Consider the following 51,606-nt stretch of genomic DNA (forward strand, 5'->3'; position numbering starts at 1 on the left):
CGAACCGGTCCAACCGGTCGATGCAACCGATCTGACCGCCTAGACCGGTCTGACTGGTCATGAGACCGGTCTGACCGTCCAGACTGCTGGAGACACCAATTCGGCTATGAAAGGTGATTCATCACTAAAGCCGAAGATAGGGACTGGAGGGTTCCTGTAATCTCCTATCTAAAGATCTTGGTCGCGGTGCAGAAAAGGATATTTGGCGGATAACACTTAAAAATGTTTTAGTCAACGATAAGCTCTATCGTTGAATAGCCGAATATTTATTTCTTAAATGTTTGAGCTCAGATCAGGCCAAAGTTGCCATGAGGAATGTTCATGAAGATATTTGTGGTATACATCAATCGGTTCCAAAGATGAAGAAGTTGTTTAAAAGAGTCGATTTGTACGAGCTTGTCATGATGTCTGATTCTTTCAAGCAGTATAAGGGGTGTGAAGAATGTCAGCGGTTTAACCACTGTGTTGATACATCCTATTATCAAATCATGGTCGTTCCAAGGTTGAGAATTTGGATTTCGTTGATTAAATTAATCCTCCATCTTCAAAGAGGCATTGCTTCGTGTTAATTGCTACAGATTATTCTACTAAATAGACCGAAGTGGTTCTTTTGAAGAACATGATTCACAACCGAGATAATTTATACTCAGGCTTATCCTACTTGCACCAGATGACATGGTCATACACACTATCGTCATTGAAAGCAAGAGGTGATTGGTGCGTAGGTGCTTCTCATTGTTCAAGTGCATTTTTGGCTTTGAGAATTGTTTCTTGGCACGCAAGCTTTACCTAGAAACAATGGGGCATATGTTGACACCCAAAATTGGCACGATTCAGGTTTTCTGAACAATCTGGACAGACCTGTGACACCTCAGGTGTCAGTACACTTAAATACAGATCATTGTACCTCATTTAAACTTAAAAGAAAAATGTGGGAAATTAATTCAAAGAGGAGAGGTCAAATAAAAGTCAAAGTATACAAAAGAAATTAAAGGAGAAAGAAAAAGGAGTGAAAAGCTACTCAAAATTCAATTCAAAGTTTTGCACAAAATTTAGTTGGCTCATGAGAGGTACTTCAATTGACATGTGCTCAATTGAACTTCAGCCAAAAACCAACCAAAAACTGAATAAAACCAAAGCCCTTTTGTGCAAGTTTGAAAATGTACAAATAGTTCAAAATGTAAGTTTCAAATGAAAATTTGCATAACACAAAAGTTGTAGATCTTGAAAAGTTATGCAAGATTAGTATTCAACACTTTTTCATTTGAGCCCTCTAAGTAGGAGATATATTTAGTTTACCGAGAGGTCCCTAAACTTTTAGAAATCGCAGATAGGCCCTCACCTCCATCTCTCTCCTCTCGCTGCTCTGTTTCGCCGCCACCCGCCGTACGCCGCCGGTGGACCTCGTCCACGGCGCGTCCGCGGCCAAGTGGACCAGGGAAACCCTCCAGCGCCACCTAGCCTGCCCCTTGGCACCTCCCCACGCTAACACGCGTCCCTGGCGCCCTCCTGAGCTGCCACGCCGCCCCGCCATGCGCAGCGCCGCCTGCTTGGTCCGCCAGACGCCACTCCCCTCGCCCAGGTGCTCTCTGGCCTATAAGTAGCCCCAGAGCCCCGTCGTCGCGCGACTTCCCCTTCTTCACCCTCCTTCCACCGTCCCCCATGGCCGACGAGATCTAGCTCGCGTGGACCGGCCACCACAGCTCCGCATTGCTCCATCCAACCACCCCAGCAACTTCGCCACACCCCAGTTAAGCTCCACGCGTGCGAAATCGAACCCAAACCCTTCCCCGTCGCCGTTCCCCTTCTGCGCCGCCGCCGCCGAGCTCAGGCTCACCGCGGGCCGGCCAACCCAGAGGGAGACCGTGCACGAGAGCTACCCCAGGAGCTTCCTCACGCTCTCGCGGTGCTCGTGCGCGCGACGTTCCTCTACCTCGAGCCCTCCTTCGCCTACAACGCCGGCGACCCGAACCTCACCTCCACCATTGACGCCGACGAGCTTGCTTCCGGTCACCGTGCACCCGAACGCCGACCTGGGTAGGTGTTCCTCGACCTTCTCTCTCTCACGCGCCTCCCCGTTGCAGCCCCGGTAAGCCCTGCCTAGCAGAACACCACCGGCAAGATGCAACGGCGGAGAAGGCCGGCGAAGGACCCAGTTGTAATTTGTTTTTTCGCTCAAGGGTGTGTTTGCAAGATTTCCAGTGTTAGTTAGTGAAATCCTAAAATGCTAAACAAATCACAGAAAAATCGTAAAAATGCAAACTCAATGGATCTGAAATCCTTGTAACAAGATCTACAAGTTTTGTAACAGTCAAATATGCAGAAACTCTACCAAAATTAATCTAGGAAAAAGAATAAGAAAATCAACACATGCATGTTCAGGAAGTTCCACTCAACAAACGACCTTGATTTTTGAATATGTTATCACTGATGGAATATTAAGCTCACAGTAAAAAGATGGCAACCAACCAAAATAGTTATCATGTTGGAACAATCAAGATTCTCTAATCTATTGTTGACTTTCAAGATTTAATACTGGAAAACATATAGCTAAACTTGCTCTAGAATATCTACTGAATGCATGTGCAACTAAAAACTTGTTAATCCATAAATTTCAGATTTATTAGAGTTCATTTGCTATATACCATGTGTAGTGCTTGTTTAATCAACTTAATTCATCATATATAGTTTTTATACTCAGAAAAATCTATATTTAATTCTGAAGTCTCACTTTAGTTCTGTGATCCTGCCTGAAAAATTTGAGCTACAGTTACTGAGTTTTTCTTTAGTTAAAAATCATGCTTAGCATCTCATGGTTTTGCAATTTTGGAGAAATCCGGAATAAATCTGGAAAAATTACATTACTGGGTAGATGCTTTGTAGATGCTCCAGAAAAATTTGTAGCACCATAACCCATGTCAAACGTTCTGAGAAAAAAGGTGAAGTAACTAGAGTAATCCACTTACATGTTTTGTTATGGTTAAATGCTTTATGGTTAGATGCTGAAATTTATGCCCTTTATGCTAGAGTATCTAATCTGTGTTACTTTAATGTTTCATCACTAGCTCATGAGTAGATTTGTTGATATGAAATAGAGAAAGCATGCTATGTTTTAATGATAAAATGAAAACCAAACCCCACACTCATTCATGAAGAAGCATAGTTATGTTTACTACTCCATAAATGACTGCCCATGAAATGAAATATTGAGATCATCACTGAATTAACTTTTGTTGAACTACAACTTTATCGTGAAGGAAAGAAATCGTTATTCATGAATAACTCATAATCTTGCATTGCATATAAAAATGGTTAATCTCGCGGACGGAGAATACGAACTAGTGCCCGCGGACTCTCGTGTTGATCAGGAAGTTAATTTGAACTGTGCTAACTTATCTCAAGCCTGGGCCAAGCCCCAGAGGTTTTTCTGCCTGACAGTGCCCAAGAAGGCAAGCCCCGGTGCATAATGCCTTTATTTTCCGAGTTATTATTCATTTATCTATTTATAATGTGTTGTAATAATTTTATTTCTGCATTTAAGTTTTCTAGGCGTTGATCAAAAACCCTAGATGCATGATCCCTAGGTGCCTATGTTTGATATCCGGATCTTTTTATCGACTAGTTGCAATGCTAATTAGGTACGGTAGAAGTCGAGGGGTTTCTTGCCTCTCGCGAGCAAATAGGAATTTTACTGACTTTAATTCATGCTGAAATATAAGGACAACGGGCGGGGTTGTGTAGTTGTGATACCCCGTTGGTGTAGTCAAAAATGGCTAAGGTCGCGGTGTGTGGCTCATTTCGTTAAGCGTTTGAAAGTACTAGCCACATACCGAGAAATATGGTAATCGATAAGCTTAAGTACCTGATTGGACCAGCGAGTGGAACGATCTCGCACCCTCTTGGTAGAAGTAGGTTTATTTTTGTCCGGACGTACGGGTGCAGAGTGGTCGGACTCTGTAGTCGGGGAGGGTGTTCCGAATCCACGGACTGGAAAGAAAGGGGAAAAGTTGCGTGGGCGAAAGCGGCGTCGATACCCATGCGTGTGTGTTAGGTTCCCCTGGCTAGGTTGAAATTCGATTCAGAATTGTCCACCTCTCACGGCATGAGATTGCTTAATGTTTTCGGTCACACAGAGTAACAAATGGAACATGATGATGATAATACTGCTGGTTGATTAAATGGTTGCTCTACCATGTTTGTGTAGGGTTAGATGCAAACTTAGAACGGTTAATCTAACTAGAAGATGGCTAGATAAAATCTACAAATAAGGACCAACTCTTAGTGGCATGTTGTTGGGCAAACAAACCCCACCAACCAAAAAGCCTTGCATGTCTAGTTATCGGACTATGTTATATCCGGTGACGGGTCAGTCTTGCTGAGTATTAGTATACTCAGCCTTTCTTGTGGCACTGTTTTTCAGGTACTAACTTTGAAGATCTGTTTGCAAGTCTTACTTAGCCGTGTACCTTGCCTCCGGGCTGGTCTGTTGAGTGGGATGGCCCTTCAGCTGGTGCTGACCACCCTCCCGCTGAGTGACGTGTTTCGTATGGGCTTTGTCGATGCGTCACATTATCTCGCTAGTTATCTTTTACTGCTTCCGCTGAACAATGAGACTGGAATAATTTGAGTAGATGGAACTATGTAGTACTATACTATTCTGAACCTGGTTTGTAATAAATTTCCTTTCCGCTGCAATCACTCTGAGATGTTTGAAATGTTCTGTGTTGTAATCTCTGGGCTCACCCTCGTGTGAGTGTTGTCTGCTGATCCTGGATTAGCGTGGCTTTAATCGAGGCTTCACTCGAGGAACTACCGGTGAGTGCCAATTTGGGTCAGAGTTGCTTAGCAACAAAGATCAGTGCACCCGGGCCCAGTAGTTTTGGATGGTTCCGCCACACTCTTTGTCATCACTTGAACCTAAAAGCCTGAGAATGGTCATCTTAATAATCATATTAGTCCAAGTGTTGTGTGTGTCATCAATCGCCAAAATATTATATTGAAATATGGCATGAGAGGTCATTTTCACTACAGAGGCTGACCGGTCAGACCGGTCGGGACGACCGGTCAGACCGGTCTGTCCAGTTGTAATCCGGGTAGGCTTCGTTTTATTTTAGAAATTCTTGTATAAACCGACTTGGAGAGGGGTACGACTTCCCCGGCCTATAAATATAAGGCTAAGGCCGATTGATGTATTCCCAATCCAACCAATCAAAATATCACATTATTTTTTATCTCTCAAACCCTAGTCTTTTTCAACCCTAGATTGCTTTCTTCTTTCGTTTCGACGACGTTTGAAGACGTTCTGAGTGGCCTGCCGACCTCAGAGCAACCCTAGCCGCGCAATCTCCGACGGGGTCCCTCCCGAGTTCGCGTTTCTAGTTTTTTGCGGTTCTCTGCTCCACACCGGTCAGACCGGTTTGCGGAACCGGTCAGACCGGTCTGCCAGAGCATCGCTGGTTCAGATCGTTTTGATGATCTCTTACGCGTTCTAGCGCATTTGAGTGTGTTGGCGCGATTATATGTCAACACCCTGCACCTTAACTCCTTGTCTCCATGCATCGAAAAGGACATACGGAGTACTAGCAATCTATTCGAGGATGTTCGAGGATGTTGACAGGCTCTGTCAGGCAATGCTGAGCTGGATGTTGGAGCTGGAATAGTATGAGAGAAAAATACTGTTGGGCTGGCTGGAGCTGGAGCTGGTGGCTGGAATAGTATGAGAGGAAAATATTGTTGGGCTAGAGCTGGAGCTGGCTACAGTAACCGCTACAGTAACCTTATACTAATGGCAGATTAATTAGGCTTATTAGATTCATCTCGTAGTTTACAGACTAGTTCTATAATTAGTTTTATTATTAATCTATATTTAATACTATAAATGTGCAAAGATGCCGTTTCAAAAACTTTACAATAGGCAACTAAACAAGGCTAGATCAGTTCGCTGGAGCACTAGTACTGTTGTGCTTCAGTTTCTGAGGTCAACATGTCCAATCAGACCAAGAATCCAAATGTTGGACCCAATACATTTGTTTTGTTTATTCTGCAGGTAGAGGTAGTAGAGCTGCATGTACGTAGTAGTGGAGTGCTAATACGTACATAATAATCACAGAGAACGTTTTTAAAAGAGGAGTGTTTTTACAAAGCTTGAAGTGGTGGTCAGGTAGTATAGAAGACTTCAGAGATTTGACTAATTATATTTCATTCGGCAACAAAACATACTCCTGTTAGCACATTGATCGTCAAAGGTTTTCTTTTTTAAAAAAAATTATTTGCGCAAATCTCGTTCAGAACCAAATCTCCAAGTGACATGCCAATGGCATGATGGAGGATTGAAGCACATGGGCAGTTGAGAGCATTAGAGTATCCTCGCAAAAAAAAAAAGAGAGCATTAGAGTAGAAGACATGCACTTGAATGCTGATCATCATGAGTTCTTGCCTTGGGACAGTAAGAGATGTGCTGCACACATCTCCTCAGGGCTTTTACTCTTTGACATGAACTCCAACCCCATTTCCTGCAAATTTAGCAGATACTTATCGCCCCTGCCCCTTGACTCCAGAGTCATACTCCCACTTCATACATCAAACACAGAGAACTGCAATAGGGTTCTTGTTGCCTGCCAATTGACTGGACCAGAGTATGTGACAACCCTGAGGCAGCGCTGAGCTCACATTCCCTGCTTCCAGTGTCTTCTGGTAATGGCCAACACTGACATCCTAACTGCCCATTGCACACCCAGTGCACTGTACTGGTAGCACTAGCAGAGTGTTTAGTTCCAACGCAAAATTGCGATGAAATTTTATTAATTTGAAGTACTAAATAAAATCTATTTATAAATTTTTTTACACAGATGGTTTATAAATCGCGAGACGAATCTAATGATGCTAATTAATTCATAATTAATCCATAATTAGTGGTTGATTACTGTAGTATCACTGTTGCAAATCATGGATTAAGTAGGTTCATTAGATTCGTCTCGCGATTTACAGCCCATCTATGCAAAAAATTTTGTGAATAAACTTCATCTAATACTCCATGTATGTGTCAAATCATTCGATGTAATATTTTTTTTGTGTTTACCGGTTTACCAATAAAAATCTAAACAGGACCTCAGCAAGAACATTTGAGTTGACATCAAGAGACGACTGCACTGTGCAGTCTATACTGTACTTGCTACTACTTTGCTTTTTGCTAGTAGTAGATGCAATCGAGTGCAGCTGTTAAATGCCCATTGACCTTTCTTTAACGCTGAAGTAAAGCACATGTAACAGTATGATTATCACTTGATCAGCCCGGCCTGCACCATTGCTCAACATCAAACCACAATGTTGAGTACTGTGATTTAACCTACTGGTCTCGATCTGTGTGTATTGAGGTAAGAGAGGGAGAGCCCGGAAGGAGCGCAAAGGCAGGAAGACCAGGAGGGGGCCATGACCGAGTGACGAGACGGAGGAAGAATGATGGCGTATCTATATCTTTGGACCTTCTTCACTGGACTGCGTCATCAATTCAGCTCCATCATCACACTCTCTGGTGACAGCTAGCTACCACGCACACCAGCCTCGAGTCTGCAGCTTCGGAGGATGGCACACATGACGCACGGCATTGACTCGTACTCCTACTACTGGGCTACTGGCTACATGAACACATGCCCGTTGCTCCTCGATCGAGCTGACGAGCTCGAGGGCCGCCTATAAATAGGCGCCCACGACCACGAACACTTCAGCGCAGCGCATCGAGCTCTTCTTCCTCGAGCCGCCGCCGCCGCCGCCTCCTCCTCCTCCTTTCCCCTACGCTTCAGCTGCCTTCCAAGAAGGCTGACAGCTTCAAGCTTCAGAGAAAGGTGCTTGAAATGCTGCAGATAATTGCAAATGCTAGTTCTGTTGTTTTGTTGCATCTTGAAGCCTCTGTTTTCTTTTTTCGTTTCAAGTTGAAGTTTTGTTTGTCTTTGCTTTGGGTCATGCGCATTTTGACATAGAAATGCATGCAAGTATGAATTTTATTGAACCCTGTGTTGTCATGGCTCTGAAGTCTGAACTTTGGTGTTTTTTGCACACTGATCATAGAGCCGCAGTTGGCATAGTATATGTTTATTTTCTGAAGCCTACTCTTGTGATTCTGGATGCATATGTGCAGGTCGGCAACAAGGCGGGATAGACATGGATCGGGTGAACTCGAGCCTGTGCCTGGAGAACCTGCGCATGATGCACGAGAACGAGCGGCTGCGGCGGAAGGCGCAGCAGCTGGACCAGGAGAACAAGGCCCTCCTCGCCGAGCTCAAGCGCAAGCAGCAGCAGCAGCAGCATGCCTCGGCGTCGGCGGCGTCCCAGGGCGCCGCCCCTTCCGGTTCCGCCGCCGCCGCCACGACCGGCAACTTCAAGGCGGCCGGCAAGCAGCCCACCATGTGAACAAGTACAGCGGCCACTGCTCGTGCGTGCGTGCATGGAGCATGGTTGCCTTTTGTGAGTAGTAGCAGCAGCACTATGTAGGCTAGTGGATAACTTGAGCATACGCATGCAGTACCTGTAGTAGTAGGAGGGTAGTTAGGAACTGATCGATTATTACGGTGAAGCCACCAGCCAGCAGTGGCAGTATTTTGGGCTATATATGCAGCAGGTTTGCAGGAGTACTAGTACTGTACTTTACTGGTCAGTCAGCATGCAAGTTCGTTCCTAATGCAGGCTGCATGCTACATGCATGTGTAAAGCAGTAAGCTCAATGTAATGGATCTATGTAGGGCACGTAATAGATCATCCAGATCGAGAAATGAGAGAGATAATCATCAGCAGCAGCAGCCGCGTTCTGCGGATGATGAAATCAACTTCCTAGTTTAGGAACCTCTTTTTCAACCGATGAGATCCTTTTCGACGTGTTAACGAAATGAGAACACGTTTGAGGTTGGAGACGATAATAATATTTGAAACACAATTAACACAACTCCATGGATGGCCATGTTCAACTGACAGTCTGACTCGTTGACCGGGCCGGCCGGGAGCAGCTGCAGGCGACGTCATCCACAGTTCCACACTCGAGTGAGATGAGCCATCCTCGGTCCCACCAGTCTGATCACCTCCGAACTCCGATCCTTCCTCACTGGTGTACTATTACTTATCAGCAGCATCTCCGTACGTGTAAACTGCAAGTACTATCTGCCACGGCTTAATTATTAATCAGTTTATTAGGTCGCCAAAACGTTGAACTCTCTTGGATTACTCATACTTAAGCTATCTCAAATTAAACCTGGGGTTTGAATAATGTCTTTGTATTGTAGAAACTAAACTAGAGAGAGTGTAGCTAGGATTTGTAGGCAACCTACTCTACACAATGTAGTAACCACCTAACGCACGCGCGACGCGGCACTTCCCAACCATCTTTATCAAGACAGACAGTAGAACAAACTCACCCACCCATACACCCCATGTTAGTTCGTGCAAGCAAGGCAAGGCAAGCATCATTCATATAGATATACCACCGGTACCCTGCACGCCACGCCCAGCTACCTTCTGTCTCTTCTTCATCCAAGTCGATCACGAGTCCGATCCCCACGCAGCGCAACCACAGGCAGCATGGCCAGCGATGACAGCGGCAGGGGCGCCACGCCGGGCAGCGACCGGAAGAAGGCGAATGTAGTGATGGCGGCCGACATCGACGAGGACGAGTTGTTCGAGCCTAAGTTACACGGATACGGGTATCAGATACGATACGTATCGGATACGCGGATATGCACGTTCTCAAAAAACACTGACACGGGGATACGGTTATGATAATTAATAATTATATATAAAATATCACGTAATTAGATATACATTTTATCTAATTCCGAGACTCAGAGAGAAACTGGTGCTAAAAAACAGTTAATCAGTATCGTGCACAGGAACCACACACATCTATCCTTATCTCTTCTGTTGCAACCTTATCCCTTCCCCGTTGCCTCCGCCAACCAACTCCCCGCCCAGCTCCTGCCGCCGCCTTTGGCCTGCGCGTCGCGCTCCCCCCACGCGCCGCACCCACCTCTGCCCCACACGCCGCGCCCGCCCCCACTCCCGCCCAGCTCTTCGTTCGCACCTCGCCTCCAGCTCGCGCGCCGCCGTCTCGCTTCCGCTCGCTCCCTTCCTCCCCAACGTCTGCTCGAGCGGGAGATGCCGAAATCGAAGGGGCCAGCAGCAGAATCGAGCGGGCGACGGTGAAGGGCGTGAGGGAAAGTCCTCTACCTCCGATCGCGGCCCCTCCTCTGCCTCCCATTCCCTTCGCAGCAGCGGCCGCCGCTCCTCCTCTGCCTCCTGTCCGCAACAGCCGTCGCTCCACTGCCTCCCCTCTGCACCCGGGTGGAGTATTGGGTCGTCTTATGATTTGGACCATGTATCAGATACATGTATCCATACTGATACATATCCAAAATTTTAGGATACGGCCTGGAACATATCCAAAATGTATATAGGGCGTATCAGTATCCGATACGTACCGGATACGGATACGCCACCCTTCCGGCGTATCCGTGCAACACTGGTTCGAACCTCGGTGGCCTGGGTCTTGGCCATGGACGAACCTCGCCTTGACCTTCAACCCCGCCTCACTGCTGTGGCAGCTTCTGACCTTGCCGCTCTCCACGCCTCCCTCGCTATAATCGAGCTTGATCCTTCCTCTGATGATGTGCGCTTTGTCCGGGGTGCCCCATCAGTCCGATACTCCACTGCGATCGGATACTCGCTGACTTTCTCCCACTTGCCCGATGATGCTTTTTCCCCGCTCATTTGGAATAACCTCGCTCCTTCACGTTGACGATCCTTCCTCTGGCTTTGCCAACGCGAAAAACTTAACACCCATGCCCGGCTCGACTCGCGACGGGCAAACAACACTGGACTCTATCAATTCTGTAACGCGCTGAAGATGTTACTCATCTTTTCCTATCTTGCCCCCGTGCGCAGAGTTTCTGGCTTCTGCTTAACATCCCCTCCAATCAATTTGCTTCCATTGAGCTTTTGTGGTCTGCTGCCCTCCCTGGTCCTCTTATACCCAACCAAAAAGCGCGCTCAACTATAATCACCTGCTTGCTTTGGAATATTTGGAAGTGCAGGAATGCCAAGGTCTTCAACCTTACTGACGATTCAAATGCGGACATCTCCCGGCGCTGTCACTCGGACTTGAAATTGTGGGCCAATCGCGCTCGCTCTGCTCCTACCCGCACGCAGTGGCGGATGTACACCCCGGGCCACCCGGGCCATGACCCGGGGTTCGGCCCAAAAAATTGCTGAAGAAGAATAAATATACTACTTCGCGATGACACTTGTTGTATGTTTTCTATCTTTTCATTATGTTTTCGTGTATCTTTTGAACTTCCATTATGTTCTCGTGTATCTTTTGAACTATGAGTTTATCGACGTCTGGTTTTTGTCACAATTATATTTAAAACTCGGCCCGGGGTTCAACTCAATCCTGGTTCCGCCACTGCCCGCACGTGCCTCGAGCTCTGGAGTCTTTTTCTATTATCCATGTAATTGCACCTTAATCTTTGTTTCATTTTCATATCTGAAATTTCTCTTCGCTGTCCTCTTTGTTTTTCCACTTTGTAACTCCTCTTTGTAACTTCTCTCTGTTTTTTTTCTTTTTCCTTCTCGCTCCCTTCTGCTGTTCTTTCCTGAGGGCTTCTCCAAGCTTTCTCCCCCTGTTTGTAATCGTTCCCGGAATTCAATATAGTTCAGGCTAACCCAATGGGTTCGCCGTAGTTCCGGTCAAAAAAAATCTGCAATGAACAGATTTCGGAAAGGACAAAAAACCAGCCTACTAGGCTCTATATATCTGTGCAATACTCGTGCACTAAGAAGATCAAAGGGAAGAACAATATAAAAGAAACCTGTAGGATATGGCCTATTGGGGGAAGAAAATTTCCAAACTCACAGCAATCAGATATGTCATCATTGAAATTCAAAATAATGTTTTTTCATAAATATATCATGAAATTTTGAGATTAGAAAATAAAAGCGTGTGATGATGTGTAGGGTAACTTTTATCTGCAACTAATACTCGGTGATGTTGAAGTTGTCACCTAAGATAAGACTTCGTCCTAATTATATTTAGTGCTTCCTTTCCCATCTTGCATCTTTGGCCACTCAATGGTTACTTATGGAAAAGGTTCAATCATACAGACAATTTAGCTTCTGGTAGGTGTCCTTTCACTACCATATATCAAAATATAACAAAACTGGGTATAGAATCATGTTTACTGTTGAACGTACAAATTCTTGCATTCATCAGGAGAGCATCCAGTTTACAGTCAGATTGAAATAACTGTATTGTTTTGACATGCATCAAATGTAATTCTTTTCGCTTGGCTTAAGGACAAGATGAAGGAAAAGTAGGGGGCGTTCGAGGCCCACCACTCACCACATAGGATCTCCATACTTTTTATACTTATAGTGGGCAGTCACCTAGATACAATGGTGTCTCCTTATCTGTCCATGTATCTAACAGTATAGCAGTTTAGTGCAGTACGGTTGTCTTCATATTTTTCAAGGTGACAGAACAAGATCCAACAATTTTTGTTTCCAGGAGATTTGCATGTCAGAAAAAGTGCACATAGTGTGGATCTGGCAAGCGGCACACTGCAAACAGAAGATTTTTTTTTTCCTGTGGGAGATGTCCGACAACCCTGGTTTCAGACTTTCAGTGACTGATTGTCTTATACATAAATTTTACTATAAGCATGGGTCGTTCATTATTTTCAATCTTTCCACTTACAAAACAATCCAGTACCAATACAATCTACAAAATACATCTGGTTTATTTGTACTATAGGACCTAGGGGAATTTAATTTAGAACAAGATCATTGATTTCATAGAAATAGGATTGGAAGGCTCTTATTTATTGTAATGCGGACACTGAGATCTAGAATTTTCAGCGCCTCCTAGCAGCAGTTTCTCTCTGAGCATTGAAGTAGACAGCAGCTACAGGGAGGCCAAGGTCATTTTCCTCGGCGAACTGCCGGGTGTTGAAATGATCCCTGAAGGACGGCACAGTTACAGTCTGCCTCCGCTTCTGCTTAAAGAGCACAAAAATGAACCTGTGAATACCAATGTTAGGTCTTGGGCTCTCGTAGCTTATGACCTCTCTCCCTGCAATTTGAAATATGCATGGTTATTAGTTCAGAGAACTACTGGAACATGCATAGATTAAGCACGAATCAGTGGAAGTGTATACCAAAGGAGGCATCTGTTGTCCCCGGTATATCAGTCACGATCCTGCAAATGTAAAGGATAACATTTAGCCATACTACTCTCATTTTAAGTGATCAGAAAATGTGCTGTCTTTTATATATGGAAGATGTGGTGCTATCTTCCTCGGCAACATATGCTACTTAACATCCATGAGGTAATAATTGCTGAATATTACCAGTGAAGGTGCTCCCTTAGATACGGATCACTTGGTCCAGGGACATCTGGGTCTGTCATAACCTGAAATTGAAGAACTCTGTCCATTATGGAGGAACAGTACGTATATAATATTTGGATTCATATCTATGAAAAATTGATTGCTAACCAATGTAAAAAAAGACCGCAAGTCACCCCCTTGAACCTCTACTCTTGGTTTAGACACAACTGCTGATGGATAGATTTCATGGCCATTGAAAACAAGTTTGTTTGAGTTGTAGGTCACTATCATCTTCACACATGGGTTAAAGGAGTCGAGAACTTCTCCAATTACCCGGACGACCACGAGAGGCTCGACAGACCTAGACATGTTTGTTGGGACGAGGTATTTATATTTTGCACAACAAATGCTTTGACCGAATGCAGCAAGCTGGTACCCTCAGCGATATGCCAAGAGCTGCTTATTGGGAATTGGTAGAGGACAAGCCTCTATTTATAGTGGTTTGGGGCCTTCTGCCAAGTGTACGATCAAAAGAGGATGCGAGGCATGTGCGTTTTTTAGTTGGGTATGCTGTGGATGCAGCTGAAAAGGCAACAGGAAGGATGTATTGCTTTTCTAAGAAAGCCAAAGGGTGGTATATTTTCTCTAATACAGATAGAGTCTACATAAGCAATGTTTCATGCATCTTCTTTCAAGTTTCTGGGATAAGCATTTTTTTCACTCTCAGAATCATCTGATATGAATACGGATGACTACAGATGTGCAAAATTTTATTTTTATTATGAGATAAGTATTACGGTAGACATTCTTTTATGATTGAAACAGTCTTTCAGGTCACTGTGGAGTCCTCAAAATATATGATAGATTATGTTATACTACCTTTATAGAACATAAACACGGCTCCAGGAGAGTGGGTGAGTAAAATTACAGTGCTAAGTCATCTGGTATTGGTAGGAAACACTGCATGCCTACCTATGTAGGATCTGCATGGCAATCATTTTGCAGAACTCTATGCTTAGCCATGTTATCAAATTGCTGTATACCATTATCTTTAATTCTTTGTACCCTTCCGAAAGTGAGAACAAAGGAGCTTTTATTTCTGGAGAGAAACTTATCCTTTTTTTTCTTAAAAAATGACATCTCTTTGTGACTGTTTGTGACAAGTTTGGCAGTATGGCTTTGTGGAGATAAATGGAAAATAAAGGGGAATATTTTTTTCCCTTGCCTTGGAGACAGAAATTTCCGCACTCTTGACGTGGAAGCCTTTGTGCTCTACAGAATATGATGCTTAATCACCTTAGCAAATTTGTGTATCAGCTCTGCACCTTTAATTTTAAAAGAAAAAACATAGGAGCTATTCTGGAAAATTTGCAGTAGCATCTGATTTATGGGGAGCACATTAAAATACCTTATTATTAAAAAAATGCATCTATAGAAAATTATTCATGACAAGTTAGGAAGATGGCCTTTCTGGAGCTAAATGGGAAAAAGGGGAATATGATTCTTTGGAATTTTGGTTTTTGGCGAAACTATCAATCCATTTGGCAAGCTTGATTTGATGTTTATTTACATTGCCAATATTCTTATCCTCCGGTTTTCTAATATATTTTTTTCATTACCTGGGAGACAATGCTGCACTGTCCGTGTGGAAGCTTCCCAACCCTGAAATTTCATCTTTGCTGGCTTATTTGTTTAGGAATACGTCATTTAGTTGCCTCCTTTTCTGTTAAGGAAATGTTGAGTGAGTTCAATCCCTATTAGAATCTTTCCTCGGACTGTGATAACCAGCTGATTTACCATTATTATCTGTTTATTCTCTTCATTGGCATGATATAACAAGTCACTGTGATAACCAGCTGATTTACCATTATTATCTGTTTATTCTCTTCATTGGCATGATATAACAAGTCACTGAAGATAATAAAGGAACAGAATGCAGTGCCGCCAACACTTCATCATGTAGGGCCGCAGGGGTGCTGTCTAGTGCAGATATGTCAATTCAGGTATAACAAGTTCATAGGTTCTTCTTGATTGGGGCATTAAATTTCTTTTATAGATTTCAACAAGTGGTGGAGCCAAGTACAGGTTTGTGCCTTCTTCTCTTATGGTCAAATGCCATCATGCCTGCTTGGCATCTATGCGCAATTGGTAGAAGTGAAGTCAAGTACAGTTTGGTGATAATTTTCTGCCTCTGGCCAATGCTATGATACTTGCTTGACACCTAGCTAAGGTAGTGGAATATCATAGCTGTTCCAACCAATGGTAAGTGCATATCGTAGTCCCAGTAACAGAAATAACTTCACTAGTTACACTCTTACCTGTACTAAACAACCAGAAAAGTCAAAGGTTACTTTACCTATGTTCAAGTTCCATTTATACATCTCTGGGGCGCAATAATTACCATCTTTCACCTCCATGCAGATGGCGATGTTTCTTGGTTGTTGTCGTATGCTGTTATTCCACATATATGAAGTGCCTTGGCGAAAAGGGAGCCGTCCACTGAGCCTTTGTCCCTGAACACTCAGTGGTAAGTAACCAACCTGAATGGACACTGACGGGAGGATCATTGTGGGCCAATCCGTGGATCAGATATTTGGATCATGACATGAAGCCTTTGGTGGGTAGAGTCCACGCTCCAACGGATCTCCAAGGATCAGGGTGTCTCCTCTTGATTGCGTACGAGTCAGTATCTATCCAAGCATACAAAATAATTCTTCAAGTTATGATTGTGCGGTCTGACATTGAGAGAGTTCCATGCTGAATTGGTTCATGGTTTGGGAAATCAATGCCATGAAAGTTGGAGATATTATAATTTTATCCCACGTGGTGACAAGCAGCGAGGATTTGGTAGAAAAGGTGCAAGTTTTCATATTTCTTGAGACAATGTCGTTGTTGAATGCCGAGATTGAGATGTTGCAGGTTGCATGGAACCTGCAATGAGTGGGGAGGTGTTCAAGCAGGCAGAAGGCAGAAGTCCACCTGTTCACAGCTGCTGATCCATTGATCCTTGCCTCAACTTGTCTTCTCAAAGCTGGTAAACAGTGTTGCTACTGTTGGGGTTTTGAATTTACTGTAGTTGGCAAAAAATGCAGAAATATTCCAAAAGACATGGTCTATCGACCTGTGCTCGTGTACACATTGCAGTGTTACTTTGGCAAAGCAGGATGATTCTCAAGAGTCTCCCTTTTACACTTTCCTCACTTTTTCTACTGTGAGAGAAACCAAATACTACGCAGTAGGAGACTGGTTAAGCCTGACGCGTACATGCCAATAATACTGTCTTTTTGGGCTTGTACCAGAGCCTATGGTGGCAACGAGCTGGATCCCTGCACTGTCTCCAGGACGGCAAGACCAATCAATCCGTGATGCTGTACTGAAAAATCCGCAGAGCTGGGCTGTGATCTGTTGGGATCCATTCGCGTGATGCCAACAAATTCGGTTGCCGCGCGCCTACCAAGCAGTAGCAGTACCAACTTGCAAGCCCGGGGAGGTCATGTGATCAGGTCAGTGCGGCCTCGCTATCAATATGCACCCAAAAATGGTCACCAGTTTCTGGAGGCTCATCAGCATCTAGGATACTAGTAGGATTTGTGTGTCACTAAACTCCTTTCTACCTTGGAGGCTGAATACTTTCCAGTACAACATTCAGTACAGCTGAACAAACGCCGTCGTGGAGCGGAGATCGTGAATGCAGTGTCAATTGCGGTTCTGATGGTCACCAGATACCAAGAGCACGCCTCTGAATAATCCACTGAGCTAAGCAGCTTGTCATGTCTGCCTGAATCCCTCGCAGCTGCAAACCCTGCGTAGGGCACGCAACACAGGAGCAAAATCTGGCTACCACATGTGGTGGAGAAAACAAAAGGGGGGCAGCAGCATTTCCTCCAAGATTATAACATCGTAAAGTTTATACAGAAAGTTGTGACTTGCCGAAGAACCTTGTACCAACCATCTTTGCACTCAAGAGTAACAGGGGGATCACAAGAAAAAAAAAATCTTATAGCCATGTCAGTTGTCCCAGGCCAGATCTGTGCCTCTTCACCACACTGCAAAATACTTATGAACATAGATCTGGATCGACGTAGACCATGAGAATAAAATAGTCAAATGTCTACAGCAACAGGCTAAAGCAGAAGATGCAAAACAAAAAAGAAAAATAAAAGCAATGATGTCTGATTCCCTGATGGGGTCCATCTGTTGCAGAAAGGCCACCAATGGAATAAAGCACAACCGACATAGCAAGTGTGCCTTGCCACTCGAAGCTATCTTCACATTAGTTTCCTCTCACCTGAAGGCACCAGATCTGGAGAAAATGGCTCCTAAATTAGTCTTTGTTCTGCCAATTGTGCTCCTCGGCTGGGCATTCCAGGCGATTCTCCAACCTCCTCCCACAAAACTGTGTGGCTCCCCAGGTGGCCCTCCTCTGACATCTCCGAGGATCAAGCTCAGGGATGGAAGGTACCTTGCATACAGAGAAGATGGAGTACAGAAAGACAAGGCCAGGTACAAGATCATCACAATACATGCATTTGATAGCACCAAGGACATACCCTTGCCTGTTTCCAAGGTATAGCAGACAGCATAACACAACTTCAAGTGAAATCTGTTTCATTTCTTCATATTATTCCCACTGGCTTTTTTTGTCAATTCAGGTGCTTGTGGAAGAACTGGGAATTTACCTCCTTGCTTTTGATAGAGCTGGGTATGGGGAAAGTGACCCAAACCCCAAGCGGGATGTAAAGAGCGAGGCACTGGATATAGAGGAGCTCGCTGACCAGCTGGAGCTTGGGCAGAGGTTCTATGTCTTGGGGACCTCAATGGGAGGATACTCAGTCTGGGGATGCCTCCAGTATATACCTCACAGGCAACATAGACTCCAACCACATTGGTTTTAATTGGTTTTAATGAAATATGAAACTCCTCAGATATTTAAAGCTCCATATGCTGTATGTGTGCAGGCTCGCAGGTGCTGCGCTAGTTGTTCCAGTCATCAACTACTGGTGGCCTTCTTTTCCAGCTGAACTATCCAAGCAAGCCTTCAAGAAACAGGTAGTGCCAGAGCAGAGGACCCTGTGGATTGCACACAACGTACCTTCCTTGCTCTACCTGTGGATGACCCAGAAGTGGCTCCCTTCTTCTGCGGCTGCCATGCACCACCCTGAAATATTTAGCAAGCATGATTTGGAGGTTCTTCAGAAGATGATGACAATGCCAAGAACCATGGAGGTAAACCACTGCCTCGGATATAAGAAAAACTGCACCACATAAACTTTACAGAGCAGGACTTGTTTCCTATGTGTTCATGGCATAGAGACTATTTGCATGAAAATTGCAGCAATAAAGAATATCATAAGAAACATTAGTACTCAAAGCTGGCCTAAAGCAATGTAATAAAAATAGCCTGTCCTTTTTTTAAGATTTCTCAACATACACTGATTTACTACTTCATTTTTTCAGAATAAATCAAGGCAACAAGGCACTTATGAATCAATCCACCGTGATTTACTTGTTGCTTTTGGAAGATGGGAGTTTGACCCTATGAATATTACCGATCCATTTCCTCAAAATGAGGGTTCTGTACACATCTGGCAAGGATACGAAGACAGGTTGGTGATTGTTGAGCTGCAGAGGTACATTTCAAAGAAACTTCCATGGATTAAGTATCACGAAGTCCCAGAAGGTGGACATATGTTCATGCTGGTAGATGGATGGACTGACCGAATTCTCAAGGCACTCTTGGTAGGAGAAGAGCCCTCAGCTGTGTGACAGTAGATCCATTTTCGAAATGCTGACAACATCAAGACTGCTGGGTGCTATTAAGTTTAAATTTTTCCTCCCAAAATTGTATTCCTACAACATCAAGACTGGTGTAATTCATAATATGTTACACTGTCACTTTAAGCTATAGTTCTCCAGCATATCAAGTAATGACAACAGCATGTGAGACCATGATACTCCTAACCTTTGGTCCAAAATTGATGTCATCCTAGAAAGCGTGTAGTCAAATATCAAATCCTTTATGATTAGTATATATAAATGTATTCAGTTTTGCTACATGAAAACAACAATGGAGCATATTCTAAAGAAAAGCAATTCTCAATGTTGTGCACTGGAACTGTATTGATGACCTAAGTGACTAGTGAATCAGACAAGAGGTAGTACTATACCTTGGCTGTTCACTAGTCCTAGAAACAGCAAAAAGGAAAATGAAACACCTTATGTATATGACAAAGAGTCGATCAAAAGGCAAACTAACTCAAGTAATCTGCAGTCATGATCTAGATATAAGACCATGACAAGCTTCAGCATGAGCATTCTCATCTTTTCCTTGGAAGATACAGTTTGAAAAGTTGAGAAGATAAATAGATTTTATTAATTATATGATTATATTATATGTGCATTTCTCGTTTCAACAGTTAGCTTATCAATTAAAAATGAAAAAAAAGCTCACAACTGATTATGAAAAAACAAATTATTGTAGCAGCATTAGACAGTAGCATACCTGACTATGCTTGGCATTAGTATAATTGAAGTCGTCACATGAGTACAAGCATATCATGAGATTGCATGTTGTCAAACTCATTTGCATACAGGGAAGATTCTTCAGGTAAATCACTAACCAAGTACTGGTAAGTGCATGAATTCAGAACTTAATGCATGTTTGCGCCACAGATCCAATCTATTCGAACTTTGAAGCTCAGAAACTATAACACTCTGATATGGGCTGACAAAGAGCCTTATTGCCAAAATTTTGTTGATGTCGATAGCAGTTGGGATAGATCTTAAGAAAGAGATAAGCTCTCACTAAAAGGCCCAAAAATGAGAGCACGGTTACATATCTGACAGATCAATATACTGTGCCAGTGGCAAATTTGATGGTCATACAAGAATTATCCATTACAAAAAAATCTTGGTGTGTTCTTACCAAGAAATCCTATATCTAATTGAAGGAATCTCAGTTGCAAAGGCCCGCAGTCATTTACTATTCTAGATTGGTGATATAAGGATCACCAGGCAGTTCCCAGTACACCTTTTCAAAATAAAAAACAGGACAGAATCATATGATGAGAGGTCTTTAGAAAACAGGTCAAATTCCTACCACCCAGTTTTTATTAGAGAACACATCCCCATGAGTATAAGGCCAAGGAAATAATTCTGGCAAGGTTAAAGCAGCAAGTGTAAGACCTGTTTGTACTCAACTATTCGTTTGGGAAGAATCCCAGCTGCTGAATTCAGAGGACATGGTCCTGAAGTCTTGCTTTTCTTCTTCTGAATGGAATCGACTCCAAACTCCATCTATCTTCTGAGCAGCAAGAGGAAGATCTGCTTGTGCTTAACAATTCATTTAGAAAGCACCCAGCAGCTTAATTCAGAGAACATTTGTTAGAGGAGTCAAGGGCCTATTGGGCCTTAGCCCATTAGAGTTAATTAGTTGCTTGCTTAGGGGTCAAGTAAACCTCTCTATATAAGGAGAGGAGATGTATCAATCTAATCAAGCAAGAGATTAGAAAGAAATCCCTTCTCTCTTGCCGGCCGTGGGCAAAGTCCCGCGGCCGGCGTTTCCAGCGCCCTTGCAGCCCTAGCCACCGCCACGATCCAATCTGTGAACAGTACCCGCTGTACTGTAGCACCGCGGGTACTGTAGCGCGGCGGCGGCCACCGCCACCGCCCTCTCCCTCTCTCACGATCTCAATCCCAACAACAGCCATAACAATCTGATATCAGCTATGCCAGGCGACGAAGTGAAGGCCCCTCCACCGCCGACCATTGAAGGACTGGCGGCCATGATGACCAAGGTCCTCAGCCACCTGGACGCCTTGGACGACATCAAGGCGCGCCTGATGGCGGTGGAGTCGCTGCGCGCACCGACATCCAGCGCGCCCTTCTCCTAAGGGATGCCGGGGTATGGATCTACTTCGCTCGGGAGCCCTTCCTTCACGGCCGCCTTACCGTCATTCACCGCCCCCAGCCCCGTGCCAGGTTCCGCTGCAGATGTGCGACTCCCAAAGGCAAGAGCGTCTCCTGCAGCGATTGTTCCATCATTCACCAAGGATCTGTGCGCCGACATAAGGGTTACAATAGTCCAGATACAAGCCGCTCTCCAGGAGATGATACAACTTGAGCGAAAGAGAGAGGCGATCATGCACCTACAAGCGGCAACGCGCAAGTTCTTGGCGCGACGGCTCGTCAGCGTGATGCGCAAGGAGCAACAGGACCAAGCGGCTTCATTCATCCAGGCGGCAGTGCGGCTGCAGGCTGCAGCACGCCGTCTCCAGGCGCGGAGACGGCTACAGGAGATGCGCCGGAAGATGCACGAGGCAGCCTTGATGGCGGTCGACCTTGGCAAAGGGGAGCGCATCCTCGCCCCGTCAGACGGCCACCAGCAATCACGCCGATGTTCTGCTGTCTTCATGCGTGAGCAAGATGTTGTTTCCGCGATCGGTGAACTCCAACTCTGCGGCAGCGGCGATAGGGGAGGCGGTTTCCTCTTTGCCGCAGGCGGGGATGCACTGCCTAGCGCCACCGCTTTTCGCTACCGGCCGCCACGAGGACGTCTCCGCTGGTCGCAATCCCGATTAATTCTAGGTGGCCGTACTCGTGCACCCCTCTCGTTCTGATGGTCTTCATGGGATCCAGGCGGCGACATACGTGCAGATCCAGCACGCGGAGGGTGTCCGCCGTATCTCCAAGACTCAAAAATAAAGAGTCACAGTTTATTTAAAATAAGCCGAGATGTAAAATGCTGGTTCTTAGGTGTTCGATTTGCGTCTGGTAGAGTCATTGTTAGGTTGCAGCTCGAGGACGAGCTGCATGTCCAGGTGGGTGTAGTGTTAGAGGAGTCAAGGGCCTATTAGGCCTTAGCCCATTAGGGTCAATTAGTCGCTTGTTTAGGAGTCAAGTAAACCTCTCTATATAAGGAGAGGAGATGTATCAATCTAATCAAGCAAGAGATTAGAAGGAAATCCCTTCTCTCTTGCCGGCCGTGGGCAAAGCCCCACGGCCGGCGTTTCCAGCGCCCTTGCAGCCCTAGCCACCGCCACGATCCAATATGTGAACAGTACCCGCGGTACTGTAGCACCGCGGGTACTGTAGCGCACCAGCAGCCACCGCCCTCTCCCTCTCACGATCTCAATCCCAACAACAGCCATAACAACATTGTTTCAAACTCTCCTTTTGTTTCCCTTTTGAAAAGGATTGCGCAAAAACTCCAGCTATCATATCTAGACTGAACACAAAAAACCAAAATATGCTAGATGAAGTGAGCAAAGCTAGACAACAAACCACTGAGGAAGAGAAATATGCATACAGGAGAAAGTTCTTACAGGGACACATCAGAAAAGCAAGGACAATAGGACAATCTTTCACTAAGATCAATCTATTCACCCAAAACAACATTCGTCAAGTACTCAATTGCAAGGTGCATGTGACCTTCATCAAAACCCTTAAACAAGGCCTTATGTGTGCAATAATCTGGATGTATACCGTTCTGATGCATTTCAAAATACAATCCGATCGCATCTTCCCAGCTGCCTTCTTTACAGTTACCATCTATCAACAAGGTATAAGTGTATTTGTTTGGTGCCAATCCCCTTTCCAGCATCTCACAAAAATGATGATAAGCCAACTGAGTTCGGCCCATCCTACATAGTGCATGTATAAGGACATTATATGTTATCTCGTTAGGTTCGACTCCTTTCTCCAGCATCTTTTGCAACCAACCATATGCTGAATAAAGGTTTCCGTTTCTACAATATGCGTGAATAAGAACAGTGTAGGTCACAGCTGTGGGTGGTAAATGACCTGAGATCAACAACAACAACAACAACAACATAGCTTTTTTTCCCAAGCAAGTTGGGTAAGCTAGAGATGAAACCCGAAAGAAATAAGTTCAAGGTTCAGGCACATTGATAGCTAGTCTCCAAGTGCTCCTATCCAAAGCTATCTCTTTAGAAATATTCCAATCCTTAAGGTCGCTCTTAACCGACTCATCCCACGTCAGTTTAGGTCTACCTCTACCCCTCTTTACATTATCGACCCGCTCAAGAGCCCCATTACGCACCGGCGCTTCATGAGGCCTTCGTTGGACATGTCCAAACCATCTCAGTCGATGCTGGGTAAGTTTCTCCTCAATTGGTGCCACCCCGACCCTATCCCGAATAACTTCATTCCGGACTCTATCCCTCCTTGTGTGCCCGCAAAACCACCGCAACATCCGCATCTCTGCTACACTCAGTTGCTGGACATGTCGCCTTTTTGTAGGCCAACATTCAGCACCGTATAACATCGCCGGACGAATTGCAGTCCTATAGAATTTGCCTTTTAGCTTTTGTGGCACCCTCTTGTCACAAAGGATGCCAGAAGCTTGCCGCCATTTCAACCAGCCAGCTGAAATTCTATGCCTAACATCTTCATTAATGTCGCCATCCTTTTGTAGCACCGATCCTAAATACCGAAAAGTATCCTTCTGGACCACCACTTGCCCATCTAGACTAACGTCTCCCCCCTCATGCCTAGTCGCGCTGAAATCGCACATCATGTACTCGGTCTTGGTCCTACTAAGTCTGAACCCTTTCGACTCTAACGTGCGTCTCCACAGCTCTAACTTCCTATTAACCCCTACCCTACTCTCGTTAACTAACACCACATCATCAGCAAAGAGCATACACCAAGGGATCTCACCTTGTATATCACTTGTAACCTCATCCATTACTAAAGCAAATAAATAAGGGCTCAATGCTGACCCCTGGTGTAGGCCTATGTTAATAGGAAAGTCAGTGGTGTTGCCATCATATGTCCGGACAAGCGTCGTCGCATCTTTGTACATATTCTTAATGAGGGTAATGTACTTAGTTGGGACTTTGTGCTTCTCCAAGGCCCACCACATGATATTTCTCGGTACTTTGTCATATGCCTTCTCAAGGTCAATGAAGACCATGTGCAAGTCCTTCTTCTGTTTCCTATATCTTTCCATCAATTGTCATATTAAGAAAATCGTCTCCATGGTTGATCTTCCAGGTATGAACCCAAATTGGTTTTGGGTCACACTTGTCACTCTTCTTAGGCGATGCTCGATAACCCTCTCCCAAAGCTTCATCGTATGGCTCATCAGCTTAATCCCACGGTAGTTAGTACAACTTTGAACATCGCCCTTATTTTTGAAGATAGGTACTAATATACTTCTCCTCCACTCTTCCGGCATCTTGTTTGACCGAAAAATGAGATTAAAAAGCTTAGTTAACCATACTATTGCTCTATCTCCTAGACATCTCCACACCTCAATGGGGATACCATCAGGGCTCATTGCTTTACCTCCATTCATCCTCTTCAAAGCCTCCCCGATCTCTACCTCCTGAATTCTCCTCACAAAACATCTGTTGGTATCGTCAAAAGAGTCATCTAACTCAAGGATAGGGCCTTCACTCTCCCCATTAAACAATTTGTCGAAGTACTCTCTCCATCTATCCATGATCTCCTCATCCTTCACTAACAGTCGATCTGTCACATTCTTAATGCATTTGATTTGGTTGATGTCCCTTGTCTTCCGCTCGCGGATCCTAATCATCCTATAAATGTCCTTCTCCCCTTCTTTCGTGCCAGTCGCTGATACAAGTCATCATACGCCTTACCCTTTGCTACACTCACAGCTTGCTTTGCAACCCTCTTCGCTAATTTATAGCCCTCGATGTTGGCTGCACTCTTGTCAAGGCGGAGGCGCTTGAAACACTCCTTCTCCTTAATAGCTCTTTGCACCTCGTCGTTCAAAGCGAGCTTGTATTAAAATATTTTCTTGCTTCTCTTATGCGTCCTCTTTCACAGTGTGCATGAATCAAGCAGGTGTATGTGATACAGTCAGGCTGCAAACCATAACTGACCATCTTCATCAGCAGATCTTCAGCATCTTTCAGGTTTCCAGTCTTGCACAATCCATCAATAAGAATATTGTATGTGACTACCAGAAGATATTCCTTCCAACATCATCACCTCCCTCAACTGGAAAGCCTTGGAAGGAGCCCCTAGGGCAAGCTCCGCGCGAATCCTTGTATTATAGGCAAAGCAATCTAGCTGCAAACCTTTGCTCAGCATCTCATCAAAGAATTCTCTTGCCATAGCAAGGTTCCTCACCTTATGTGAACCATTCATGAGAATTGTATATGTACAAACATCGGGCAAACAGCCCTGCTCTACCATTTCCTCTTTTAATCTCCTAGCTTCCTCTAAATTACCTATTCTAATATAACCATCTATCAGAATGTTATATGTCAAAACTGTTGGTGCTAACCTTGCACGCCTCAAATCACCAAGCAACCAAAGAGCTTCCTTCAAATTGCCTGCCTTACAATACCCGCTTTGCAAAGAATTGTATGTGATCACATCTGGGAGCAAGCCCATCGCTCTCATTTCCACAAACTTCAATTGCGCAGCCTCGACCTGCCCACTTTGAAGCAGCCCATGAATCATTGAATTGTATGTCACAACTGACGGCATAATACCTTCATTCTCCATCACCAACTGCAAAGCTTCAACCTTCTTAAGAAAACCCCTCTCCAACAACCCAATGATCAATGGGTTGTAAGTGAAGGATGATGCTTTCTTGGACAGCCGCATCCAGTCAACCAGCTCCACTGCCTCCCCCAGGTCACCTTTCCTGGTTAGCCAAGAAATCACCACATTGTATGTGACATCGTTTGGCAAGCAACCAGTTCCCCATGTCTCCATCACCTTCAGCACCATGGCAACCTTGTCCTCCCTTCCCTCCTTCAAGAAAGAATCCAGCAAAGTGTTATACGTGACAATGCTCGGCTCAATCCCGAGCTGGAGCATCTCCACGTGCACAGCACAAATGTCGTCCCACCTGGCAGCATCACGGAGCACACGGAGCACACGGTTGCAGTCTTTGACGTCAGGGGCCACTCCGTGACGCGCCATCTCACGTAAGGCAGGCAGGCACAGCGTCGAACAGGTGGCGGGCGTGACAACGCGAGCTTGGCATTCTGTCGAAAACTTGGTGGACAGGCGTAAGAGGAGGCTCAATAGGGATTTTGGGGCGGGAGAGAGGTGAGTGGATAGGAGGATGGACACGAGGGAGAGGAGGAGGCCGAGGTGCAGGGCGCGGAGCGAGACAGGGTAGGCGGCCCGGATGTGGTTGGCTTGGGAGAGCGGGACGAGGACGGCTGCGAACGCAGAGGCGGTGCGCGGGAAGCCGCACGGTGTGTCCTCCGCCCACCGGAACAGCTGGCGCGCGAGGCCCGGGAGGCCGCGGAGCGCGGAGTGAACGTCGCCCGTCGCGAGCACCAGGCGGAGAGGCTCCGGCGGTGGGGGGGTCAGAGGAGAGGAGTGCGGCGAATGGGTTCTCCTCGGGAAGCGCCGACGGAGGTGAAACCAGCGGCTGGGGCAGCGGTGGAATCAAAGCCGGCGAGGAGGAAAAGCGGAGGCTGGAGATAGCTGCGACGGCGGCTACAGGAGCTTGTGATTTGCAGTATGGGATACTGAATAGCATGGATTAAGGTTCTGGTCCTACCCAGCGACGCCTCGCCATGAATGATGGCGCGGCGGCGGCTGGAAGGGACCTCCGGCAATAACTGCGGCGCATCCACCAGATTCCGGCGGCCGTATGGGGTCGAGGGCGCGCGCCGCATGCGGCGGCCCCCGACCTAGCGTGGAGGGCGCCGGATGGGGGAGCTGGACTAAGATGGCCTGGAAGCTGTACGGAAGCCGGCGTTGACGACGGTGGAGCCTAGGCGGCGGCGGTAAGAGAGAAGGCGGTTTCGACTGGGGGGGGGGGGGGGCACGTGCACCAGAGCGCTCTGGGCCCTGGCGGGGTACAGAGCACGTGCGATCTGCCCCTTCTATTTTGCATCAAGATTTGTGCGGGCATCCTATCTAGCTTATACGCTCCGGGTGATCCTGAACCCTGTCCAAATCCAACCCCAATCAGGACCAAGTACTAGAACATTGCGCCGCATTGCCGCGCAGAAATATGCCCTCCAGTTCAGGTTTATTTTAAGAAATTGAACTGCAAAAAGTCCGGGAGGATTTTCGTAAAATTGGTAGACTGCGGGGGTTATTTGGTAAATTTGGCGTCGATGGAGTACCGGTCGATTACTGAAAAGTTCAAGGGGTTTTTCATAAAGTTGATGGACTTCATAATTATTTTAACAAAGTCCAGGGTTTTTTTACAAAATTCACGGAGTACGGCACGATTACTAAAAGTTCAGGGTTTTTTAAAATAAGGCTCCACGAAATCCGAGGGGTTTTCCGTTAAATTGATGGACTCCGTGTTCATTTTAATAAAGCTCGAGGTTTTTTTTTGCAAAATTTACGTCCCTATCTATTTCTGACCGTCGGATCGCGATCCGACGGCCGATGTTTTCCGGCCTACGTGGCCCATCTCCCTGGCCAGGACCGCGGCGCGGTTTCAGTATTACGGCACGATTACTAAAAGTTCAGGGTTTTTTTTGTAAAGTAAGGCTCCACGAAATCCGAGGGGTTTTCCGTTAAATTGATGGACTCCATGTTCATTTTAATAAAGCTCGGGGTTTTTTTTGCAAAATTTACATCCCTATCTATTTCTGACCGTCGGATCGCGATCCGACGGCCGATGTTTTCCGGCCTACGTGGCCCATCTCCCTGGCCAGGACCGCGACGCGGTTTCAGTATTAAAAGATGTGGCTTTTGTGTTGAGCTTGGATGTGTAAACTACTTAGGGCATGGTTTCTGAACCACCAAAATATTGCAGGAGAAAATTTGAGTTTTCAAACAGCAAGCACAACAAACCCTTTTTTTCCTTTTGCATTTTCATCAGTTATTGGTCCCTTTCAAATTGACAACAAATCAAATTTCTAACGTGCCGCCCAACCCTGGTTTTGATATGCACAACTGAAGAGCCCACAATTCATACTTATCTCGATTTCTTCAAGGGTGCAAATGTTTCAGCATAACGCAACTCCTCCAATCACGGCAGCAAAATCAGAAACAAAATAAGCACATCTGACTGATAGGGAGCAGGACCAAGCTAGTCTTGGTAATTCGGCAGTGCCTTTTTATTTCATCACAGAAGACATCATAGCCGAGTTACATGCAAATGGACTGTCCAACTTACAGACAACACCCAACATGTAAGGACCTTCCAATGTGACCCCCTTACAACTGGGATCAAATGGAGTAAAAGGCTGTTGAAACATAAGCCTGAAGCTCCAAGCAGTCCGACTACAAGATATCAGGCTCATTCGACAACCAAGTGTCAATGCAATCTTCTAAGTATACATGGATGCATTTCAGGAACAGATAAGCAATACTTTGTTCACTACAAAGGAAAATTCCATGTGCAAGGCCTCACAGAAAAGGAACTCAAGGGAGAGTTCGTAGTTTCTGATTTGAAGCCCTTGAAATGCTGGACAGCACAGCTATCAATAGCTGTCTTCGTCTGTCTCAGGCCTTCGGAGGTAATAGCGCAGACAATTGATCAGAACCTATACAAAGGCAAGCAGGAAAAAATAAATAAAACATGTTAAGAGATGTGGTCTTGCTTAAATGGCCAATGAAGAATCTAATTAAGATGCAACAACACCTGAGATAAGGAACTGTTTAGTTTTGCGCCCCTATAACTCACATGGAACTTGTCCTTGGCAACCAAACCCTGTATAAGTATCAGATATGAGCTCGGATGACCTCAACTAGAACTAGAAGGACACAGATGGAATATAGCATACTTCAGTGTCAATCTCAGCTGATTCCACATCAATGTTTGTGTCAGCGATAATCTTGATTATTTCCAGAAGTAGCCCAGGCCGATCAGCGGTCTCTATGTAAAGCGTGCTGTCAACAAAAAACAATAAGGACAATAGTAAATGATGTAGCATCATATAATAAGTTAATAACCAAAAAGAAATACATAGTGGATTCAAATTTTTATTTCTATGGCCTATGGGAAGTGATTCTTAGAGAGGGGGCAAATATGCATTTATACTTTTATTGTAGGTTTCGATGTATCAAAATTCAAATAGGAGAAATGAAAACTAATAGATAAGCAGAGCAGGTTCTTATGCGAAAGCCAAAATATAGGGAAAATAGGATTCTGACTCCAGAGTGTTACAGATTACAGGTCGTAGACAAAAGGCTAAGGAAAAATCTAACAGACTAGCCTAGAGTTGCATTTTCTATGCCTATCACGATCTAGGCTTGTCCATCATACTTAAAACTTTCTATTCTCTAACCAGATCCAGTTTACTAATTTTTTGGCTTATGTGAGAAGTGATGCATTAGCTCTATCCGAGCGTCAGCGTGGCTTGAACCTAAGAAGCTCTGGCTTATGCCTTGATACATCAACAGCTAATGCATCTTGTACTAGAAAGATTTGGGAAATATCACTTGGTGTCAATATTTGAAGTTTTCAAATGTATAGGATATATGCTAGGATAAAACCATACACGTGGGCATGCCAACATATCATCAAACATGCAATGTAACAATTATTTAGAAGTGACCGTATGTTCTTGGATCATGCATTCATGATCAACAAACAGTACATCACTAGGAGCAGGCAGAATCAAACCTTCTTTTTGGTCCGTCATCTTCAACAACCACATGAGTTGCAATATCAATATCAACCTGCCAGTTCAAACACTAAAAGTAAGTTCAGGACAAAGGCGTCAAAACAAAAACCATAGCATAACAGCATAAATTTGAGGCTTACATTTTTTCATGTCATAAATTAAGAAAATTAGCACATTGTAGCTGAAAATATATCTATACCCAAATAGCAAGGTACAGTTTAGCATTCGAAATTGCAGAATGAGAACATGCACTATACTTGCCTTCTTCTCAGGAGGTTTTATCCCAAAAAATTCACCCATTGCTAACTTCTCACTTGATTCCTGTACACCAATTGGATATGACTATTGTGTTAGTTACACTCAATGAAATAATAAAAAAATATGTGAACTAGTGATAAAGCAGAGTCACAAACACAAGAATCTGAAACATACAGGATGGTATTTCAGAAGGTTGTTAATGACAGTTAGCCGTATCCTCTCTAACATGTCAGGGTCCTCAACTTTGCGCCCGCTGGATACATGCAAAAGGGGAAGATATTACAGTAGGAAATAATGCAAATATAATTCTCTTATGATTAATGAGATGTGATATAGAATTCATATGGAATTTTGATCCAAAGGTCCTTAGAGTGCTATCTTTTTTTTCCCACCTAAGACTGAACATGGGATTTCAAGAAAGATTGGGTATCAAAAAAGAGTATACAAAAAGTAAGATTATCTATACTACTCCTGATTGATGATATGCACCATAGGCATAGCATATGTGCCAGGATTATGTGAGTTCAAAAGGCACTAGGCTAGCTGAAAAATAGTGATAACTTATTTCAACAATTGAATGACTGTACAGGGATTAGGCTAGCTGAAAAATATTGATAACTTATTTCAACAATTGAATGAGAGTGTAGAGGGACAGAGTATAGTCAAGAAAACTGGTCACATGACAAGCACAAGCATAAATGTGCTGACATTAGGCACTTAAACAAATTGATGCATTCAAAAAGTGAGTATAGTTACATAGGTGCATGAACAGTGAGTACTCTTTAGTTTTCCATACATAGACACAGACACAAAAATACAGTAAACAGAAAGTGGCAAGCACCCACAATCGCATAATGTGGAACTTTGTTTGTGTGACATCAGAGTCAGTTGTCACAGTTCCTTTCTTGACATCAAGGCCAAGGTCCTTGAGTGCCTTCATCTGCAAAGAGTGAATAGCACGGCAAAATAATTGACAGATACAACAAGAATTTAGGAATCGCAAAAATATGTTTTTAAGCAGCACCAATGTAAAGGGAAAAAAAGCATAAGAGAAGTATAAGAAATTTATACCGTGTCAAGCAAAGCCCCCAACCGGTCTCCAAAACTCAACTGCACAATGGTTGAATCACGGTCTGAATCTTGATCTATCATGACAACTGGAACTGGGACTGCCTCATCAGCTTCCTGGGATAAAATGTTTCCCAATAATTCACAAAAAAGCATCAATCAGTGGCATATTGAATAAGTCCAAAAAGCAATATCATGGTATCAGTTAATATGTGAAATAAACTGAAGAGGAATAAGAAAACTGCACTTCCTAAAGCCAAGATTAAATCAATTGAGAATATCACAGTGGTTGAGCTGATTAGCACTTTAGCAGTTTATATGCAAATGTAAGCAGTTCTTGATGCAGGCAGATCGATAGACAAGCAAAGGATATATAATGAAAACTGCAAGGTCATGCTACTAGTTACACCATGTAAAGATACGTTCCACAAAATTGCGCATGAACGAAGAAAGAGTTATGTGAACATACTGATGAAGAAGCTCCCAGCACATTAGCTGAATTGATAGACTGGCAACATACTCTGGTGACATGATAGCAGAAAAAAAAATATCAGCACATACAAATAAAGGATTTGGCGAGGTAGCTGCTGCACATGAAAAATCTATTCAGAGAATTAAGGAACTGCATAGCAAAAGAACGGACGCATGTACAGAATCTAATCAGATCAAAATACACAAGAGGTTCCGCTCAATTTTATCCAGTCCCAATGACTAATTGCACAGCCCAACTGGCATAGGCGTGGGTACATACAATCATCTAAAGCAAATAGCAACCTAGTGAAACTGTCGCAGCATGATTCCAAAAAGAATCATCCCCGTTAAACCATATTTACTAAGTAATCTAGCATGAGGCCTTCTCTATCTATTTGTAACAAACAAAAATTAAAGCAACTTGCGGCCGCCAACCCAGGTATACGACCAACACCGCAAGCGGGCGCGGGGCGCCGGGGCCCCGTTGATTGGATCCAAGCAAGCACCACAGGAAGGATCACGACCCTCCCAGGAGCCCAGTAGCAATAAAAGCACGAAGGGAACCGATTGCCCGGAGATCGCATCGCTCGCGCTCACCTCCGTGCGGTCGCGAGCGGGGCAGGGGGAGCGGCGTGGAAGCGGAGGAACCCTCCTCGCGGCACGCGGGAAGCCGCGGAGGCGGAGGATGCGGAGGGGGCGACTGCGGCGAGGCCATGGCGGGAAGCGGCGAGAGCCATGGCGGAGTCGCGCGCGCCACTTCCCACTGCGTGCGTGCGGGGAGGCTCACTGGAGTGGAGGAGTTTTTTTTTTTTTTTGATAATGGAGTGGAGGAGTTGGCAGCGGCTGGGGCCTGGGGAAGGGAGGGAAGAGCCTCTCTACCGGTGGGCTGGCTGGCTGGCTGGCTGGCTTGTCGCCTACGGCCTGCCGGTGGAGTATTGTAAGGCCTTTAGGCGTGAAAAAATTTTGATAGAAAATTTTTTGGTATTTTGACTATCAATTAAGAGTATTAAATAAAATCTAATTATAAAATTACTTTCACAATTATAGTACTGTAGCAGTTACTCTAACTAATGAGGCATTGGACCGTACGATTAGTGAATAATTGAGCGCGGTTACTGTAGCATCACTGTAGCTAATCACGACGGAACTTGAGTCATTAAATTTGTCTCGAAAAATTACACCCATTCCTGAAAAAAATTTGCAAATAGATTTCATTTAGAACGTTCGTCTTTTTGTGAAATTGTGACGTGACTAGTAACCAAACATCGCTTTGAAGCGGCTGACGGTGACGTGCGCTTTCTTTACGTGCCACTAGGATCCACCCCGTGCAATTATTGGATCCGGCTGTTTTGTTTTCCTGTTCCGCAACGCAATTTGCAAACGTCTCCTTTTGCTCTCCGGCTGCTGCGTCGCACGTCAGCGGCGACCTTTTGTGTTGGATGGACTCTTGGTGTCCTCTTGGGGTAATCGTCTATCGTGAAACGGAATTAGTATTTTTATTTTTAAATGTATGCAAACGCACTTGTTTTCTTCCTTCCGGCCGCGGGTTCAATCCCTTTAATCGCAACCCGCGTGCCCTCACGGGCTACTGATGTGGTGTGCGTGTGTAGCGGTGTGTGTGAGGTGGTGTGTGTAAACCTCGGTAGGACGTATTTCGAGACTTCCCAGTCAGTCTCGTTTGCGCTGAGTTCGGTCACTGTGCGCGTCTAAAATTCTTACATGACTCCCCAGTGCTTCTGGGTGTTTTTTAAAAAAAAAAGTCGCGAAATGGGAATTATTGTGTTTTTTTAGAGATCGTGAGATCATTGCCTGAACTTCGGTATAATGCCGTGGTGATGTCAAGTGTGCAGATAATAAATTTTTAGTATTATGTCTACATGAAGATGACACAAATTTGGTTGGTTTTCAAACCAAATGACACTGTGAACGAGCCCAAACTTTTGTTGAGGTCGAGTGTGACAACAGATGGGCCGAGGCCAGAGGCAGTAGATCGCCATGCTCAACACAAGCTTTTTTTTACATTTTTATATTAAAAAAACAAAATTTCAAAAATATATGCCGAATAATCAAATTTTTAAGAATGGGTGCCTGTCGCCCCTCTAATGGGCGACAGGGTGCATGTCGCCCATCCAGTTAGCGACAGGATCTAAATGTAAAAAAAATTACATTTAAGTCCTGGCACCAAGGACGTATTAAACAGTGAACTTATAAAATCGATATAAAATCGTAGAAAAATTATAAAAATATAAACTCAACTGTTCTGGATTCTATGAAATAATATCTACAACTTTTGTTACATAAAGTTTTTCATTTGATCAATGTATCTAAATCAAAAAAATAGTTCTTATACCTAGAAAAATCTGAAATAATTCATTTGGTCTAGTTGTGCTTATCTAAAATTTACCAACTTTTTTATAGCTCTTAGGAAATAAAATAATGGTACTGTAAAAGTTATGACTTCTAATACTTAGTATAGCAGCATGGATAAATAACCTATTTAAACTAGACATATTGCAAAATTTAATTTAAAAACTTATTCTAGAAATGTTTTCTGGGCCTACTAATTTTGTACAAGCCTATGCTCTCCATATGCAACACTCTGGCTAAAGATGACATGCATCCAAATGATGGATCTTGAGATTTAAATAAACGTGCATTAAGCTGGCATTTAAAATAGAGCAAGATACATTGATCAAATGAAAAACTTTATGTAACTTAAAATAGAGCAAGATACATTGATCAAATGAAAAACTTTATGTAACAAAAGTTGTAGATCTTGTTTCATAGAATCCAAAACAGTTGAGTTTTTATTTTTTTTTATTTGTATACGATTTTATATCGATTTTACAATTTCACTGTTTAATGCGCCCTGACGCCAGGACCTAAATGTAATTTTTTTACATTTAGGTCTTGTCGCCAACTGGATTGGCGACAGGACAGTCACCCATTTTTTAAAATTCCCCTATTTGGCATATATTTTTGAAATTTTGTTTTTTTAATATAAAAATAAAAAAAGGCTAAAAAATGATACTTTTTTAGCCAAAATGTTACTTTCGACGGCCCACTCGGTCAGTGCGGTAAGAAAGGCTAAAAAATTACTTGGAAGTCGCCGACGATGCCGGGAGGAAAAGGAAATGGAGGGCGGCTGAGCCCATCCTTCCCAGCGGGCGCGGGCGCAGGCGCCGGCGCCGGCGCGCGGCCATCTCATCTCCCTCCCCCTTCCCGCTCGCCGCTTCCTCTTCCCCCGCGCTCCGACCCCAGACACGGTCCTCACCGCTACCACCTCGCGCGCTCGCCTGCCTGCCGAGGTAATCCTGTACAGCTGCTCCCTCTGCTTTGGTTCCCTCCCGCGCGAACATATGCTTCCTGCCCCGTGGAACTTCCTTCAGACAAAAGGATACGTTTCCCATTTCAAAACGAAAAATTATATAATTCATGAATAATTCTTGATCTTTTGTCTTGGTATAATCTTTAGTTTTGATGGATCGTGGCCCAGTGCTTCGATCTAGGCAGGATCTAGTTACCTGGTTTGCGCGCTATAGGCTGCAATGGTGGAATTTCTGAGCCACATGCTCTGAAACTGAGATAGATGGCGTTTCAGATAACCAAACGCGCATGCTTTGTTAATTCCATTTTTTTCCCCTCGCCAACATTATTGCTTGGCTGCATTGGTCAGTTAGTGACTTTCTTAATTTCAATGTTTAGGCCAATCCAGTTTGTAGCGGTATTTGTTATTTTCTTCAGTATGCTCTGCGGCTCTGAGTTATGCTACTTTAGTGATACGAGAGGCCAAACTTTTAGGTATTGTTACTTCAGATTTCATTTGAGATGTTTGTACTCTGATTCCAAAAATGTCCGACGACCTAATGCCATGCTTAACATATGCTGCTTTCTGGAATTAATAGACATTATTCTTATACCACAAGCAGTGGCGAATCTAGTCTCAATATTTAGAGGGGGCTCATATCTACTATTTTCTTCTTCCTCCTCTTCTCTTCTTCTTCCTCCCCTCTTCTTCTTCATTGTTTCATGCCAAAATTGAAGGGGGGGCTTAGGGGGGTATCTATGGATCTTGGGGAGGTGGGGGGGGGGGGCTTAATCCCCCCTAGCCCCCCCTGTAGATCCGCCCCTGACCACAAGGCATAAGTGGTTCTCCTCATGGAAAAAGACCTGCTGATGGAAACTTTGATGCAGATTGGGCCTTGGTAATACGGAAGAAGTGGCCTAGTTGTAAAAGATAGCAATGGGGATATCCAAGGTGACAGGCATCGCTGCAACAGCTTTTCTTGTCACACTGTTAGTTTGTGCCAGATGGCCAGATGGGCATGAGAATTGTTGTGCTTCCTTTCCTGGCAACCAGTTTTGTTGCTTTCATTGTCACGATTGCATCCCATAATGCCATCAACCTACCTTGGATCTTGGGGAAGAACTCATTGGGAAAATTTCTGAGGAATGTTGAGTACTCTATCCTGCCTGTGATGAGTGAATTGTCAACTGTGCGGTGTGATCGTGCGCTTGGTCTTTGGATTGCAGGTACACGGGCGTCGAGTGTCGACGGAGAGTTTCCGTGGAGGAGCTCGGGCCGGGCGGCAGCTGTGGCGTCCACTCCTGGATCGAGGACGCAAGCGGTGACGGAAGGCGGGTTTCTTGGTTTGCGCCACAAAACAAAGGAGGCGGACGGCGGTTGAAGACGCCAAGTCGTGGAGGCACGGGCGTCGGTCTCGGGACTGACGGAGGCGACGGGCGTCGACGGCGTCTAGGGCCTCGCTGCGGGCGAGGAGGTGACGGGCGTCGGACGGCGTCTAGGGCCGTCAGAAGGCCGAGGCGGGAACGATGTCTAGGGCCACGACGTGGAGGCGGGAATCTTCCCGCGCGTAGAGTTTTGGCGGTTTTCTCAAAACCGGCCACCTACCCGGGTTTTGCGGACCCTCCAAAAACCGCGGACCGGATCTTTGTCCACACGGCGGCATCGCGGAGAAGACTTCGACTCGAAGAAAGAACCTCGGCCGTCAGATGAGTCCAATGTATCTTTTCCGGTTTTGCCCCTACGGGCTTTCTAGTGTCTAGTTAAGTTTAGGGGGATTTTAGTCTTTAGTCTAGAGAGTTAGAGGGGTTAAAAGAGAGAGGAGGGCAGCCAACTCCAGCAGTCCACGAGTTCCCGTTGCCCCCTTCTGTTTTCTTTTGTTCTTTTGGTTCCCCTTCCTTCCTCTCCTAGGGTTAGAGTTTTTGGATGGAGAATTGAACCTTGGATCCATGGGAAAGGAGGCCCTTCCCTCCTCTTGACCTCGGAGCGGTCAATTTTGATTCAATTCGCTGGCTCATTTTGGATTTGTTTGGTCCCTTTCTCTGTTCTTGTGCATGCAGCACTAGGCAAGCAGCGCCAGGCTCACGATGCTTGTGCGCGCGGCATCCCAGCAGCAGGTGGAGGCACTGGTGGGGAGCAGAGCGCTGGTGGGGAGCAGAGCGCGCAAGCCCAGGCAAGCAGCAGCAAAAGCAGCGGGCCAGGCCAGAAGGCAGCGCACGGAGGCACAGCAGCTCTGCAAGAGTTAGGCGTGCGTGGGAAATTGAAGCATAAAGTTTTTTTTGTTCTTTGCTTTGTGCGCTGGTTGTTTGATTCGTGTGCAGGGAAACGAATCGAGTGCGTGTGTAGGAAATCCCGGCTCTGATCGTGTACGTTCTTCATCAGCACAACTCTGCCCGTAAGGTGTTCGATGAATTGCTTCACCAGTCTTTTCTTTTTCTGTTGATTTTACTAGAATTTTTTTTGGTCCCTTTTGAGTAGCAAATCATGTTTTAGAGCTGCCTTCTAGTGTTAGTCGCTTAGCTCTTTGTCTAGATTTATTTTCCTGCTCTAGGTTTAATTAATTTTCTGCTTAATTAAAACCTGAAAAAGCAAAACAAATTTTAGTTTAGTTGTTCCTGTGTTAGCTAGATTTCTACCAGTATTTCTAGTTTTTGTTTTATCTATTCTCTAACCCCTTTGTTCGAGTTTCTGAGATATTTTGGCTTTCCGAACGCTTTGCTCTGATCTTCGTTTGCGTGGTTGAACTTGTGAGATTTTGTTCGAACTTTTCTCGATCGAGCTTCTGTTGTGTGTCAAGAGTATTCCTAGTGCCGATAGTCGTTCTGAGCTATGCGGTACTGATACTCTTCGTCCGAGGTGCATTGGGTGTAATCGGGTCTTTTCTCTTCGGTTTTTCAAATCGAATTTGAGGCTCCCATTCACCCCCCCTGTTCGCCTTTTTGGTCCTTCAATTTCCTCTTTGGTCAATTGTACTGTTTGGCCCTTTCTTGATGCTTGCTCGGGCATATGCAATGATTAAGAGATACATGAGGAAGGAGTCTGTGCATGACATGATCGTGGAAGGCCTATATCTGGGAGGATGGCCGTTTCTCGCGAAACATTTGCCCCCTGGAAGCCCATCTGTTATAGATTGCACTTGTGATTTGCCAAGAAGTTCCTTCATTCCAGCAGACGAGTATCTTTGTCTTGCAACTTGGGATACAAGAGCTCCAACACCATGCCAAATTGAACTTGCGCACGTTGGGCTTGTGAAAAGAGATCTAAGGGGAAACCGGTTTATGTCCACTGTGCATTTGGTTAGTAGTAATTTATCTCTTGCCATACACTTAACTTATGCAGAAAATTAATTTTGTGACTGCATCTTGGTGTTCTTTTTGTGTACATAATTGTATTTCCTTGTATATTAACTTTTATGTTTTTCTTTTGTGGTTGATACATTAGGCCAGGGAAGAAGTGCTTGCGTCGTGTGTGCAATTCTAGTAGCGTTGGGCATCGCTGAAACCTGGAAAGATGCTGAGAATATCATCCGTGAAAGACGAAAGATAAAAATGAATGCTCTTCATCGGAAAACCTTGGAAGGGTGGTCCAATCATCGAGTTTCTCAGAAAAAAGGGAAATTAACTGTTCTACTTTGTGATGTTAAAGCATGTTTAAAATATCATGAAACGGCACATTTGTTTAGTCCAGGGTAAGTATGCAACATTCTTGATTTCATATAATTCCATGCACACGGCAATCATTTGTACATGAGAACTATTGAGGTGTTAACTGAGTTATGGATGCTTGCTAGTTATATGTAGTATAGGACTTTTGTGGTTCACCCCATCTAGTCACAGCATACCGATGTCTCAGACTGCGGTGTACTACATATTCTTATTTATTTTGGAAGAAATTATCTCTATTTTCTAGCTTTAAAGATCACTTGAATTTATACCCAGGTTTGGGATGTATTATTTTTTTCGCCCACCTTGCTATTCAATTTTGAGGAGACATTATATTTAATACTTTCTTTATGTAACCAATCAGGTAGATACAGACAATGCTGCAGCATAAATGTAGTTCAGCTAGTGTATTAGCAAGTCGAATAAGTTACTACAGAGTGGATAAAGATATAGTCATTCAAATTTCAAATTACTAGGAAGCTCAACCTGAACCATCCAATTCAAATAGTCTGCTGGTGGCACAAGGTATTTAGTTCTGCAGTAAGGCAGTAACCAGTGATTGCCTGTAGTAATTGCAGAGTGAATTCTTTCATTATCTAGGAAGAGCTGTTTTGAGAATTCAGACTGGACAGAACCAAAAGAACAAACTCTACTGGACAAGTTCCTGCACATTCTCAGAAACACTGATTCCCCCAAAAAGAAAACTCCAGTAACAGTCCCTGTTCTGAAACCTCATTACCAATTATCTTCAGTGGCGCTCAGATATCTGCTGGCATCCAAAACTTCTCTTCCCAATCTTTTTTGCTCTTGCTCCTAAGCTGAAGGTTAGTTCTGCAGCATGTCTGATCAGAAGGCTGAAAATTGACTTTGGGATGGTTGTGCTGCAATGCTTATCTCTCCACAATTGCCTTCATCTGCCACCAGTATTCTGCAGGCAATACAGGCACCAGCAATAAAAAATAGAGCAGGGAAGCATCTTGAAAAAAAAATATGGTACAGCTATTCAGCTAATTCTTTGATTGTATAGAATCCAGCTAGTTGGCCAAACATCTAGAAAGAAAGAATATGCCATAGCATGGCCCTTTTTTTTAAGCGATTATGGACTTTATTTTTGGTTGCTTTCTGACTTTTGATTGCTGGTAGGAGCGTGGTCCATTCATGCTGATTTAGTAGGCATATCTTTTTTATTAATGTAGCATGCATGTACAGGAAGGGCGGGCCTGGTGCAGCGGTAGAGCCTACCGTCTGTAACCGGAAGGTCCCGGGTTCGAGCCCCAGCCTCTGCACATTTGTGTGGGTAAGGCTTGGGGCTTAAAGACAACCCTTCCCCAGACCCCGCACACCCCGCACAGTGCGGGAAGCCTACGGCACTGGGTACGCCCTTTAGCATGCATGTACAGAAACCATGGCTCACCCTTATATTAATGTGCATTTGAATTTGTCCAATGATTAGTGAATACCACCTTCAACAACTAGAGGTTGGGCACTCATTTATTAAATCAGATGAAGGTATGGATCAACGTAGGAACTGCATGATGCTTACTCTCGAGGTCGAGAAGCCCAGAGGGAGCTTAGGGCACGAAGACGGTTGTGATACTCGCCAATGGCCAAGAAACATCTAGCTGCTTGCCGAACTGTCAGAATCCGGTGCATCTGATGAAGGGTCTGCTGCCTCAAGTTATCAGCCTGGGAATGAAACATGTAGTTTTAGCACATGTTTCAGGAACATTAAGCTTGGCATCCTATTTTATGTAAGCACAAGTTCACAACTGATCAACAGACTTATGGTTACCTCATGTTGTTTATACTTATACAGATGCATTCCAAAAGAATATTGTTACATGGTTAGTTGACAAATCATTTCTTTCTACAATGCAGACACATCAGACATCATGATTCAGAAATGTTGAGGAGGTTTAAGGTGTTATCAGATGCATAAGGTTGCCATGAATACAGTATTGCTGTAAAAAATCACGTATTTCATTGCCCATCGACAAAGTTGAGTGAAATGAGTAACATATCAGGCATTTTGTAGTATATATGTTATTTCTGTAACACTGACAGTTGCATATCGATTGAGTTTCAAGATTTGATGAGAAACCATGACCTGTATCACAAACCCTTCAAGGTTTGCCAGCTTGCCGAGGGCAGCGGCCATTTGGCCCATGAAGCTCATGTTAGCGTCGTCAATCAGAGATCCACCGGCCATGGTGTCAGCTAGTGACTGATGCAGCTGCTCCAGGCCCTGGGAAAGAGCTTCCTCTGCCTGCTGTGATGATTGCTGAAGTTTGCATATGCCTACCAGTTGCTGCTCAGTCAGGGGATCTAGCTGGGGTAACAGTGTCTGAAGCCACATGGAAAAGTTTTTTTAGTGGGATAGAGAAAACCATGTTTGATCTTCATATTTAGCTTGAATCCAATTTTACTCTATTGATTTGATTGGTGAATGAACTAATTCACTGTAATATCTTACTTTCAGGTTGGCTTTGTGCTTGACCTGTGTGGCTGTGTCAGGTTCATTTGTAACAAAAGCACCCTTAAATCAGCTTAACTAGCAAGGTGGCCCGCGCTAATAGCGCGGGTAGCTAGTTTTTTATTTAATTCTTTAAAAATATTTACATTGACAGAAGAGATGTATTTTGTAATTTATTTACCTCTCGTTTGCTCTTGTTGAATATTATACTACTTGCAGCTTTCTATGCACATGAGTTCATATCAATCATCACTTTTTATGTTACTTTATTCTATATTATAGTTGCATATTTTAGTACTTAAACCTGCAAAATCTAAATTTGAGGATTGAATTCAATTTTGGATCACCTTGAATACGGAGCAAATTGTACATAATTGTATTCATATAAAGTTTTTTATAATTATGAAATATATTTATATGTATTTGATAGTTATGTTTGCCAACAATCTGTAACTTAGATGTTGGAGTTCGATTTGTATCTTGCAATATTTTGATTAATATTTAGCGAAAATATATCTAGTATAGTTGTTAGAGCATTTAAATAGCATCTAGCAGATCTAGACCTGACTCATCATCGGAGCGAAATAAAAATGATCATGGATTAGACAAAAAAAAGTTATGTTAAAAAATAAGTTGAGGCCTCCTGCTGGCTTTGGTAAATAAATGTTATGCAAAACTTATATATATGCGTGCTATGTTAATACATATATGTTTTAAATTTTTTATTTAATCGAACCTATTATTATTTTTCCCACTTTGGTTACTGCACAATTTATTTGTTTTTAGCCCATATGACTGCATATATATTGGTCTACTTTAGAGTTTTGTCATCTCGGTGATAGATAGTTCCATATATATCTTTGTTGTTGTTTCTAACTCTTTTCTTTATTTTTCATTTTCTCTAGCAATTTTTATTGATTTCTCTGTCTTCTATTTTGTTCCTCGGTATATTTGAAATCGATTAGTGTGTATCGCATCCGATGCATCTAATGGAGAAGTTTCCTGTTTAGTATTGTGCCTCAAGGTTTTTTTTTCTGAGCGAAGAGGAGCATCGACAACGTACATTTGTTTGAATCATTTGATTTTGTACTGTAGACAATCAACTTTGAGATAGATTAGCAGGGCTTCAAGCCTATATCTGTGGCTAAAATAATTTCAGTTGTGGCTTCTTTGATGGAGCAGCTTTTTTTATGGATATAGAGCTGTTTTGAAATCCGTTCGCGCTTCTTCTATTTTTTCATGAATATATGAAAGATGTCAAATGTCCAACATGACATGGCTATAATTTAATATTTTTCTCATTCTAATGATATTATTTATAGACTAAACCAATAAATTCACTTTTGTCCTATTCTTTTGCCCTCATTTTCTCATTTTTCCTGCCTTCTTTTTCTATTCTCCTTTTTCTACTTTCCTTACCCGTTCAATCTTGGTGCTTCTTTATCTTTTTCTCTTCTCTTTCTCTATACTTCTTTAGAGGTATCGATCACATTTGTGTTCCATGCCTAGTGTGTACTTATAGAAGATTAGATGGGGATAATAATGTTAATGATTATCTATGCTATTTGATTCCTCACATGACTAACTCCCTGATTTTTCCCATGCATCTATTTATATTGAGCTAATAATAGTCACATTTATTTGTAGGTTTCGGTGCTTTACCCTTTATCCCAGTGATTATTACTTGTATGGAACTATTTATATGCCCATAGAATCATAATTCTTCGTTTACCACCATCAGATTAGTTTGTATAACTAAAGTTGTTCAAGAATATACAATATTTATGATGATAATTCTTGTTTGGAGAAAGCATTGGTTCTTTAGCGGATATTTCTCTCACATTAATTCGTCTGCGTATTCTTTGGCCCACACTTACAATCATAAGGTGCCAATGGTCTTGCAATAGATTGCAATATGTGAAACTATGCTCATCATCATTATTTTTTCGTCCCTATCTTGACGTTTGGTTGCTCCAGAAGAAATGGATTGATTGAGTCCGGCAATGATTTTGAGTAGAATCCAGTGTGCTTCATGCAGCTGCATGTACTGCAGGACGTTCTTGAGACTCAAAAAGTTGTGATTCGGAATCTCGGACAAAGACTATGGTCGTGTCGTAGTGCAGGGCGTTCCAAAGATTTTCAAAGCAATTATCTCTTTCAATAGTACCAATACAATACAACTATGGTCGTGTTGTCACGCTTATGCTGCTGCCATTTTTTTTTGCATCTTTAAGGAAGGTTAATGCGAGACATAGATGGTAACATGAGTTTTTATGTCATGCGGACCCTGTATTTAACTTTAATTGGATACAGACACTTTTTGGTAGTTTAAAATATTGCATCTCATTAAATTGGACATGGACTCTTTTGTCCAATTTAGATCGTTAGATCTTCATTAAATCGAATGGTGTAAATCCTATACACAAATACTATTTAGATCTTCGTTAATTTGGAGTATTTATTAACTTTATTTGCCATGAAACTCAAACTTGGATTTTTATTATTGCATTTGATATTATTTATTTAACTATTTTTCTTCTTAATATGATTCATAATCACTACACACATCAACAATAATTTTTTTATTCTAGTTCTTGCATTTATCTATTTATTAATCATATTTGATGCCAATTTTTTTATACTTTTAATTTTTAATTTAGCTATTTGGCTAATAATAATTTTTTTGTCGTGTGCCAATGCTAATTTTTTTAATTTTATAATTCCGAATTTGCCTATTTAGTAATTGTATTCAACATGGACTCTTTGGTTAACTCCTAATTTTCTTATTTTTTTAATTCCAAATTAAGCTATATTTACTGATCGTATTTGGTATGTACTCTTTGTCATGTCCTTTTTTAATTTTTTAAATTCGAAATTAGCTATTTATTAATCGTATTTGACATCTCATCGCGTTTCTTTACTCCATCATCATCACGAAATCGTCCGTACATCCATCTTCGACATCCCTTCACGTCGGGGCAGTGCCACGACACCGGGGGCACATCGCGTCGGAGGCTCCCTCTGCCAGCCTGTTGCCTGCGACCACCGTGCTGCTAGCTACCAGTAGTTGCTAGGAATTCAAGTCAACATTATCTCTTTGCAAAGAGGTATTAACAGTCCAGATTAATTCTAAAACATATGTTTTTCCATCAAGCTCACGTATTACCCATGCCCCCCTCTTCTTCAATCGTACAGAATGCATAATCCGTTTGCAAAACTTTTAACAGGTACTAACAATATGACATACTAAAAAATTAGTCAACTGACAACAGTTGGACAGTCATAAAATAACGTAGGAATTTCTAGACCCTCTCGACGAACATGGTGGCTTGTTTTAACACTCCCTTAATATTATAATAGAATTTATACTTTTAATTTTAAATTTAGCTAATCAGCTAATATTAATTTTTATCTAGTGGTAATGCTATTTTTTTAATTTGATAATTCAGAATTTTCCTATTTAGTAATTGTATTCATCCTGGACTCTTTGATTAAGCCCTAATTTCCTTATTTTTTTTAATTCTGAATTAAACTATTTACTAATAGTATTCAGCATGGACTCTTTGCCATGTCTTAATTTTTCTTAATTTTTTAAATCCGAAATTAGCTATTTATTAATCGTATTTGATATGAACTCTTGAGTTAGTTTGAACCGTTAGATCTTCATAAAATCCAATGGTGCAAATTCTTCTCTTTTTTAGATTAATGTGGAAATTTTTAGACCCTCTCGGCAAACGTGGTGGCTTCTTTTAACACTCCTTTAATAATATAATAGATAATCTAGGAGAATAGTTGTGTATGCATGATGTAGGCAGTAAGATTTTGGATGCTTTAATAATCAGTTGTCAGACACAAAGTTTATACCTTGAGCAGATCAGAGGGCCTGAATCCACCCATCCAAAGAAAGCAACGCTCAGCAGGGGTCGTCCACACCCCCGTGATGATGTGGAACACGTCGGACTTGGCTGCCACGGCCTTGAGCTGGAAGAGCTCGTCATGGTGGGTCAGGGTGTCGTCGACGATGGCTCTGAGGTCTCCATCTGGCAAGTGCGCGTGCAGAGCTCCGTGCAGCTCGGCCATGCGCCGGCCATTTTCGTCGAGCCACCGCGCGTACTCCACGTCGAACATCCCGGCACCTGAACAAGGCCACCACTCGCCATTCAGACAATGAGACAAGTGGACCGATGGCACATGTTGATAATAAATGATAAAGAAAGAATATAGACAACAACTGAAGGGAACGTTGAGAAATGAGGATCAGATTAGGCACCTGAGCTGGTGTTTGCACCTGGGGCTCCACCAAGAAAGAGGCCCTAGACAGGAGTTCAGAACTTCAGATTTCATTGATTCACATGTTCAGTTAGTGGTCAGAAGGCAAAATACAGAGTTGTAAGCCTACCTGGGAACGGGCTCGCTGCATGTCCTGTTCCATCTGAGCAAGCTTCAGCTTGCTGCTCTCAAGCTGCTGAATATAAGCCTATGGCATATTGACAATTATTTAACTGTCAAGAACTTGGGAAAGTCACTGCTGAAAAATTTCAGTTTCCATGTAGCTGATGCTCACCTTCTTTCGCAGCCGGCTTTTGCGTGCAGCTTCGCGATTCTGAGCAAGCCTTCTTATTGTCTGCTGACACCAAGAGAGAAGATAACACTCATTTATATAGGATTCTCAAATAGTAGACACATCGTAAACTGGAGCACCCTGAGGATATGCACTGCTGTAAAAAAAAAGGTAATTGAAATAGCCAGATTGAGACCTTTGGATCAAGAGTCTTGCCAGTCTTTGGAGTGGAACTTGTAGACATGTTCTGTGTACCAAGTAGACACGAACAAGTCACAACATTTATTAATTTCTAAACGTGGGTAGAAATAGACAACAGGACTACATGAGTGAAATGGAATAACACAATTGCTGTTCATCTAGCTAGGTATGTCCATTGCCTAAACAGTATATATATATACATCTATATATACATATATATATACATATACACATATACATATACATATACATATATATATACATATATATGCACATATATATATATATACACACACACACATATATATATACATATATATATATACACACACACACACACCAGAATCACGACATTCCAGTTACATCAAGAAGAAATAAAAAAGCACTAGTGTACATTTGGTGGAAGCCATCCACTCTTACAACTGACAAAAATTGGTTTTGCTTTTTGTTCAAGTTGTTGTCACGCCCTAATTTGCAAAGTTTCTTTTGGTTGTGTGAATCATCCAGTTAATATACAATGTTTTTCTCACCAAATATATCTTGACAGTTGATCAATTGACCAGAAAGTACCTAAAGCGCCACTGACCCAAAGTTGCCATTATTTAAGCATCAGTTGGTGCATTTCTATTAAGGCACAAGTTTGGAAGCTATAGGCAATAATAATATTAAAAGAATGCTAACTTGTCCCCTTTTGCATCACCAATTGCAGTACATGATCTATCATGCACTAACCTAACATATCCTATACAGGACTTATCCACACCTACAACAAAAGATTGTTGATCTAGAAGAACTAGAATGGTTAGTTCTTCTTAGGCACATAGCTAGAATATATGACTAGTTCTTGTAGAAGATTTTAAACTTGTACTAGTCCGTCATCGTACAGGAAAGGTAAATCAAATTTAAAATTTTCGAATAGGTCATCAAATTCTCCATCTAATAATACTAGCCGTACACAAAACACTACTCCAGCAGTGCAACAAGCATTAGGGTTTAGGGAATTAGGGGAGCAAGTAGAAGCTCTTTCTTTTTCTTATTTCTCTAGGACCCTACGGGCTAAAAGATTCACCTAACATATGGGGATTGGCGATATTGGGAGCAGCAAGATGATGAATGCCCTGCAATAATGTGTTCCTCTACCAATAGGAGCATGAAGAAATGAAGCTAGCGGCATGAGCATCTTGGCAGTTGTGGCCTTGTGCGCTAGCCAGCGACATGACGCCAAGATAGGGAACATGATACACATTGCATTTCCATGATTAAGGATGAGAAGGAGAGATGGATGCAGAAGCAAAGAACACAGCCAAGAGCACAAATGCATTAAAAAAACCTGCGGAGATGCGGCCATGGGCATCAAAGAGAATTTTGTACCTTGTGCTGAATCTGCTGCTGTGAAACTTGATCAAACTGGCTTGCCATGTTTGCTGCTACTCCGAACTGGTCTGAGTGGTTGCTGTTGTTCCTTCTGCTGCTCTCCGAGTCGTCTGTGCTGTCTGCCATCAAATTGGAGCCCTCCGCAAAAGCAAAAAGAGGAGCAGTTGCAAACCTGTGTTCTTGCTGCACCATGATGTACAGATAACTCTACTTGTAGGTTGTAGCTAGTCCATAGTCCATACCTTGGGTGTGTGAGCAGACCTCATAGGCCAAGCTGGGAAGATGTCCAGTGTAGGAGGTGGCCTAGCTGTAGCCGTTGCAGCTGTAGCAGCAGCAGTGGGAAAGGCTGCAACAAGATATCATAGGGGAGGAGGAGATCAAGACATGCATCCAAAGTACTGTACCAGAGGTGAAACAGAAATATTTTCAAAAAAAAAAGAGAGAGGTGAAACTGAAAGGGATTACAAGGGAAGGAGAAGGAAGTGGGGGCCACTGTGGCAGTGAAAGTGAGCGGAGCTTATCTTTGAGCTTGTGCCTGCAGACTGCAGAAAGCCAGAACCCAGAAAGTTGGTAGTGTGGTACTGTTGTAGTACCATGGAGATCGACGAGAGAGAGAGAGAGAGGAATCACAATGTAGTCACACACTCTCCACCACACACAAGTAGCACAGCTGCACAACTGCCACCCCTGCTGCTCTTGCATGGTTGCTTTTGACTACAATGCCCTAACCTATTGCAAAAGTGCCTCACAAGGTTGTGTGTTTTTGGCCCTTGGTCCTTAGCCAGCCACAGAGAGAAACAGTTGTGTGTCTTCTTGGTTTTGGTCAGACCCAGAGAGAGAGAGAGCGAGAGAGAGAGAGTGGCGTACGCTTGGTGTCTCCATGATGAGCTGTGGAGGTGGTTGCAGCCTGTTGAGTTCTTCTGAGGGGGGCAACTTGATGCATGAGAGCCTCTTCAAGCTCTCCAAAATAGGTACCTCCTCCTTGGTCACTGCCAGGCATGTGATGAAACGTCAAGTTGTGACTATTAGAGGTGGGTATATAGAACAAAAATATTAGAGACAGTAATCATGACGAACTCTGGGGGGAAAAGACGACCAATATTACTAGATGATTGTATCCAGAGAAAAAGGAAGCGCAAAATTTGCATAGAACTTTAAAAACATGTGCAATGTGCTGCTGATATTCATCATTAATTTGCATAAATCGTGGTCGATTGACAAAAGACGAAAGATTTGTGCGTGTGTGTGAGAAGAGGGGGTGGGGGGGGGGGGGGTGATCGTCGTCTTACAAGAAGTTTGCAGGAGTAGAGTTGGCGATGGCACCTTGGAAGCCATAGCCAAGAAGAGAAGGATCCTGCCTTGAATGGCTAGTACTACTACTAGTCTCTCCCATCCCGTGAGGCACCAAGAACAACGCAAATCCTTGTGCTTCTTCAGGATTGACTAGCAAGTAGCGACCGGCCTGCTGGCTTCTATCTGCATCCAGAATGCAAAAAGAAAAAAAGAAAAAACAGCAAATCGGTTGTCCATGATGCTGAACAAGGGTACCTCAGAGAACGCATGCAAAGAAGGTCGAGTCAAAGAACATACCAGGATTCAGAGATCTACAGCAAAGCAAGAAACCAGGAGACACCGAAGTAACTTGGAGCCTTGGATGGAGGAGTTGGAGGCCAGGCAGTCTACCCTTTATGTTCTCAGTAGCTCTTGCTCACACGCAGCTTCTTGTTTGATATGACGACAACACTATAATAGTTTCAGCTTCTATAGGTGTGCCAATCCCACAGTTCAGAGGAAGATCTTGTCCTTATAGGCTGCCTTTATACTGTGATTTTGTTCTTCTCTATCAGAGAGAGAGAGAGAGAGAGAGAGAGAGAGAGAGAGAGAGAGAGACGGGGCTGGGGAGAAGGTCTAGGGTCTTGTCTTCACTTGAAAACTTTTGTCATGAAGCCACAGGAATCCCAGGCTGTACTCTTTACCACATTGGAACCGACTGCTCTCCTTGGTTGGCCCCAGCAAGTCCGTCTAATTTATCTTTCTGACCTTTTGTTTCAAAGGTTGAAACACATATGTAGATGGATAGACCTGGGTAGCGCTTGAAAGAATTACAGTTTCGTGCACTGATGATAAGACAACATAATCCCTCCGTATTGGTACAAGAAGTTGGCTCTTAGTTAAACAACTTTGACCACTTGCCTGTCTTAGTTAAACGTCTCTCAAAAATATGGGATAGCACAGGTATTCTAGTCATAAATGTACCCCGTGAACATCATTTTGACTTTTTCCGTGGCCTGGCCATGGACCTCTATGTTCTTATTTGTTGGCTTTGACTTTATCGGATAGCATGATTGTTTTAAATAATACCCCAATGATAATTGTGTACGGTCTTATCTAGCACTCAATGACACGTATTTTTCATTTAAAAACGTTAAACAATACATTTAAAAACATTTTGACATTTCTAGATTCATATATTTTGCTATGGATCTAGACATATGTTATATCTAGATGCATAGCAAACACTACGAATCTAAAAAAAGCTAAAATGATCTACATTTTGGAATGGAGGGAGTATATATCAGTTAGCTAGCAAGTACAACTCGATGTGTTCTCTCCAATATTCATGTCGATGACCAATTATGCATCAAGAAAGTAATGACCATACCAACTGGAAAGGCAACACCAATATGAGCTTTCGATTCCTGATTTTAAATTTGCTCGTCATCGTCCACTGTTAACGAGTCAACATCATCCATGGCTTCTCGAACACAACCTAATCCCACACCGATCTAATAAAATCCATATCCAAATCGTGCTGAGCTGCTATATAACATATTAATAAATTAATCCCAGAGTACATGCAGTGTTTAAGTCTAATGATCACTCAACGGGCTTGTCTTGCTAGCTAAATATGTCACCAGTCATAATTGTTGTATTGGAGCAGGGGTTTCAATGTGTACTCCAACACTTCATGTTTTGGCAGTTTCTTGCGAACACACATATTAGACAGCAATTGAAAGCAACACTTCATGCCTTGAGTGATTCTGCAAAAGTGCAAATCAGAAACTTCACCGTATGTTCCTAAAGTAACACCTGAACTAGCTAGTTAGTGGTCACACATGACTCAATTAGCTAGTTCACTCTTTGCACTATGTACAACAGTGAAAAAAAATATAAGGCTTAGCGTATCTAGTGAAAGAGAATTCCACTATTGTGTGATTCCACATCAGATGTTTATAAAGGAGATAAGTTTGACGTGTAAGTGTTATCCTACCGTGGTTCCTCGTCAGTTGTCACCAATTCACCAACAAAGCGTAGAAACCTGTTTCCAATCAGGGAAGAGGGTTAGCTGGAATCAGATATCCCTTTCATTTTTACACTTGGAAAACTAAAGTACTTCACTAATTAATCTATGTTGTTCCTATCAGACCCTTTTATTTCCTTTCCTCTGTCCCTATCCACTGTTTTCCTGCCAATGATTGGCATGAAAATGTGCACTTACACAAGAGAAATTTTATAATGGCGCAAAATGGAGAATGTTTATGATTGGATTAGGTGATGCATGAGCTAAGCTACTTGCTGGCAGATGGAAATTTGTGTGCCTTATCGGAATTTAATATATCATTTTTTTTAAAAAAAACAAGTTAGTATTCATAACATTTTTGGTACAGCAGTAGTTGAAACCTCATGCATGATTTGAAGTAGCCCGTTTAGCCTCTATCAATTGTAGAGCTAAGTGATGTTGTTCAGTTTAGATTAGATTAATCAGTAGCTAGCTTATTAGCTAGGCTGTTGTGTGCTGTATGCATGCAAGACAGCATGACATGAGGATTACATCATTCCTTATAGTCGAAGCTTCCAAATAAGGCATGGCTAAGAGCTGCGTAAGTAGATAATTAACTTCATTGGCATTAGGAAACAAGAGATCGCGGAGGCGAAAGAGCACCCGGAGCAAGTCCAACCGGGGGTTCGCAAGGATCCGGCCCAAGGCCCGTCTGCCCCTAGCTCTGAGCAGCAGCCCGAAGGCAAGCCCCGGTGCACATCCTATTAATTTAAATTATGACACCTAGATATTTATTTATTACTTGTGCATTATGTTTAGGAGTTGTTTGAAACCCTAGTTGCATGAACCCTAGGTTCCCTTGAGTTGTACTAGTATGTATAGGACGATAGAAATGCTATGCTAGATAGGGTTCGGTAGAAGTCGAGTAATTCTTGGTTACTCGCGAGATATAGGATAGTTTACGTTTCCAGATATGAGTTACTAAATATGGATGAAAGTCTTGGAGTGAAAGAAAGAATAGAATCTGAGACCGGGCG

General features: G+C 43.3%; 5 protein-coding genes and 2 pseudogenes across 5 annotated transcripts; 3 read left to right on the forward strand and 4 right to left on the reverse strand.

Moving 5' to 3' along the window:
• Positions 1-8,142: 8,142 nt before the first annotated feature.
• Positions 8,143-8,860, forward strand: LOC120700516 (protein LITTLE ZIPPER 3-like). The gene has a single exon (XM_039984775.1). It carries the CDS (start codon positions 8,158-8,160, stop codon positions 8,404-8,406), a length of 249 nt encoding a protein of 82 aa, XP_039840709.1. The 5' UTR covers positions 8,143-8,157; the 3' UTR covers positions 8,407-8,860.
• Positions 8,861-12,685: 3,825 nt separating this feature from the next.
• On the reverse strand, positions 12,686-13,810 carry LOC120700517 (CEN-like protein 2). Its single transcript, XM_039984777.1, has 4 exons — positions 13,533-13,810; positions 13,386-13,447; positions 13,194-13,234; positions 12,686-13,108 (listed from the first exon to the last, which is right to left on the reverse strand). Exons 1-4 carry the CDS (start codon positions 13,731-13,733, stop codon positions 12,891-12,893), a joined length of 522 nt encoding a protein of 173 aa, XP_039840711.1. The 5' UTR covers positions 13,734-13,810; the 3' UTR covers positions 12,686-12,890.
• Positions 13,811-17,476: 3,666 nt separating this feature from the next.
• Positions 17,477-19,325, forward strand: LOC120696728. The gene is made up of 4 exons (XM_039979714.1): positions 17,477-17,931; positions 18,017-18,228; positions 18,323-18,590; positions 18,822-19,325. The coding sequence occupies exons 1-4, from the start codon at positions 17,530-17,532 to the stop codon at positions 19,128-19,130; spliced, it is 1,191 nt and encodes a 396-aa protein (XP_039835648.1). The 5' UTR covers positions 17,477-17,529; the 3' UTR covers positions 19,131-19,325.
• Positions 19,147-27,129, reverse strand: LOC120696729 (annotated as a pseudogene).
• Positions 27,130-28,357: 1,228 nt separating this feature from the next.
• On the reverse strand, positions 28,358-32,637 carry LOC120696730 (ACT domain-containing protein ACR12-like). The gene is made up of 10 exons (XM_039979715.1): positions 32,312-32,637; positions 31,713-31,764; positions 31,247-31,360; positions 31,021-31,115; positions 30,350-30,428; positions 30,179-30,238; positions 29,917-29,972; positions 29,075-29,180; positions 28,933-29,001; positions 28,358-28,834 (listed from the first exon to the last, which is right to left on the reverse strand). Exons 1-10 carry the CDS (start codon positions 32,449-32,451, stop codon positions 28,772-28,774), a joined length of 834 nt encoding a protein of 277 aa, XP_039835649.1. The 5' UTR covers positions 32,452-32,637; the 3' UTR covers positions 28,358-28,771.
• A 2,392-nt stretch (positions 32,638-35,029) lies between these two features.
• Positions 35,030-38,319, forward strand: LOC120696732 (annotated as a pseudogene).
• An 830-nt stretch (positions 38,320-39,149) lies between these two features.
• LOC120696731 (transcription factor TGAL4-like) lies at positions 39,150-49,127 on the reverse strand. Its single transcript, XM_039979716.1, has 13 exons — positions 48,880-49,127; positions 48,579-48,765; positions 48,157-48,278; positions 47,532-47,635; positions 47,287-47,427; positions 45,911-45,961; positions 45,718-45,777; positions 45,553-45,630; positions 45,424-45,466; positions 45,018-45,289; positions 40,788-41,024; positions 40,224-40,366; positions 39,150-39,608 (listed from the first exon to the last, which is right to left on the reverse strand). Exons 2-13 carry the CDS (start codon positions 48,680-48,682, stop codon positions 39,527-39,529), a joined length of 1,437 nt encoding a protein of 478 aa, XP_039835650.1. The 5' UTR covers positions 48,683-48,765; positions 48,880-49,127; the 3' UTR covers positions 39,150-39,526.
• Positions 49,128-51,606: the final 2,479 nt, after the last annotated feature.

Source organism: Panicum virgatum, chromosome 3K (assembly GCF_016808335.1).
Source record: "Panicum virgatum strain AP13 chromosome 3K, P.virgatum_v5, whole genome shotgun sequence".
Lineage (NCBI taxonomy): Eukaryota > Viridiplantae > Streptophyta > Magnoliopsida > Poales > Poaceae > Panicum > Panicum virgatum.

Coding starts and splice junctions, on each gene's coding strand:
- LOC120700516 (XM_039984775.1), top strand. CDS start 8,158: ATGGATCGGGTGAACTCGAGCCTGTGCCTGGAGAACCTGCGCATGATG.
- LOC120700517 (XM_039984777.1), bottom strand. CDS start 13,733: ATGTCTAGGTCTGTCGAGCCTCTCGTGGTCGTCCGGGTAATTGGAGAA. Junction 13,448..13,532: donor TGCGGTCTTTTTTTACATTG/GTTAGCAATCAA, acceptor CTTCAATTTCAG/GTTATGACAGACCCAGATGT. Junction 13,235..13,385: donor CTAAGGGAGCACCTTCACTG/GTAATATTCAGC, acceptor TTACATTTGCAG/GATCGTGACTGATATACCGG.
- LOC120696728 (XM_039979714.1), top strand. CDS start 17,530: ATGATGTCTGATTCCCTGATGGGGTCCATCTGTTGCAGAAAGGCCACC. Junction 17,932..18,016: donor TACCCTTGCCTGTTTCCAAG/GTATAGCAGACA, acceptor TTGTCAATTCAG/GTGCTTGTGGAAGAACTGGG. Junction 18,229..18,322: donor CTCCAGTATATACCTCACAG/GCAACATAGACT, acceptor GTATGTGTGCAG/GCTCGCAGGTGCTGCGCTAG.
- LOC120696730 (XM_039979715.1), bottom strand. CDS start 32,451: ATGGCTCTCGCCGCTTCCCGCCATGGCCTCGCCGCAGTCGCCCCCTCC. Junction 31,116..31,246: donor TGGGGGCTTTGCTTGACACG/GTATAAATTTCT, acceptor CACTCTTTGCAG/ATGAAGGCACTCAAGGACCT. Junction 29,002..29,074: donor CAGCTGAGATTGACACTGAA/GTATGCTATATT, acceptor ATACTTATACAG/GGTTTGGTTGCCAAGGACAA.
- LOC120696731 (XM_039979716.1), bottom strand. CDS start 48,682: ATGGGAGAGACTAGTAGTAGTACTAGCCATTCAAGGCAGGATCCTTCT. Junction 47,636..48,156: donor TCATCATGGAGACACCAAGC/GTACGCCACTCT, acceptor ATCTTGTTGCAG/CCTTTCCCACTGCTGCTGCT. Junction 45,631..45,717: donor AAAGCCGGCTGCGAAAGAAG/GTGAGCATCAGC, acceptor AATATGCCATAG/GCTTATATTCAGCAGCTTGA.